Raw genomic sequence first — 72,089 nt, forward strand, 5'->3', positions numbered from 1 at the left:
AATATAGATAGCCTCAACATATAAAAACTTGTCTTATCATTGGCAAGTATGCTTTCATTGGAATATGACAAACAATTGTAAATGGTAATTTCTTCATTGACACACTACACTGTATGTATGGTTTTATCACAATCTTTGAAGACCAAAGTGAATCAACAGCAAGTATGCACAAAGGAAAGCATTAATGCATGGTAACAGCAAGCCTTACATGATTCACACTCAAATATTCAATATAGAAATTGCTCTGTCGCTGCCTACTACAGCAACAAAATAGGTCCAAGATAAGAGTTGATTGTCTGACCAAAGTACATCAGATGCTCATGATTTCAATCTTTATCATTCAGTATTGCAACATCATCCAAAGAAAAGTGTACTTACGGAATGTATGGAGAAAATATATCACATACATGTACGTACTTGTACTTATGGAAAATATGTAGTTGTTGCATGGGCAGTCCCTACTGTTACAAAAAAAAACAAACAAAAAAACAAACAAAAAACAAAAAACATGAGCCTGCAAAAGTTGTGCTTGTTATAAGAAACATGGTTAAAAGTCAGTCATCAGTATCTCCTGAGTCAATACATATATCTGTTAGAGGAGAGTTGCTGCCTACCCCAGAACCTGGGACACCTGCAGCAGAAAACCAAAATAAGAATCAAGTTAAGCCAAGTATCTCATGTGCCTGTCCATTTGTGTGGTCAAAAAAAAAAAATGAATAAATAAATAAAAATGTTCATTCCATCAGGCAGTTGTTAATTAAAGATCATTCATGTGGGGATTCATGGAGTGGAAGGCAGGCTTGGTTTGGATGTACAATATTTGAGAATCCCCGCAACACATTGTGTAAAGTTTTATCACTGATCTCTATGTAAGTACACAGACAGTCACAGAATCTCAAATGGAGTCGACCATTAGCAAATAAAAGCAACTGCTTCAATGCACATATTTGCTGACAGGTGCAATTTGTGGTTTTGGTATGTACCCCGGTGGGCAGCGAATGAATTGGACCACACCCATGAATCCCCACCCTACTGCATCTAAATTAACAGCAGCACCGCAGCAAAATGAAGTTTCTTGGCCCATCATATGCAATATCAAACCATCAGACAGTACTTGATACTCATACCCTCCATCATAACAATTTTAGATTCAATGTTCCACATCACACAAGTTTATGATAGTATTGGATTGGAGACAACATAAACACTCTCATACATGTAATACTTGTGAGTTATAAATGTAATACTTCCAGTAGTGCTTCATATACTATACGCTATAAAAGAATCCTCTTGTGAAGTCAGTATAACAGCCTGGTATTATTTTGTCTACCACAATGGCAAGTAGTTTGGAAGGAGTTGATTGTTTTCGTTGGCATGGCTTGACCATTGGCAATAATACTGGGCAAGATATGCAAATCGGAGATTCATTATTCAGATGCATGAACACTTCATCAGCACTCCGCACAACGAAAGTGAAACTCTAATGCATCACGCCTTGCTCATCAAGCTCAGAAAATAAACGTCTCAACAGCGGCAGAAGCACATCACTGCAGTGCACATATATTTGTCATACCTCCTATAATATACACACTGGAGGGAAATGGTGATGTGATATACTCCCTGTATGATAATACAGAAAAATGCACCTTACAGATACATGTATGTAAAAGGTTCACAAAATACATAATAATTCAGCATGATACAGTACTTGACAGCATAAGCGTTCAAAGTATTTGAAATTGCACATCCATGTCTGCAATCATCAATGGCAAGCTCAGAAAATGGAATTTTGATTACACTGATTATTTTGTTCAAATTCTGTCATTTTCTTTGGTCATGAGCCTGTACAATTGTCAGAGAATGTCACTATCATAGTATAACATGGACATTATAATTTAGGATTTTTTTTTCTTCTACCTTCAAAAACATTCCAGTGACTGAGATGTACACAAAAATATAGCATAATGTTTGCATACTATGCACACTCAGATTTTTTGCATAATTATGTCAAAACATTTTTATCCTCTTTAACTGGTGTCCTTTACCTCTTCTAATTGACACAACACACACACACACACACACACACACACACACACACACACACACACACACACACACATGATTTGTTTATAACTGTGTGGTTGCTTCAAAGGAGCATTTTCTTTGCTGACACACATGTGAAGAAAACTAATGAAATCTATTGATGGTGGCGAGGTAAAATTTGAAAATAGACAATTAGCAAAATACAACTGGTAAGTGTGGGAAGCCTCAGGCAAGAATTATCATTGCACCAACGTTAGTTTATAAAACATAAATATACTATTCGAAACTGGCCTATTAGTATTCCAAAAGTAATTCAAATGAAAGTTTAATAAGGAGTGTCACAGAACTGCTGCAAAATTGGCCAGAATTTCCTGGTAGAATTAGATCTGATGCTTAATAGTAAACACATTTCCTCTGAAATTTCATTTGGTGGTTTGCATATGTAAACAGACAAATGCCACTGTCAAAATTTTTAGAGTTAAGTCATCAATGAATGTATAAAAAGAAAACAAAAACTTTTCAATGATACTGCACCCATTACATAGCAAGTAATAGCTTTTAGAATATCACAGAAAACATTATATATTCATTATTTCCATTTTGTCAGCAGCATCAATCTCAAATATCTCAAGTTGACAAAAATGGACATATCTCTTTTTGCATCTAAACTCTTCATCTGTTGACAGCATAACAAAGTTTTGAGACACCTTGTCACTTAATCACTTCTTAGAACTCAGGAATTTAAGCACTTCAGTATTTGAAGCAATTTCAGTTTCAAATTGCTGAGTATCAATTACAGGATTAGAAATGAATGAATCATTATTTATTTGTTTGTGAGTTCTTAGATCTGAGATCATGCCTTAGAAACAAATATTTGCTAGAAAGCTGGCCAAAGTGCAAACATTCATCATCATCAATGAATTGGAAGGTTAGCATAAATCAGTATTAAGTAAGTTACACCTGATAAAAGTGAAAATAATATCAAATTGTGACCATGCATCATGAAACCAACAAAAAGTCACACACCCTGATTTTATGTCAGGATTCAAAATAGGTGAAATTGGTCAACTTAGTCAATCTTAAGTGTTTTATATTTTTTAATTAGTTTTAGATCATAAAATAAACCAGAAATTGCATTATTTGGGTTGCAGATTTTCCAGAGCACTTAAAAAGAAAAGAGTATTGTGGTGAGATAAGTCTTACAGGCCCCTTTTCATCCTTTAAAAAACCTTTTAAACACTCTTCAATTTCAACTTGAGTACCAGTTGAAAGGATATTGCTACTGCTTTGAAAGTTGATACATGAATAGAATGTGCTAATAGAGTGTGCACACTTTAAGCACAATGTGATAATAAGTTCATTGTGGCTATAATGGAGTTTTACTTCCTGGTTTTTTGTCTCATTCACTGCACAAAGCACAGTCTGGTGTGAGATTAGGCACTTGAATAGAACCTAAACTTCAGAGCCTCTTTTTTCAGTAAACTCTTCTTGAGAGTGTGTACATTCTTTTTACTATTTAAATAGGTTAGGGAAGCCCATTTGTACTGAGTTATACATCATTTTAAAGCTTAAAGTCTGCTCTTTCAGATTCTACCCTTAACTTAAAATCCATGTCTGACAACTTTTTGTTGGTTTTGTGATGCAGGGTCACAATTAATCCTGCAATAAATAATTTTTAAAAAAACCTCTCAAGACTCATGATATGGCTAACATTCCAGAGTTACTCATACAAGTGTATATGTACCATACCTTGTTTTTATATAGTGATTTCCCACACAGTAGTGCTCAAAGTGCTTGACAACACATTCTAACTCTGGTCATTGGAATTTATGTGCTATGAATGAAATGTGTTGCTAAATATAAGGATGCACGTTCTAGAGTAGGGCTTGAACCCTTAACATTCTCAATAATTGCGCAGAGCATAATCAAACCAGAGGACAACACCTCCACAAAGGTCAGATGACAGCTGAATGATATTTCAGTAAAATATTTCAGTTTGTAGATGATAATGTAAATTTATATACACTTGCAGATATGTGATTTACAATGTATTTCCATATTTTTTTTCTTGCATGTACATGTGGGTTGCATTGAAGAAAACACTAGGGAAACAGTATAATGCATCTTGAGAGCTAAATGCAGTAAACTGACATGGCTACACTGATCAGGGTTGTAAAGACCCTTATAAATAATAATAGAGCATGTTCAATATGTCCCTGTTCACACTGTGCAATTGAGCCCATGAAATATTGCTATGTCAGGAAAACTGTTGTACTGCTGATGACCCTTTCCAGACAGACACTCCTTTCATAGCAGTCAAGGTGTTTCAACAACCAAACCAGTACAGATTAAGCTAGAGAAGATGTTGTGTATCTGAATGTAATGACTTGAACTTCTCAGTACATAAAACTAAGACATGATCAATTTTTTTTTTTGTTATCCATGTCTTTCTATGCTTCCCAAGAGATGATGTAAAAGAGACAGCACACACTAAGTGTCACACAATATGACAAAAGGCTTACTGTCACCAAGTAAACAAGGAGAACATACAAACATGCAACACGAAATGAGATGAAAAAGAAGAAAGATACATGAAAATTATTGGTGAACACGGCCTACCAACACCAAGGAGGAAGGGAATATGTAAATCACAACTATGAGACTACTAGGTGTCAAGGGATGAATGAATGAGGTAAGACAATATAATGTTGTATCAATTATCATGAGAATAATAATGCAAACTGGTGAGTAGTCATTATATAATATCCTTTTACATCAACTTCCATTTTTAAGGCCCTTTTGCAGCAGCGACAATCACCATTTTGAAATGATTATACACACCTCATTGCATATGGCAGGGAGACAAAGGAAAGGCTACCAAATGTTAAAAAAATGAAACTTTTGCAGAATTAATCAGCAATACGCATAATTTCAATAACAAATGTTAATTGTTCTCAATTAGAGGAGTCATGCTTCATTTGACCTCTGACCTCTGACTTCGCACTTCCAAGTAACTTGAGCAAACCTGTTTCATTTGGGATGAGAGCAAGACCGAATCACAGCGAAAGGCAAATTTTATTTTCATTTGGAGCACAAGGAATGATAAAATTTTGGCAAGATATATTAACTTGAGTGGAATTTAATATTGTTGATAGTTTGCTTTACCCTCGACATTTTGGCAAGAATGCATCTTATTCTACAGTCTATGGTAGCTTCAAAATTCAAAATGCAGACATAGTTTTGTTACAATTTCAGATTCTCTAAAACTTCAAATCTAAATGTTGTTATCCCAATACAATGCTATGAAATATATCACTCGTGTAAGATGTTGATGACACATTATCGTGAATATAAATCTGCTATGAAATTAATACTGTGAAGCTAGACACATACTAACAATGTATTTTTGATTGCAAGATTTACCACAATTTCTGGAATATTGAAGGTGAATTTGGGGCAAAATGATAAAAAAATTATAAAGGGGCCAATACATGTTTGGCAAGTATCAAATAAAAAAAAAATAGAACAAATGGGCAATTGCAAACTTTGAACCATTATGATACTGCCAACAACAAGTTACTATCTACTTCTGACATATTTAAGCTAACTTCAGTTTAATGTTTTGAACCTGGTCGAAAATAAGAAGGTAAGATTTCCGCTGACTTAATGTGAGAAACAGTGGAAATAACTAGAGATACACTGGTCTACCGAGGAATTGTACTGTCCTGAAAATAAAGAATACAGAATAACGATCCATGTACATGTTCAGAATGCTCGTGAAAGGTTAGATTCTGATAACCATTATGTTTGGCAGCCTTCAGACCCATGCTAAAAACTGAAGCTAACAAAGTAAAGTATATTTTCAGAATTTTGGCATGCTTCTTGATTCATCATGTTGCTTCCCTTGCAAAAGTTAAGGGTGCAGTAAATTACTGGTACTTTTTTACTGCAGATGGTATTTCTCCTGAAACAGATGGCACATGAAATGCCCAGGGGTTCCTATGGGTGATGAGAGCTTCTGCAAGTGAGAACAGATATATGTGACCGATGATGTATATAAGCGAAAGAGGCAACTACAGAAAAGATTCTTCTGTGCAACCCACATGTACAGGTACTAGTGACCATTGGAATGCATAGCTATACAATGGTCAAACAAGACCAGTTTCTATTTACATTTAGTTTTGTAGTCCAGGTCAAAAATATCAGTAAAAAGTATCCCATAATACTTATGTCACATGTAAACAATCTCTGCTGAAAGACAGACGTTGTTTTGATGTTGTTTTTCTTTTATTCTGCCCTGGATTCTATATGTCATCTCAAATGATGTGATCTTACCTTAAATAATTAATAGCATAATAGTCAGAGATAAGAGGTTAAACAGTAAGCACACACACTTTCTGTACTTGTAGACAGTACCAAACATTCGTTGTACTTGTTTTCCAGGTTTTCTACCAGTACTGGATGCCACACTACTGACTGGAAGTGGCACGGCTGTGGGGCAAATAGCGCCCTCGTCAGCCATGTGGTGAGCAGTAATGAGCAGGGGTGGGTCTAGATGGTGTGGATTGAGACGACCTGGCGGTGAAAAAGAATGCAAGAGAAGACTCGTCAAAATACGCATCATGATAATGTGATTGATTTTTTTTTTAAAGTGATATCCTTGGAGCAGATCTTGCATGAAATACTTTCGATTGACAATCATGTCCAAATACAGTGTGGTATTCTGCAATGCAGTTTGTTCAATTTTCAGTTTAAAGGTGCATTATTTCATTGATACACTTCCTTCCTAAGGACTTGTCTTCATTTCAAATACATATATGCCCTTTACATACATTCAAAGAAGGGAAATCATATCATAATATGATCCTTTGACAAGATCTGATTGAGTACATTGATGAAGAGATACTACATAGAAATTGATGTGAAAGAAGTTCATTAGAATACTGTATATACACGTGTATGCCATATATTTCATGAATTGGGACTTAAAGGATAATTTAGCAATACAATTCTCCTTTTTGCAAATATACACAGCTATTATGTCATCTAGACATCTACTGTATTGCTGTGTTGCTCAAGCATGCAATAATTTTGTGGGGGAAACTGTGTGCAATATGGTGTGCAGGAAAGATTTTGTGGGAGAAAATTTTGTGGGGGGAAACATATGTAAAATGTGAACTGTGTGCACTATTTATGGCACATACTAAAATGTTCTTGACCTGCTCAAAAACTGTTCCACTGCAAAGCAAAACCCAAAGCAACTCATTTGTCTCAAAAGCAAATAAAAAAAACAGATGAAAGCTCTCTAATGACAAACAAGAGCAATGATCAATATGCTAAAGTAAAAAAAGAAACAACAAACCAACAACTAATGTTACAGAGTGGTAGTGTTGTAACACCAGTGTTAACACCATAATATGCTATAGCAAGCGATGAGATTATAGTTACTACATGGCAAGGCACAATGTATTTACTAAGCGATACATGTATTAACCCGTTGAGGACGGACTGATTTTGCTACAACACACATCTCCAATAGACACCTGCCTGAGTATATACTTGGGACTCGTCCTCAACGGGTTGAAACCAGTACAGGTTAGAATTTGGTTTGAACTAGTGGTTGGGTGTTAGTGAGTTGGTCTGACTTTATGTGATTAATGCTGGGAAAATGGGCTAGCCAGTCAGCAATTGTGCAAATATGACGAAAAAAGAGTGGGACATTTTGTAATGTTTGTGCATGGGTAGAATCAGCTGCATTCTCCAAAGCAGAACATACATCTGTGTGAATAAATGAGATGTGCTAAAGCAGTCTTTAATAGTGCAGTTGATAGAACACTTTCACAATTATTCTGCATTCGATGCAAAACTTAAACCAAGACAACCAATGATTTGCATGGCATACAGAAATTACAGTACAGAAATTAAGTTGCATAATAAAACTGGATGAGGCATGGTTTTAAAGCTGGGCTGTATCGGTGGCACTGCAGCAAACATGTTTACTACTGAAAACTCAGAAAAAGAGGAATATTGTACAAAAAAGCCATGGTTTCTATCATTTTCCAATAGCTTGATAGTATATTGGCAGAAAGATACTCACAGAGTACAATAAAAGATGTCATAAAACACTTTATGAATGTTCTGAGATATCACTGCACGGAAAGGAAAACTGGTTGAGGATGAGGGAAAGTATCCTGATGATCTGATTAAGTTTCTACGTTCATTTTTTTTTTTTGGGGGGGGGGATGTGACATGTTGAAGTTACATCTTCTGCAACTACTGATCTACATAGCACGGCAGATGATGATGAAAAAAATGCACAGAATGATCTAGCTTCAGGGTTTGTGATGATATTTCACAAATGTCAGAAGTCCCCCCATCTCATCTCCTGTCTTGCAACCTTCCTTAACAGCATTCCCAATCCGTCAGATGGAACACTACAGTCTCTTTCCCACCGGTCTTCATCAATATGCTCTGTTAACTCCTAGTGTGCTTTGAGTAACAACTGGCACAGCAACCCATAGTGCTGCACACACTGTCCATATAGGTAGGGAAAGATTTAAGGACACATTGTGGGACTGTGTTATGTGAAAACAAATGGGGTATCTGTCTCTATATTGTGGAGTTACTCCATACACTCGTGCAAACAGACAGACATTCAACACTAAAATCAACACTATACAACCATTTCATCTCTACACTTCACTCTCTATCTCTTTTTCTCCTTGTAGGTAATGAGGTATGTACACACCTCTTGCTGTAGACATTCATCATTCTACCTCACTATCAGATACCATGTATGTGTGCAATCACACATAGTACGAAGTGGTTTGTAAACTTTGATTTTTGCTAGGCATGCTCAAACTATCACACTCCTGGTTTTAAAGATGATGTTCGAGCCTGACCAGGCCAAAAAATTTGGTCGGGCTTAATTTAGTAGATATGGTGGGCAGTGGGAACCCACCTTTATGCATAACCCTACAGCTCTTTGTACTCTCTTTCACTTTTCACCCCCAATTCCCTAATAAAGATAAAGAAGAAAAGAACATAAGGATCACACCGTACAACATCCATATGCTCCGCTCGCCACAATGTCTTGGCATGCACGGCTTTCTAAAGGCCATGCACGTACATTTTGTAAACAGTCGTTTACAATCTTGGCAGGATTTTTTCTCTTACAGGGAAACCCTTGTTAAAGAGGTATGAAACATACATAAAATCAGAACTGTAATGATTGGATAAGCCCTCTTATGATTCCAAGAAAATCTTTGCCCCTCACATCCAAGAAAAGGCTAAAGCACAGTTGTCCATGGAGCTTTGTCACTCCTACTTCGTAGCAAGAATGGGATGTCTGCAGTAATTCAAGGAGCGGTGCAAGGTCTCCAGCTGAAACAAGGTTTCAATCCTTTAAAATTGTAGTTGATTTGTGTCAGCCAAATTATCATTACATCAGAAAGCCATCAGAACTTGTAAGAGTTCTGGCGCAACCAGAAACTACCGCGAAAGTAAAAGCACGCGAATATTTTTGCTAGCCATATGTTCCTGTGCGTCATGTCTTGATTCCGCGGAATTAAAAACATGCCAAACTCTTCTTACCTGGCCAAGCGCGAGAAATTAGAAGCGCGAAAATATCCACTTTTACAGTATGCACTGTCAATGACCATGGGAACCATGAAAAAACAAACAGTTCATCAAATCTGAATAGATGCTATCCTCATAGCTGCCGTGGTGCTTGTCCCTGCTATTCCAGCTGGCTTTAAGATGTGATTCAAGAGGCTGGTGGTCAGATGGAAATCAGGGAAGCAGGGGAGGAGGAAGATGCCCTCCTGGACGCTAGACATCCATGAACTCATGACTTGAGTAGACAAGATATCAAGGACAAAGCACCCCATTTAAAGGACAGGAAAGCACAATACTTGAAACAATGATGCTGCCAGCTGGGTATATGCCTCAGACTTAGCTTAAACTAAAAGATAGAGAACTACACGGTTGCCATGGTTACAACAACTAAGACTAGCACGGGAGGAAACCTACATGCATGGCCATCACTGTCACCACCAGCCATACATAATAGTAAAAGTTTTTATACTCGGTCTACATTGTATGTGAGTTGTTGTAGATCATCTCGATCTAATCCTTCAAGCAAATATGGCACACATAAAAGTTGGAAAGAACACTCAAGTTTGGATCTTTGAACAAAATGGACCTCTTACAATTCTTTTTTTCACTCATGGAAAGGTATATGTTATATTTCAGGAGGAAAAGAGCCAAACCTTGTATTGAAAAAGTGCTCCATTCTTTTTTTCCATATTCTTATGTTTACTAACATTCAGATATTCATAAATGACAAGAAATCATAAATGTATGTCAGCATGTTTTTCAACCTCATGCCAGGTAGTAGACATGCAATTGCAAGAAGAGAAAATATCATCAGTAGATAAGGAACCAAGGGAATTCTGAGTTTTCTTTATTTCTCATTGCAGATCTTTTTTCTTTCGATAAAGATGATACTCGAAGATCGTTCTTAATTTCTAAACTTCACACAAAAGGCAGTTATTCCACTTCAGCATACCTCAGTGAAAATAAAAATTATTAAAATCCTCAGACACTAGTATGAGCAAGTGATGGAAAAAGGGATGCAAAAAATCATATTGATCACACCCACACTAAAACATTCCAGAGGGACAAATAGAGGGAGAACGCCAATAAGGATGAAATTTGATCTAAGAGGTGCATTATGCACCAAAACGGCAAAAAGGGATAGAGCTAGGTTACTTAAGATGAGTGAGCAGCTTAAATCGAGGGGCTAAATGTCTTCAGTGCCTGCAAATTACATGATTCTGGTCACGTCTGTTACAGCTCCAAGGGACCGGCTCATTTGGCAAGGCAGCAAAATGGCATGGCCTGCACACGCTCAACAAGCTTCCTTGCTAATAACATAACATGTTTAATTCCTCGATATACAGCACTCTCATGGGAAAGAAATGCTGGGTTAGGGTGGGAATGAATGTGAGAAAGCAATGAGGGGCGCCAGAAGGGAGACATAAGCCAAGGCATGGGAATAAAGCTTGTGCCACTTTATCCCCTTTAGGTCCTTCACCTTCCAAAGAATATCCTGCACATCTAGCAGTACAGCAAAATATTGCTAGTGGTAATAGAAGAGTAACAGACTCTAAAAAACTTCTATTCTATTAAATGTGTTATTTCTTGGTCGTTTTTTTTTGTCAGCAAAGGACCTTTCTTATACAAACTTACAGGTTCTCCCTCAAAGTCAAAGGATCAAATCGATGATAACAACTAGAAATTCATGTCTTTCTATATGTAGGTATATATCAAATAGATATGGAAAATGATATGGAAAATATTTTTCCACCAATAGATGATATTCATTTCTGGTCAGTTTTTCTGTTTTCATTTGTTACATACTCAAAAAGCTGCATCACTTCGGTAATCCCTCGCTTTTATCCCCAAGTTGAATTATCCTTCAGGTTTATGCTAGGTTCAACTGTGTACGAGTGCGTCACACACACAAACACACTGCTATAGCTTCTGACCATTCGAGCATTGAGAATTAAAGGCCGTGTCACACCTTTCCGGGCAAACCTTGCGTGCGACTTGCAAAGAACAATTTTGACTACCCGGAGGTCCCAGTAGATGATCCGCACATAGCAGTACCTAGCATGTATCTCAACCGTAGTCGCCCAGAGGTGCACACGCATATTTATTTACCCACAACCGTGTTTAGGCCCTGTCACACCTTTCCGGGCAGCTACTCGGGCTTGTTACGTGTAGGGATTTTCTAGCATACTGGACATTCCTGAGGGCGGAAAAGGATTTGAGCGAGTCAGCGCATGTGTCTTACTTGCTGGACGCGTTCTACTTAAATCATACTTGCGAGTATACTGTGTGACCTTTGTACCAGTCGCGTGGGGGCCGACAACTCAGTGAAGGAATTCCTCTAATGGAATGGCTGAAATCCCACAGAATTTCATTATCTTGGCTGCATACGGGACTGCGAAGTACCTGCGTGGGAGTTGCCTGGGAGGTGCTGCCGCTAAGGGCCTCCTACTGGCGTTCTGCGTGGACCTCTACGGGCATTCCTGCCACTCACCCGGAAAAAGTTTTGGTCATACTCAAAACTTGGCTGCAGTTAAATCGGACTTGCGTGAGCACCTCCGGGCAACTACGCGCTAGATACTGTCAGGTGCGGACCAACTGCGGAGAGCTCCGGGGAGTAAATTTGTTTCCCCGCAAGTCAAGCCGCAAAACTTCCCCCGTACAGTATGACAAGGCATGAATGAAAATTGCAAACATTCTTGTTCGCCCGCTGAAAATCTTCTACGTGCTGGAAACTACCTCCTCGCCACAAGCCCGCGTAGCTTGCCCGGAATGGTGTGACACGGCCTTTAGGGTTTCTGGGACGAACACTGAACTAGGGCTTTCTATAGCTCAGTCAGTAGAGCACCTGGCTAGCATCTGGAGGTCTCGGGTTCAAATCCCGATGGAATCCCATTTTCTTTGCTCAATTTTCCACTAATAAATAAAATTCATTTCTGGTTAGTTTTTCTGTTTTCGTTTGCTAAATAGATATGATGAGATTACAAGCTTGGATCTGATCTACTGGGTAGAGTTATGCAGAAAAGAATGAGATAGGATTAGACCTACAGGTATGGTAGCAGGTTTTAAATCAGTGATTTACATGATACAGCAGGTCCTCTGGAATTCACTTGCAGACATATAGAAATACTGAAATCAAACTTGAATGATTTAGCTGTATCTGATGGCTAGGATACAACCATGCAATAGCACAGCAGTTGTCAAAATAGTTCACACAATGTGAGAACTAAGTTGGTAGTAAGGGGGGGGGTGGGGGAGGGAGGGGGGAGGCAGTGAGCTTTTGTTACTTGCAGAGGTTTGTCATTGTCAAGTATCAAAACCATATTCGAAATATTTTGCATGAGGCAGTTATGATTGGGGGACAGGGAGCGTGGAAGGGCAAAATGCCATGCATGAATACAGACCTTGTGATTGCCTAACATAGGAAAATTTGCTCATGTAGTTTATAAATCTGAGTTTAAGAATAAAAATACGCTGATGAATTAAGTTTCTCAATTAAATGATGGTAAGAAAAATGGGAACATTTTGAACTTCAGGTATTTTTCATCTCTTTGCCTACCAAACCATGAACCTACTCTCAGCACTATGAGATCTTTGCTACAGACTCTTGGCATAGAATGCAGTAGACTCTAAACATATCTGTCTCACTGGATGATATAAGAATTGTCCTTCTTAGACATACTATATTTTTAATCATATATGTTCCGTCATTCGTCATTCGTAGATGGAGCTTAAAAGCACTGTTTTTTTAAGAGAAGCCACATGCAACATTATAAAAGAGCAAACTGAAGTGAAGAAAATAAAATCCATATGAGCAAAGTCACATTTATTCTTGTACTTTGTTAATATTACTCATGGGATAAAGCATGCAGGTACATCATTATGTATAGCCACTAGAAGCAAAGATGGCAAAATACTCTACATAAGTATCACACTGCAAGAGTTATAATTGCCTTTTTCACACTCACTTTCCATAGCAGCCAATTTTGCAAACATCTGAGAAAATCAATGTAAATGAAACATAACTGACACACACACTTGGCATACCATATATGCAAGGAGTGGAGGTATGTTTTGTTTTTCATTCTATGGGTAGCTCATCCTGAATGTGCAGACACTAGAATAAGATAGAAATGAAAGAGCAATCAGGGGAATGAGAAAGGAGAAACTCTGATTATATCAATTAATGCACAGATGAAATGCAAACAGGTGGATGGAAATAGAGCTGAGGCAGCCAATTAATTTTGAGAAAAAAGAGAAAATGTTAAAGAGCAAGTTATGAGTTCATGTGAATCATCCAGTATCAGAACATCATTGTCCCAGCCAAACTCATGCAAGGATTATCATTTACCAAGCTATTTTCACATACTCCCATTTGGGTATTTACTGACTGTGCTTTGTCTGTCTGTGCTTTCTGTGTTTTTGTGCAATGCATACGCCAGAGGTAAGTGATGACTCCTAATAAACATAGAAGCATTCTCAATATCCAGCAAATTAATATTTATTCGACCAGGTAAAGAATGCAGGATACATGTCAGGGGTGGATCCATGAATTCCATAAAAAGGGGGGGGAGGGGGCAAACAACATTTCTGGTGCTACTTCCGAGTTTCATCTTATTTTTTTTCTTTTTATTTCTTTTGTTTTAACAACAAATAAAGAGGGGCGTGCACCTGGTGCGCCCCCCTCTGGATCCGCCACTGCATGTCATAGACATTACAAACATGAAAACAAAAACCAGAATGAACATTACAAAGGATACACTGTACTGTACATGCTACACAAAATGAAAATGAAACAAATGGAGACAACATGAGGGTCAGGGCACACAAAAGTAAAGACATTTACTATTGCCCGTACGCACATGAGCCCACAATGAGACACATTGCCACTGGTAATCAGCGAAAGTCCACTTGAAGAATCGTAGCTGCAGATTGTCAGTTTATTAGCCCAGAGGGTGGCATACAAACTACAGCTTACATCTAGAATGTTTGCCCAAGCACATACAGGCTAGCAACAATTATAATGCCAGAAAAAAAGAGTAGTTACAAGTGGGCCAATGAACAAAACGACCTAGATATGCATCATACACACCTTTGTAACAAGAATTAGTGCACACACCCACACACACACACACACACACACACACACAAACACACACACACACATTCACTATGCAAGAGAGTTGTTAGATACCCACTGGAAGAGTGGAAAGCTGGATGGCTCATAGCAGGAGGAGAAATGATGAAGAACATGTGAGTACCCACCAACAAAACAAAAAGATGTCATAGTGGGGGATCGTACCCTGAATCTATTCAATTATCATTTCTTTTACACGCTCATAAATAAAAGAAAAAACAACAAATTCACTAAGAAGTATATGTACCATCCACACAAGTGATCAAGAAGTCATTAATTGTGGTATTGAGCATATTCTTCCCATTTCAATGACAAAAGTCAGACTCACTCAATTGAAAACTCTGCTGAAATAACCATCTTTTGTCTAGACAAGTCCTTCCTAATTCCATTTTTTAATGTTCTGTAAACGGCTTATCCTTTGCTTCAAATTTACATAGCACTATGGTAAAGCAATACAGATCTTTTTAAGGTAATTATCACAGTTATTTTTTTATTGAACAATAAAGTGATTATATTTCTAATCACAAAGTTTTGATACTGAGTCAATGACATGTCCTCATCAAATCAACACAGGTGTACATTCTTCTAGAAGTTTTGTGCAACTTTTCAGTTCTATCTCTGCAATTTTTCACTCATTTTCAATGAAACTTTCACTGCTATGTTTGCATGACTTTTCTCTTCTTTGACATAGACAAATATAAAAATATAAAATGAGGTTTCTCTCATGAAATTATCATAATGTATAAATGTGACAAGATTGTGAGCAGTTTTTCTCTCTATTCCAAATGCCTATGCGTGCAATGAACACATTTCAGGAGTACAAATGTAGTTTCAAGTTGGTGGAATACGGTTACAGATCTGCCACATTAGATAAGAGGAGAATTGGTACATCAGAACTGTACAAAATACTACCACTACATAGTGGATGCATCCTTCACCACAGCTCACATTTCTTTTCTACCTAGCAGAATAACTTCTTTGAGTGTCTGTTACAATGTGACACTTTGAACCCATCATTTGAATGCTCTGTTCACACAGGAAGCAGAATCTCACAAGCAAGGACGTTCACTCCTAATTCACACAGGCTCGTTCAGTCCAACAGATGATATGACTCTAGCCCAAAGAGATAGAGTCCACGCATACTAGATTAAACAAAAGTGACACAGATGGATCTTGTGTCCGTAACGAGAACCAAAAACAAACGTTGCCTTGAGTTTGCCAGCAATGGCTAATTGACAAAACTCTCCATTACAAACCTACGGGAACTCCCGCCAAGATGTTCACTACCACATCCCTGTCTGAGTGAGTAAGTAGGCCTACGCGTTTTCACGTCTGCATTAACTCTGACCCGAATGATGAGCGGAGTGCAGTTATACCTGCATGCATCTCTGAATGCCAAATCTGACAAACACACACTCCATACCATATCCATTAGCCATGATCGTATCTCACGCCAACTTCCACTTCATCTCTGAACAGCTCAAGTTTTGCTCCATATTCACAGACATTTAGGAACAAATCAACAACAGCATACTCCCCCCCCCCCCCCCTCTCTTTGCACATCAGCTGGTACCATTAAATCAAGATGGGGGTTGCTTTTACGGAGCACGCTTCCAAACAAAACATGTAGCGAAGATGACTATATGTCATAAATCAAATCTAGATTGAGAGAATAATGTAGATGCTCAGCCTTCCATGGTCGCATATATGTGGGTACTCTGAGTCTTCATGAGGTTTCTATAAAATTCCAGATACTCTACACTGGCTAAGCAATTATAGGTCTACTGTAGATATGAATGTAGGAATGATCAGGCCACAAAGCCAGTAAGACATTTGATTTACCACTTCCATGACTTGTTTCACTTGCTGCTTTTACCAATTTACTTTCTCCGTCTCTTCATATATATGTATAGTATTATGTAAATATATATGCATATTGATACACACAGACACATAAAGCCGCACCAAGGGATAGCACCTCCCTGAATAGAGTTAGATAAATCCATTATGCAGAAAGATGGCCACAAGACTGCAGAGAAGCACCTTCACTCTATGACACAGATGGAAATATTCCACACAAATGTCATCTTGTTTGTGTGTGAGCCTATGTGGGTGTAGTCTTGGTTTAGCCATCACCTTGGTTTCCCCCTTGATTTAACACCTGTTTGAAAGTTATGCACTCATCAATATTCATTCCGCCAGGGCTGCTTTCATCAATCTGTGCACTTGCTACACTTGTTGCCTCCAAACATTGCCAGTAAATCAGCTTGTTTATCCCCTCTCCCTCCTCCCCATAAGTCACACTTAAATATCTCTGTGTTAGTGGTAAAAACTGTTTTGTCTCAATATGTAATTACATGAGATTGTTGTTATCAGAGAAAGGAAGTAAAATGGCAAAAGATATGCTGCCATGTCATGCAGGCTAAGCATTGGGGTGGACAGGTGGAGGCAATACAAAAACAACAAATGAACAACAAAGTGGTTGGAAAGAAAAGGCTGAAAAATTGTTCCATTACTACAAGTATCAAGCACATGAACAAATTTTTATAGAAAATTATGTGAGTGGTTGTGATGCACGCATTGAGAGGCCCTTTGAGGGATTTATACAACATATATCTCAACAGAGGCAAAATTTTACAGATAAGAAGTATCAGGTATATAAATCAAATATTACATAGCATTCTGGCTATCACCATTAACATTTGGCCAGTTATTAAAGTTGCATTCAATAGCTTGTTCTTTTTTCATATACTGCTTCTACACTATTGCTGAAGATTTAATATTGCTGAATATTGCACAGTCTGACAAAAACAAAAACAAATGACTAGTAATAAGATGGAAATAAATAAATGTTGATATAAAGGGATAATGGCAATGTTATAAAGCAGCTATGAATGGATAATTTTTTGGTCGTGAAAAAACGAAAAATAATGAAACATTGACATTTTGCGGAGCAATGTGGCAGATACGCACACTGAGCTGTGAGACGAGAAGGATGGGGTGCAATCACTACACAGTTGGGTCTGATTTGAGTGACATGCTGGGGTCAGGGGTGCTGTGCTGTCCCACCGGCACCACTTTCTGGTCCAGACGCCGACTCCAGCGGTGCCTACGCCGGGACGGGTAATCTGCCCGATCATAGCTCTCATCCTCCATCATTGAGCTTTGCTGTTTGGGGAGTAATTCAATCAGAAGTGATTGGTATTGCATGTCTCCCCCCTTGTCTCTGTATGTGTCAGTCAGTGTATATTGTTATTTCTCACTATACTTTCAACTCTTGGCATTTCAGCCAATACCCAGGGGATTTGTTGCTATGGCGGCGACAGGTCAGTCTCTTGCCTCCATCACTGCAGGGAAGCGGTGGCTGCAACGAGTGGCAAATATAAAGGTAGTCTGACTCCAAGTCCTGTTCATTTTTCTTTTTGATAGCTGCCACAGAATCTTTGAATCATGTCACTAGTCATCACAACAGGTTGTTCAAATTCAGTGCAGATTATTTCATGGGTCTATGAGAGGTTTTGTTTTGTTCTGTTCTGTTTTCATCTCTACACACACAGGTGCTCAAATGAAGAAAAAAAAACACACACACAAGTCCAAACTACACCAAAACTTTGGAGAGGACAATTCCCTTCACCAAATGCTCCAAGTGAAACACAAAAAAAAACACCCAACATATACATTGATTTAAGCATGTCTATGAATTGTAGAATATTTCCACCAATGTGTGCAACCACTGCTTCCCTTCTGCAACGTACTTTGCCTCACTTATTTCCAAACCTGACAAAAACTCTTGCGGGAAAGAAAACCAGATTGTGGAACACTGTGAAAGCAAAAGGAGCATTTCCAATCACAGTCACCTAAACATAGTCATATGGACTTAAAGACACAGTTGTAATTAAGCATGTTGCCAGTGACACTTTCTGAAAACGGGCAAGAGAGCACATCTACATGAGACACTTCTATGGATAAAAACAAACATTAAGGAGTTTTTTTTTCCAAGAATGTTGTTTTAAATTTGTGGATGGGTTACAGCACAGGGTGAACACCCAAATGAACAGAGGGAGAACATTCACAAGATGACGCAATTCAAAATGATATGCAAATGAGTAGAGAAGGGGAAGATGGGTGGGGCATGGCAGACAAATTTTGACTTGACACAAGGGAAATATGGTGATCATGTGCCAGTTTTACATCATCTCTGGATAGCAACATGAAGACATGTGACATCCGTTGCAGCAACATTGCTGCCACAAGAAGTTCATTTACCAGGGAACTACAACATAAATTTAATAAAGCACTGATGATAATAACACTTTGATTTTTTTTCATTCCTTACCATCATATTATGCTTTACCCACATAAATAAACTTACTACAATACCAATCACATTAAAATTTGTCCCTAACAATTCATTTTCTAATACATTGCAGAGAAGTTTTACAAATGGCATTCTGTATAGTGACACTTCAGATCACTTATGAAATCTTACCATTTGCAATCAAATGAACCAAAAACAAATCAAAGTAAGTATGAAATGTACAGAAAAGAAGTCAAATAATGCACTGAATTTTTTTTTATGTTTGCTCTTGATCTCTACCACAAATTTGATACAGAAAATTGTAAATGACCTCCTAGGATAGAACAGAATAGACAGCACTGGGCATATTGTGCATAAATGAAGGAAAAATTGATGATCCAAACAAAATAGTTAATGCTTTCAATGATTATTTTTTAAATGAAGGTTTAAACTTAGCAGATAATATTGCTCACAGTGCTACACAATTTTACCTAAGTTCTATTCAACAATACCTTGTTAAAATCAATCATAGTTATCAACTCAGCGAATGATTATGAGAAATTAAAGTAAAGAAAATCCATGAGACGTGAAAATATCAGTGCAGATTTATTGAAAACTATCAGTTATTATAGCGCTTCTCTATTGATTCATATTCTTAATTCACCACGTTCAGTGGGCAAAGTTCCTAATCCCTCAAACTCGCTGAAATTGTCCCTACTCATTAATATATCTTATGTAATACATAATTCTATCATATTTCATATTGCAACATTGTTTGGGGAAATTGCAGCATAACAAAAATAAAATCTTCATACCTTTAAAAATGCAAGATATCCACATTTTACAAACAGGCATATTAAAGTTCAGTCAACTCCCATTCCCATTTCATAATATGTACAATCTTTATTCTAATATACACACATATCTGACTCCCCATTCAACTGATTATGACCAAAATAATCCTAAATTTAATTCAGTTTAAAGATCAATCAGGCACCATGGACCTTATAATATACTCCACTATCTAAAGCAATGTCCCTTCCTTGATTCCTTTTAAAACTATCCTTTAAACATATCTTATTCAAGACTTCATCCATACACTCTAGTTTTTCTCAGTTTTGGTCTATGTTACCTCTTACCTTTTACATTACTCATTCATTCACAGATTTTCAAAGATGCAATTCATTTATTCATCACAAAACAACAAGGGCCCTTTCAAACTTTCAAACTATAGCCACACACACACACACACACACACACACACACACACACACACACACACACACAAACATGCAACAGAAACACATGTACAGTCATAATTACTCACAAACTCCAGAAGCATGAGTACACATAACCAGTGACTCACACATGCATTCACAACACATACAGTGTAGACGCACATGTCTACTCACATAACACATTTTCACTTGTATCTTCAATGTTAATAATACAGTTGAACCTCTCGTATCCGGACAAGTCAGGACCGGGCTCATCCAGATGAGGGATTTGGCCGGATACGGGAGACTCAATGCTTTATACATGTACATAATATACATACACATGTACAGTAGCCCATTGTAGTACCACATGTACAATGTAGTAATGTGTATACTGCAACCTTTTCATTGTTACACTCAGTAACAGACCCCAAAATACAGGTTCGTGTTTGCAAGAATGAAATCTTTTTCTTTTATAAATTCTTGGGATTATTTACCTAAATAACTATTAAGAAATGTATCAAGTATATGTAATTCATGTGTGTTTGTGTAGGAGTTCTCAAGGAGTTGGGAATCCCCCTTTCCTCCCGTAGTCATTAAAAAAAAATCATGGCGAGATTGCGTCCGTATAATAGAGAGATCCGGATAAAGGGAGGCCGGATAAGAGAGGTTCAACTGTATATCAAGCACATGACAAATTGCACCTAATTCACTTAATTCACCACCCTCCACACTTTACACATTGCTTCTTTTCTTCCTTCGCTATTTCCTTCCCATTATTGATTCCATAACGTTAGCTCACGCCAAGTTTCAATGGTATTTTGCCCATTTCTTTGTATTGTTTTTACATCATTTTTCCCCTGTGGATACCATCACTGTCAAGCACCTGCTTTAGATTGCAGACTTCTGCATGTTGTGTTTTGTTTATTGTTCTCTAGACTCTCAAAATGAAAGTATAATTGAAAAAAGTGCATTGTTGACTTCTCCATTGTTATTGTTCAAATACTTCAAAGATAATTGCGATCATAATGCTGTGAATTTTTTAAAGATTTTTGTTCAAATACATGTACCATTCATTCACGTATGTTTTTCATGGGAAAATGTGGAAATACATGAATCATTAATTTATGTATGACCTTCATAAAAATGCAGAAATAAGATCAAACTGAACAAACTGAATTGAACATCTGTTGCTCCCTTACGGCAGAGTGTTGTAAACAAGATACACCCATATGTCATCCAATCGGCATACTTTTGTTCAGTTTGACTCAGTGCTGGACTCATCATCTCTAAATGATTCTCATCTCCATCAACCATACCACTGAAATATTAGAAAAACTGATATAATACAGAGAAACAGCCAAAAATCACATAACACAAAACATACATGTACTCACCTTGTAACAATACAACAGAAATTTGTGTTGAGAGTTAGAGTTAGTTGTCATGCAGTAAATACAAACCAATGTTAGTCACTCATATGGTGTCAAGCAAAAGATGGCAGGTGACCTTGATATATACTTTAGGAGCAAACACAGTTTCCTCTTACAGAGAAGGGTTGCTATAGTCTCATAGCCCCAAACATCTCATATACATGTATGTAATGATATGCTCAGGTGATTAAGGCTGACTTATTTGTGATATTTTGTGACTGTGTTTTCTCAAAGAAATATCTCTTAATGGGAAATAATGAAATAAAAAAAAAGAGAGATAGAAATTCAAATTCAGCACCACTGAATTTAAAAATTAGTTTTACCAGATTATGACTTTTTGCCTATCAGTAGTAATGGTATACTGGCAAGCTTGGCTATGTATGTTAAGTAGATAACTTGGAATACCAGTATTTGAATTATAGGTAGATACATTGTATCTCATACATATTGAATACACAAGAATGATATACACTGTATTTGATTTAAGACACTGATTTTGGGAATTTTCTGGAACATCTATCTAATTTGCACAATGAAATGTGCTCTTATCAACAACTTTTCAGATACACTCACATTAATAGCTTCCAAACTATTTTCTTTGAGCAGTGCCCAGAAGATAAGATGAGAGACCCTACAGGGCATAGGCTTTTTCACACCTTTAGCAGTAGCAATTTTCATTGTAATTGTTAAGTTTGTGCACAGGAAAGTAAAATATCGTTACAGGCCCAGACCCCTTGAGTTGTGATTGACTTTCCGTAGTATTTTGGTTTGTCTAAATCAGAAATATTGTTCAGTGAATTGTAACTGCCTTTATTCCTTGTTTCAATGCATCAACTGGGACATTTCAAGAGAACGCTGGATTTTTAAGTTTATTCCTGCTTCACATTACAGGCTTAACTCAATCTATTCTTTATTGATACTTGCTTAATTTATTTTGATTGCAAGTACTTTAGTAAAGTAAAGTATGGACGAAAACTTGGTTAGATGATTCTGTTCCAGGCCGCAATTTCACCACAAACAGAATAAATAAGAAACTTAGGCAAATGTAGATTGCATCTATGCTATACAATGTATATCATTAAGTTAAATTCTTTTGTTCTGATTCATGTCTTTTGACCATGCAACACATGCTGTTACATTACATTATGTAAACAGTGATCTTGATATGACACAATTTACAAAATCAGCTGCAGTGTATAACAGAGCTTGATTTTCAAATAGATTTGAAAATCACTAAATCATTGCTTCTCTGGCTAATTAATATCTGGCAATAAGCACTGCATAATGCTATGTTATTCAAAACTGCACAAGTGTGTGCACAATGGTATGAACAACAAAATACACACCACATATTAGGATGCCTGAATATTACAACCACACAAAGGATGTTAGTGACTTTGTTCAGTGATAGAAAATTCAAGGTTTAGATCATTAGATTTGGCAGATATGACAGAATATTCTCTTCTTCTGTTTTTTAACAAGGAATGATAAACATCCAAGGATAGATTGATCTGCAAAGTAGAGTAACACAGTAAACGGACAGAGAAGCACACCACCATCCATGGCTGTTATAAGTAGAAACAAAACACAAAGAGACTTGCCAGCAAGAAGAGGAGAAGGAAGACGACAAGACTGAGGAAAATGGCCACGATGAACATGATGGCATGGGTGAACTTTTGATACTTCTCCTTCTCAGCCTCCTCCTTGGTCTTGGGCCCGATCAGGGGTGGCTTGCGGGGCCGGATGCGGGCACCGAGGAACGTGCGGTGCCGGTGGGTCTTCTGCTTGGTCTTGTTGTGCTGCGCCTCGTGGAAGAGCTTCAGGAAGGGTGTGTCCAGGGGCCCTGTGGTGTTAGACACCGTCAGGTTCCAGCGGGGGTACAGAAAGTTGATGTTGTACTTCTGGGCCCAACGGGCAAAGATGGCCTTCTCCGTGACAAAGAGGTGGCCAAAAGTAAGATGCTCCTCACTCTCCTTGTAGTACGTGCACTGTGACTTAAACTCGGTATCATAGTAGTGGTATGGTGTCGTGTCATTCGGGTGCTCCCTTTACAGAGGATGGACATAAATAACAGAGTATCAGACTTACATCATGTTTGAATGTGAACTCTTTTCAAAGAGCTAACTCACAGCTTAACAAAGGACCTTGATCAAGATCTTGTTAAATCTTACATCAAACCAAAAACACAATCACCTTTTTTCCACTTTTACTGAAGTATTACACTCTTCAGATACATATGATCAGAACCATAATCATTCTTTAATGGTCTTTATGGTTCTATCTACTTTAGTATGTTGCTTCATTTTTCAGCACCAAGAAACATGTCCCAAATTATTATGTGCATCTATGCACATATTTCAAAATAACAGCTGTAAATACACACTGATTTCTCAGAACTTTACTATGAGTCTTAAAGCCTTATCTTTATCTTTTCTTTCAGCCAGATGCAATGGATATGTTCAATGATATAAGATATGCTAATACTCTGGACAAAATATATAGAAATCAATCAATTTGACATTTAAAACTATCGTACTTGCCTGAAAAAGGGGGAGGTACAGAAAAACATCAAAGACATTGAAGGACAGTACACTATCACCCAGTATATACCTTTCAAGACACAGCCACTTTTCTGGAACTTTTTTTTTCAAGATTGAGGTTTGCAATAATTGTAGTCTGTCATACCTGTAGTTATCACAATAGTAACCAAGGAAACAATGGTAAGGCAGTTATGAGAATTGACCCATAGAAGACTAGCTAGTTCCAAGTATACTCAGGCAGGTGTTTATGGGAAACATGTGTCATAGCAAAATTCAGCTCACCCTCAATGGGTTAAGGCTGTAGATGCAGCAACTAAAAAGAAAAGAAAAATGGCAACTTCCAACAATAACTGTCAACCTCTTTGAGGATGCAGGGCCCCATTCTTACTTGCAGTAGTTATCTGGAACGAGTCCAAAGACATCCACCCGGTTGCAGACATCCAGGGCAAACAGGAGTGTCATCCAGCCGGTAGATAGCCATGTCTTGGCGTCCTTCCTGTGGGGACGACACACAAGACATATCACATGACATTTTGTTCTGTTTCTGCATCTGCTCATGTTTCACTGGGATTTGGGCTCACAGTTATATCTTATTAGCATCCTCAAGGAGACATGAAACCATCTTGAAATTCTTCATAAATATTTTTCCTTTCTTTGAGATTTTACCTCACACAATTCCAGCTGAGTGTTGCCACTTTTAAACACTGTCAACAAAAACACACATGATACTTTCACACAAAGCTCTACCTGACATTTCACCAATAAATTATAAAACATGAAGGAGCATTACTGACAGGTTACTGACATCAACTCCATATGGCCACAATATTATTTTGCGCATCAAATAAGGATTAATCTCACCAGTCCTATATCATAAAAGAAAGAGAAAATTCAAACAGTGCAAGCTCTTGTTATCATATCCAGAATTTTCAGATAAATTCCTGACATGTATTCTCCAATGCTACTCAATCATGAAACATGCCATAAGCCCTGATTTGATCCATGTGGAAGTGGTCCATTTAATGTCATGGATACACACACTATTTTGTCTGTGGAAATAATCCAAAGTCTCACATTTGGCGAACATCAATATGGCCCATCTGAAGCTTCAAGCTGACTCTCTGTATTCACATCTCACTCCATACAATAACTTCCTCTTAAAATAAACTTGTATGAAAGATGTTAACAGTCTTTCTTCTTCATTTACCTTTCTCTCTCTTCTTAAAACACAGAAACACCAGGAACACACCGGAACACACAAAGGAACACACACACTAACATACACACTAAAACCTACTGGTCTTCTAAACATAAAAAGAAAAAAAAAAGGAAAAAAAGTCACATATTATTTGTATATATATTAAAAATCATCACTTCCATACTTGTCTATAGAAGCTGTTGCCATAGCAATGTGCTTAAAAATACCTCCCCAGCTCTCTAAGCTCTTCTGCTGTATTAGGCAAAGCCGCAGGGGGATAGAAGAAAAGCCACTTCAGGTGATGAACTCACGTGGGAGACCACTGCTATTAAAGTGGTAATCCTTTAATGCTTTGCTACAGTTGTTTTTTATGTAGACCACACCTTTCCGGCTCTGAGTGTTTTTGTGATCATCTCCTATCCTGATGCTCATCATTATCTCAGCATCCCTCCTCCTCCCCCATCTGTCCCTTTACTTTACAGTCTTTGTTCAAAAAACAAAAACATGACAAGCTTAATACATCTGTAATAATGAAACTAAATAAAAATAGAATAAAGCATGTATCAAATTGAGCTACCTCACATCATAAAACCGATTAAAAAAAATGCCAGATAAGATTTCAATGATTTTTTTATTTTTTTTTTTTTAATTTTGTATTTTTTGTCAGGCCAATTTCTGCACAGGGGGAAGTTTTCAACCTTTTCTAATGAGATATCTATAAATCTCAAGGATTGGCTGTCCCTAACATCTACTACAAAATCATTGTGCAACTTGTCGATTTGTGAGTATAGCCACACACAGTAGGTATATCACAAAACAAAATGAAGTGTATACATTCTCTTTCTTTCCAAGAGAGGTGTGGAAGTATGGTGTAAAAAAAAAATCTGACCAAATATGGGTTGTTTTTCAAGCTACAGTTAACCTCTACAAGAAAACTCAATAGGATACTCTACATGTTCATGACTGTACTGTATGTTACATTAAGTTGTGGTGAAGATATTGTTGAATACATTTACCACTTATAGGTGAATGCCCGTAAGTATGTGATGGTCACATGACATATATATGCTCCCCAACATGACACAATTACCAGACTGTCTAAACTCGACACGACTAGGGTATGACAATAAGAGATTCCTTTCAAAACCAAGACAACATCTATCTTTATTGCTATCTGTGGCACCAAGCAATCTAGTTCACATGATTATTAGTGCAGTGGTAGGACATTCCATCATTCAAACCATTCCTCCTTCCCTGTCCTTTTCTTTAATTGTTTTTCTCTCCTCAGATAAAAATATGTCTGCATTATCTTCGCAGAGAGCAAACAGCTTATGGCCTTGGCATTCCTGATTCTAGGAAATAGAAGCCAGAATTCCCTTCTTGATCCCCGTATACTCACATATATTTCTCTTCTTTGTATATCTTTCCCCCTTTGGGAAATGTCAAGCCATTGCACAGAGACAGCTCCCATGGGTGATTAGATGCTTGGTCTATATATGAGTTATTTACCCTTCTGTACCAATCCATGGTTCTTGCATGTCACACTCCATCAAATGGATTTATAAAAGAACATTTTGTTGTTGTTGTTGCTGTTGTTGGTGGTGGTGGTGGTGCGAATGTGTGTGTGTGTGGGGGGGGGGCATAGCTGCTACTTACAATGATCTGATTTAGGCTGCATTCATGCAAAACTAGAAATGCGTTTGTAAACACGTTTAGTCGCTATTAAAACGTGTTTAGTTGCGTTGATGCGATTTTTCCGCGTTTCAAAACGCCGATCTGAAACGCGGAAAAAAAGGGCGTTTTGAATCACGATCGCAGAAACCGCATGAACGCAACCGTGATTTCAATCATGATTCTATGATGTCATTGTGCGCTGTGCGCATGCGTGTCTCGTAGGGTATCCCACAGCTTCTTGCTCTGTTCGCAAGCTTGTGTACGTCTTATGAGTCGTGTGTTTCGGTACCATACTTGCACTTGTTTGTTTACATCAACGCCATACACCGATTCTATGCTAGTATCCAGCTGTTTAATATGATAATACATGTTATTACTCTCCGATTGAGTTGATAATAGTAATGGCTGCAGCGCTGTGTCTACCAAGGGAAACAATTGGAGAGACGAAGAATTTATTCCTTGATCTGTGGGCAGAGCCTGAATGCCACAGCCTATTGGAAAGTATTCACCGAAATAAAAACGTAAAGGCCTACAATAAACTGACTGATCAGTTGGCATAAGGAGATCAGGCTCGAGTTGCAGAGACAAGGTCAAACTGCGCAGTGCGCTGCGCAATGGCAAAGCATGAGCAGAGCCAGAATCAGCATTGCGAAAGCCCGCATAAACGCTCTTCCGCGGAGACCGTGATTTGAAACGCCATTTTGAATCATGATTCATGTTTGTGATTCTGGCTACGAGTGTTCACAAGTACAGTCAAACCTATCAATAGCAGATTTTTTTTTTTCTGCACACGGCAGGTGGCTGCGATAGACAGGTGGCCTCTAAGGCACAGGTTTGACTGTACACTTTTTAAGTGATTATCATACAACAGACAAAGAGAAAATAAATTTGAATGAAGACACAGTAGAGCCCTACAAAATTTGTTCATCCTGTCTTTCCATTGTGGAGAGAGGATCAGTGGAGTTTGAAGAGTCAACAAAAACAAATAACAACAGCAACAACAAACTCATCAGCTCACAATATGAGATACAATGCCACTGATATACAAGAGGTACATATATGACTTAATATGAACATTACATTAGGTGAGATTCATAAGGCAACCACACTGTCATCATATCTGCCTGCAGTAACAAAATACTTTGATTGATGTAATCAATGCACTTGTCAGGGTTTTATGCCAACACCTCCTCAGAGTAGCTTGGTGCCCTGCGAATGCAAACAAGCAGTAACACAGCCCGACATGTAAATACATTCAGGTTTCCTCTCTATTACTCTTTCACCTTCTCTCCATCTCTCTGCCTGTCATCATCTCTACCCTTCACTCTTTTCCATCTTAACCATCTCTCTCCCTGCCTCTCTCACCATCTGATGTGTGATCAGCCGATATCACAATTACGTTCCCCCGCACTGCCTCCTTACCTAGTGATTCCCGTCTCCCGCTGGAAGATGCTCTCCGCCGATATCATCTTTCCCGAGGAGAGCACGTAGAATTCGGTGGCCGGGAAGGCCTTGGAGAAGTTCTTGGCGATGTTGTAGTGCTTGTCTCGCCGCTTGTTGATGCGGGTGGTGTAGAGCCAGGGGATGATCAGCATCTCCGTCCGTGTCTTCTTGTTCACAAAGATCTCCATCTGTTCACTCTCACTCTGGTTCACCTGGAGGTAAAGATAGTTACAATGTAATCAAAAGGTTACTATCAAAGATAGTAGAGGAAGATAGGAAGGCGCGTGATAAAAATGGAAACAAAATGGCTACCCTACATGACGATATAAAAGAGAGCTAAGTACAAACTCAGTACACCTTTTCCAAATGTAGTGGTATTTTTATTATCTTAAAAAAATTAAAAATTATAGTCCTAGCTTTTTTTCGATTAAAGGGATTATTTTGAAGAACAAGATTTTAAAGTAATAAGGATTATTTCGTGGATGTAAAAATTTGGCAACAATATGATCTAAAAACAATCAAAGACACTTGATAAACAACAACAACTTCAAAGACAGCACGTCTCAGGTGATGAGTGTCTTTTTGTTGTTGTTTATCAAGCGTCTTTGAGTGGTCTCAGGTGATGTGCGTAATATGCTTGAGGACCGCGCGCTGTCTATTTGTTTTGTACAGGATTAGCGCGCACTTTCCTGTCTTTTCAGTTAAGCGTCTTTGGTTACCATAAACACACATCTACATTTGACAGCCACACTGTAACAATGGACCAAGTCCTTTGAATTATATATCCAATTGGTATGAAAATTGCATGGTAGATGTACATGTGTGCGGGGGACACTGTCACAAGTATATTTTGTTTTGCTGCAGAAGTAGTAATATGCAGATCAAATGAACATGTTTGTACCGACACCTCCTTGGGCAAAAAGAAAAATAGTTTCCTTCTTATCATACAGTGTATTTGCTCAACAGGCAAGGCTTGATAATCAATATAACCATCATAAATATTGTTTTGATATAAGAATATCAAATATATATGTGGCATGTTTCATAATGATTTGAACCTGATACTGACAACCAGCTATTTACCATGTTTAAAATTTGTAAATATCTTTGTAAGCAGTGGTTATATGAGACTGCGATAGTACTTGCCAGTGATTCTGACAATCACTTACCTTCAACAGATTGACATGACCCATAACCCTGACTGTGGTCTTTGACCCCACATCCTTCTCATAGCTACTGGTGGGGGCGCTGTTCATGCGGATGACACAAGGATAGGTGTCAATGGTTGCACCAGCACTGCTGTTGAGGAGCTGACCAGAGCTGGAAATTACCGCACACGATCTGCACAGCAGCCGGAGTTTCTGCCGGGAATGATTAAAAGTGATGACTATGTTTACGCTTGATGCTTCTCATCTTGAAAAAAACAGAGAAAAAAACTCTTATCAATATTCACTTATATCTTTCTCCCAATTTCACAAACTCAATTTCTCGATATGAACTCGATACATCCTTGTCTAAACATACAGCAGCACTTGCAACAGGGAACTTTTTTTTTTCTTATGTGTAGATGCACACTTCTAAAGATCTGTAAATTTCCAATATCATTTTTCCTCATTCTTTGAATCTATTGCAAAATCCATCCCTCCTCCTCAGCATCATCTTACTTTAATCTCTGTCTGCACAGCAATGGGATTGTTACTGCTGCAAAGAGAGAAGACTTTATATTATTAATGTCTGAGGAAATTTACACACTTGAGGCAAAATATAATTTGTTTGCATCTTCTTTTCTCTACAAAGTCAACTCAAGAGAATCACATAATTTGCATGGAAGCAGCAGATTTCTAAACATGCCTCAGAGGACCAAGAAAAAAAAAAAAACTTGCACCGAGAGCATTATATGGAATGCCTTTGAGTAGCACTGATCCAATTTGTCTTGCTAAGATTTGGAAGACAGAGGGTTTTAAGGCTGATATTTTCCCCCATCAGCAAAGTTTACTCCAGGGAATCAAACTTGTCATCTGTCTTGAAAGCTGAAGTCTGCTTCAGCTTTCTTTCTCCTACTCTGAATCCACTTTCCTTGCCACCGCCGCCATTATCACCACCATCATCAGTATCACCACTACCATCAGCGTCATTCTCTTTTCCTCTGCTTCTCTTTCTCACTCTTTTCATTTCTCTTGTCTTAAAAATAGATTCAACAGCAGGTTGTAGAAGCGAGGAGACTTCCTTTTCAGGCATCTCTTCACAATTTTGCTGTCAAACCATATCATGGTTCATCTACATCAATGCACTTTTTGCTGTCCAGTACTTGATACATTCCTCATAGCAATGTCCACACACTGTCCTTCCTTCTCATTCTGTTTCTCTTGGCTCGGCAATCATACTCCCTTCTCTCTTCCCAAAATAGGAACAAAGAAATAGACATATATAGAAAGACCAGATTTACACCATGTATCTTTACGCCCCCAGAATCATTCTGGAACTAGAAATAAATGCTTGGCTGATGTGCAAACTAATATCTGGGCAAATATAGCAAAACTGGTCCTTGCAGACAGTTTCCAATCAGAGCTTGATCAGTCCTTTAAATTCCATCTGATGGTGACAGGAGGGAAGAAATAGGGGGCAAACTGGGTTAATAACTCGCCCTCCTCCTCCTCCCACACACACACACACACACACACACACACACACACACACACACACACATGTACTCATAAATGCTTTGCCATCTAAGACATACACTGTTTAGATGAAGTGGTTAACAATCTTGAGAAAATCATCATGAGATGAAGGCACAAAATCATGAAGGGTTTTGTGGATCCACATAAGCAGGGAATTCTCCATAAAGACAAAAAACAAATCTCATCATAAACAAGACCATAGGCCCATTTACACTTGCTTGGAAAAATCGTGATTTTTCTAAAATCGCGACATTTGGGTGCAAGTTGCTAAGCAACTACACCCAAACGCCCTCGATACATCGCCAGAAAAATCGCCAGCCGGAGTGCGATTTTTTGAAACATCGCGAAGTTTGAGGCGAAGTTAGCGAGTGTAAACCCAAGCTGCAGAATTTTTCATCACGCGACTTTCGGTATCGGATTGCACCACCGGGAGTTTACGCGCGCTCCCGATCCCTCTTTGGGATGTGTAGAGAGTACGTCGGTCATTGGCCAGAGTACTAAGTACATTGTACACGGTACAGTGTACAGGTCTAAACCTCACCTCACTCTCCCTGATGAAACTATACGTGAAAACTACTACTAGTAGCAAATGTGAAGTTCCCAAACCACGTATCATCACCCCCATGACGACTTAACAAAATAATGTTCTCCCAGAAATGCGTTGATTGTGGGAGTGCCCATACTGCTCTCGGTATACGTTGTTTGTGGAACACAGGAGTACGTAACAAGTGTGAGTTCTTGCTGTCGCCTGATAAAATACCAGTCCTAACAAGTCCTACTTTTCATGCACTTTCGTCATATCGGCGAAATTTCATGATCCTCCTGAATACTGCTGTCATCAACTTTTCCATACTTAGATGAAGTTTTACACACCTACTACGTATGTGATCTAATATAGCAAGCTATGTATAGTTTTACCGTAAGTAAACAGTCTCGAGAAGCACAAATGTATGTGTGCATTGGTGCATATTGTACTGATAAAATGCCCTGGCTCAACGTTCCAACCAGCTAGCTGTGATCAAAATATACTGCACTGCAGTGAAAACCAACAGAACAGACAGAGAGCGCGCGCTTCCACTCCGCTACCGTGTTGAAAAGAGGTAAATTACGCATGCGCACTACCGACCAAAAAGTCGCGATGTTTCGTGAAGCTCAAACTTCGCATGCTTTTGCGCAAGTGTAAACGGTGGACCCAAAATATTGCGATTTTAAAAATCGCGATGTTAGTAAGTGTAAATGCGGCTCATGACAGAAAAGCAATAGCTCAGACAAAAAAAAAAAAAAAATTAGATTGATACTGTAAATCTAATGACAGTTTTAAAGTTGATTATTCAACACATGTATCCTTTCCACATTTTAAAACAGTCAACAGTTCATATGGCATGACGGTACATGGTATGTGATGCTCCGTACTCATCTCTATGATTATGCAATAAATGTCACTATCATTTTTCTATGAAGTCACATATTTTGAATCACTATGACACATGTAAAGCTGAGAAATTGTACTTACAACTGTATGTATAATTTCAAAGACATAAAATCAGAATCTCCAAGGTAAATGAAATAATGCTAGTTAATAATCAAAATTATGTCTGGAAAAAAATATGACTGCATTCCACGGAATATCACATAGCCATAAGGCCAACTGCAGGTAATCATATTTAGCACACATTATATAGATGATGACTGGCGGGGGAGGAAACATACCGAATGGTCCACACAAAGGGTTTGAAATGCTATTGAGGGAGGTTATAGGTTATAGCCACCCGAAATAGCATTTCAAACCCTGAGAGTGGAACGTTTGGTACATGTTCCCGACAACAAAAGTCATCATCTGTTATATCATGTGGGTTAGTCAAATTAGTGAAAAATATGATCGTTCAATCGTTTGGTATCATTTTTTATTTGTTACGTGAAAATGTTTTTCCATGGGAGAACATTACAAAAATGTTCTGCCCATGGGCGAACATAACCAAATGTGCCTCCATCACGTGACTGTGTTTAGCCAATCACTAAGCAGTAGTTGACTAACCCATTTAATATTACGATATGATGCCATGGTAGATAATCTAGCCTTTTCCTTTCTGGTAATGCAATGATTTTGTTCGAATAAATTTTTATAGGCTTTGCACTTGCTATTTCTTCTGCGTTCAATATGTTTATAAACTTTGTATTACACTGATTTTTACCTCCGCCAAGGAAGGAGGTCATGTTTGCATCTGCGTTGGTTTGTTTGCTTGTTAGTTGGATGGTTGGTTGGTTTGTTTGCTTGTCTGTATGCAAAATAACTAAACAAATTTTTCACAGATTTGGATGAAACTTGCAGGAAAGGTTGATAATGACACAAGGAACAGATGATTACATTTTGGTAGTGATCTGGGAATTTTTATGAATTTTATGAAGGATTTTTCGATATTTTGGCAGGTAGGATCAATGAACTTTGGAGTTCAAGCTGCACATATTTAAGGTTTCCCTACTTGCACTAAAGTGCATGCTTTAGTTTCTGCTGCGCAGGCTGGTGAGGCGACGTGCAGCTGGAAGTTGATGACCTAACAAAAGGCTTCAGTATTGGGAAATCGAGTGATTTTCAGCATGCACATGTATGGGTGGAAATCACTAATCTCATTTTGAGAACAAGATCAGTGGTGGAAATGATCTGCTTGGTGAAGGTCTGCACTCTCAGAGCGCTTCTCTAGTTGTTTTTTTTTTTTACCTCCACCAAGGGAGGAGGTTATGTTTTCGTTACCGTTGGGCTTTTTTTTTTCGTTAGTTAGTTTGTCTGTGTGCAAAATAACTCAAAAAGTAGTTAACGGATTTGGATGAAACTTACAGGAAAGGTTGAGAATGACACAAGTAAGAGATGATTACATTTTGGTAGTGATCCAAGAATTTTTTGGGAATTTATGAAGGATTTTTGATATTTTGGCAGGTAGGGTCAATGAACTTGGGAGTTCAAGCTGCGCATTTTTGAGGTTTTCAAGCGCGCACTAGAGTGCGTGCAATAGTTTCTGCTAGGGCGAGGCGCGCCGCGCAGCTGAGGGTTTGTGACGAAACAAAGGCTTCTATATATATTGGGAAATCAGGCGATTTTTCAGCACGCATACGTATGGGTGGAAATCACTGATCTCTATGGAAGAACGAGATCATTACTGCTTGGCGGAGGTCTGCGCTCTCAGAGTGCTTTTCTAGTTGTATTATTATGTTTGGTAGAATTTGTGATATTGGAAATGAAACTTTGACTTGAATTTACTTTGAATCATATTTAATATGTTTATGACAATCTTTATATGGATTCAAGGGTGTTCCTTTTTTCATATCTTCTTCAAATCTTCAATATCAATGAGGTTGGCATTCATTGAACATACTCTTTTCATGGGTTAAGATCCCTTCAGCAATGCCCCATGGTGATTTTCTTCTTCAACATTGTCCAAGCACCACCACAGCTGCCTGTCACTATAGCAGCGCAGTGTGCCAAAAGTGAATGAGGTTGAGGTGAACTGCTCATTTCTTCATAACACCATGAATAGCGTGGGTGGAAATATAATAGGGCGGCCAGGATTGAAAAGGCATACTTCTGACAGCTTTGGTGAGCGGGGACTTCAATGCCGGTTTCAACACCAAGGTAATGTACAAGGAAAGGGGAGAGAGAGATGGAGAGAGACAGGTAATAAGAAACGGATCCTAACTTAAATATTTGCGTTGATGCATCACATGCCGATTGGCTGCGATGCCTGATATGCTAAAGCAATCAGCGGGGTCTAGCCTGGAACTCAAAATTCAGATGCCCAGACTCATCCCAATCTGCTGCTGCTGCCACCAGAAGATTACCCCAAGACACCAGGCTGCATATCACACCAGCGCCATGAATCTTGCATGATGCGCGTGATATGAGCCTGGCTCAACTATGAAGCTTGGCAGAATAAATGCCCCTGGTATAGTCTCACCTCCAGGTTGCCTTGAGGTAATTCTTTTTTTTTTATCCTTGTACCTGAGATATGAACACTGAACCTATCATGCAACAGGTAATGTAGTATTTAAGAAAGCACATAAATCCACGGGGTAATCATGACACAAATATAGGATCAACACTACCCAAAACAAATACCTAGTACCAAGTTATAGCACTCGCAGCCTTGAGACAGTCTATAAACTGTTTTCCTTGCTAGTAGTAACTTTGTATACACTGTTCCACAAACAACACAGCAGATGAAGTCATTTTGCTGCAAATACGTACTTTGACAGCAATTACAAAAGCTGAAAGATAATTGCCAAGAATTTTTCTTTCTCCCAAATAGGTTTGGATGAGACAGCATCACATCTTCAATTCTGTTTTCTATCACAGAGGAAGTTAAGGAAAATGTGTTAATGAGTATCCTTTTTATTTACCATTTAACTATGCAGAAGTAAATGAAGTCTCAGACAAAGCAATTGATGTGCTGTGAGGCAGAAAAACGCAACCAAACTACAAGGCATTGTTCACTATAAATTACTCGAGTATACAAATAATGCAAATTTGTGTACCGATGTTGTACTGCATTTTAGGTTTAAGTGAGCTCATATAAACACACCCCCAACAATTACATTTACCTTCTTGACTGTATACCATTATCCTATGAACAGCTTCTGACCAGAAAAAGGCCATGAGATGTCACCAGCAGAATGAGTAAGATGTTTATTGACAGGTGTGAAACTGTGTGTATGTGTGTGTGTGTGTGGGGGGGGGGGGGGGGGGCTTGAGGTGGGGCTGAAAGCAAATCCCTGCAAGCAAGATTATTAGTTGTTGGTTGAACCACAGGCTTGCACGCTCTGCTGGCACTGCATGGTGGCTTCTTCTGAACCCTTGCTGGCCTAACGTTAAGTAGGTGGAGTATGCATGAAGCTTGTCCCAGGAATACATGATAAAGATACCTTCGTGCAACTAACACTTTCCAAATTTCCCTTGGGGAATGATAGAAACTAGCCACAAAGTTGACCTCCACAGAAATGTGTGTCACATTTCTAGACATGTACAAGTACAAGACGCTAAAATCATCTACACCTCTGGCGACAATCTTATTCTCTTCTTACGACGACACAAATGTAGAGCAAAGTAAATACGACTGAAATGTGATCTCATGATGAACACTAGAAAAACAACTTCATGTAAATGCACATAAAACAACTACATATAAATGCACATCACTAATATCTTTAAAAACACATGATACATGTACCATGAAGTTTGACAGCTAACATTTGTCAAAAGCAGACAAATGTTAGCTATTAATTTAGACAAATGATAGCTATTAAGTCATTATGCCACTATATTATAGTCAAGCTTGCAGTTAGTTTTTTTTTTTCATACTGTCAATACACTTTTGTTTCTTTCGAACTGTAAATCATTATTTATTCCTATTCTTTATGTGTGGACATTACAAGCTAGTGCTAAAGTCAACATCTGTTTATTCTTTGTCTCTTTAGTTTAATTTGTCTTTGTCCTCAAGTCTGTGATGCCATTTCATGGGATGAGAATAACCAAGCCACAGCTGTGACTATGCACATAAAATGCATGATAAATAAAATGTAAAACCAGAAACATCTGAGGCATAAAATTTTCTAAATTGGAGCTGACAGTTTTTGGTGGTTTTTTTTTTTTTTGCAGCATGACACTTCGGCTAATTGGAGCCACTGGCAGTCATTGCATTGTGTGAATGAAACTTTGCATACATGTGCATTTTACTTTTGTGAATCCCAGCTCATGGCGAAATTCAAGAAAATTTCATGTATGCGACAATGTCTGGTTTTACAGTAGTCTTTATACTTATTCAAGTGGAATGTCTTGAATCATAAGAAGTTAACTTGTCCTGTTGATGAGTAAAGTGGGTTTACTTCCTATCACATCCAGCAGTATACTGTAAACGTGGAAATTTTCGCGGTACATTAATTTTCGCGGATTTCGCGCTACGCTCGGCTAGCGCGAATTCAAAAACGCGCGAATATATCTTCACAATTTTCTACGCACATTTTGAACGGGATGAATTGTGTGCGCTTCATCGATGATACTGCTACGTAGTACAATGTACAGGCATGTTTACGCTACTAGTACTGTGCGAAGAGACGATACCCTAGATTGCTGTGTACTGTAGCATGCATGTGTGCACCGCACGCATCGATGCTACAGTCCCCCGTGACTACAGTACTAGAGTCACAGCTGTACTACGTATTTGAGTGCTTGTACTCGCAGTCGAGCCGCTCGCTACGTCGCTTGTCGTACGCTGGCATAGCAAGCTATGTAGCAGAGGCTTTGGATGAAAGCAGTGAATGTGTACTACAGTAAAGTAACCTGCTGCGGAGCGCGAATTTAAGAACCCGCGAATACGTTTTCGAGCCGCTCAGCGCGAAAAATTAATCGCGCGAAAATATTGACGTTTACAGTATCGTATTTCACATAGCTATAGTATTCCAGTGTGACAAAACTTGGAGAGCAAGGGGGAAGATAGGCCGACACTGTGTAATTTGTTGGTATGCTTTGCTCAAATGCTTAAAAAATGGAAAGCTCTTTAAGTGTTCAAACCCAGTAAATATTGACATGTCTATCATAGATAAACAGTATACTATATACATGTATTCACTACGGTGATCGACAGGAATGATGCAGTAAACTTTGATGAAATACTGTCTCAATATTGTTTCCTTTCTTTACCACATAGAGACAGAACATGTCATAGTTGTACTATACGAAAGGAAAAAGCAGGGCAGAAATATTAGACAAAAAAGTGAAGGGAAAGATACAAAGAAAGAGACAGAGAGATGGACGGACAGACAGACACACAGAGAAAGAGAGAGAGACAGAGATTTCAAGTTGGAAAATGGTGCTCAAGAATCTATTTAGAAAAAGTGACATCAAGTCTGTATGTGTGTGAGTTGAGTGGATAAAAGGCTGCCTGGCAGAAAGGGGGATACACAGAAAGGGAGATACACAGAAAGATAGACAGACAGAATGATAGACTGACAGAAAGACAGAGAGACAGACAGATAAAATGAGACAGATGGGAGGAAGGAAGATGAGAGTGAGATAATGGATTCTATCCTAAAGGAGCTAGTACCTGCCAGCTAATGGCCCCTAATTTCATCCTTTAGACACACTAATGGCCCCACTAGGATTGCACGTTCATGTGTAACAACTCTATCACTCTCTCTGTTTTTTTTTTTCTTTCTCTTTTTGCATGAATACATAACGCTCTTCCCTTGCCGCGAAAGGTTAAACTCACTGGAGCATCAAAATAATAATAATAATAATAACAACGAATTATAAAATTTAAAAAAAAAAATTTGTTTTCACACTTCTTATACTTATTCTACATTGTGGCAGGTGATGAAATTAGATGCTACCATATCAACTATCACAGATTCATAGATCCAAGCCAATGCATATCAATTCTTTTCAATTTGTTTCTACTACCAGAATGTACTCAGATATCAAATACATAAACCTGCCTGGAAATCTCAGAAAGGAATCCGATCAAGAGAGAGAAAAAAATTGTGACAAATTTGTTTGTCCTCACAGGGAAAGTCTAATAAAGCACTATATATAGTATCATTCACGAACTTACTCAAGTTTTTGCGAAGATTTTTGTCCAGGCAATATAGCTAAGTAGCTTCACATCTCCTGTAGATGTCACGCTGCCAAATTTGCATAAAAGTGAGAGAAATGTATCAGCTAAGCCTAAAAGCCGTCTTTAATTTTTTTTTTTGTTGTTGCAGGTTCAATCTCTGTACTAAAATATCTTCAAAACACCAACCTTCTGACTAAAGCCTTTTTATTGTGTCATGAGACCATGATATGGATGGCATACTGTATATGCCATATATTTAGCGCATCTATTTTTTTCTTTTTTAATTATTATTTGCAAGCCGGGACAAGCTGACAATGTTGTGAATGGTTAAATTCACAAATGTGGAGGACGGTAATGAACAGAGAAATGTATGTCTTCATGTTGGATTTATGTTGGAATCAGAGTTGGTCTTTTCCAGTCTTGTTAAATTTGTGAATAGCACCAGACTCGCGTAATTTGCAAAACTAACAACCCTTACGAAACATGTGCTGTACACAGCATTACCTCCTCAAAGATACACACATATGGCCATGCCTATTTGAATATTGAATGTCTTCATTCTATATGAAGGCTCCAAGGAAGCTACACATGCCAGTAGGCAAGCAACCACAGTACCACCCCCCCCCCCAAAAAAATAGTAATAAATAAATAAATAAATAAATAAATAAATAAATAAATAAATAAATAAATAAATAAATAAATAAATAACAAAAAGTTTTCAAGGATTTTACAGATTGCTTAGCGTCTGCCTCAGCCCTAAGTCTGTCTACAAACCTATTCCACAAAAGTGGTGCTGCAACAGCAAAAAAGCAACCTCCATATGAACAGGTGGATGAAACTGGTACAGCAAGTAAATGGTTACTGTACAATTGTATATGCCATATATTTAGCGAGTTTAGATTTTCGCGAATCGTGACTTCCCGATGATTTCGTGAGTGGTTAAATGCAAGATTGTGGAGTACTGTTCTGCATGGAGAAATACCTATTCCTATCGGGATCACAGTCATTATTTTCACTTGTCTTTTATTTTGCGAATAGCACCTGACTGGTGGAATTCGCGAAAATAAAAACCTCACGAAATATTCAGCATATACAGCATAAGAAGAGCAGACCAGAACAAAGTCTTCCCATGCTAATCTGTACTGAGGACAGAAACAGACAGAGGAAAAAAGCTTCGTACAATGGCACTCTGCTTTTCTCTGTGGATGCCATGTTTTGATTGTACGTATTTCTCGTACGCTGAGAGCCCAAGTTTGAAGTGTTGCTATTTCTGCAGTATACTCCTCTCTCCACAAGCAGGCTGGGGATGATATTCTAGGAATTGGTTTGCCTTGGAGCATTGCTCATCCGCTCTGATACATCAAGCACATGAATTTCTACATCAGCAGTCCCACAGCACATTTAGCAAATAACAAATGACAAAAATAGACAGCACAGACAAAGATAACATGCAAAAACAGCAGACGACTTATTCAATCAATGTGCCGTCATATGATTTACTCTCATTTAATGATGACGCCAAGCTACATCACAATATCAGCTTGCAATTCCATCAGGATAGATCAAAACAATGAACTTTTGCTCATGCCACACAGTGTCTACATTTCTTTGTTCAAGGCTTCTGAAGGATTTCTAGACCTAAAAAAAAAAAATCATGTGACCTTCATGACCTGTGATGAACTCATAATTAATTCAACATTTATAACAAAGATTTCCCTCTCCTCACCCCTATTAAAATAAAAAATAGATTTCACACCTGAATCCTAAATACTAGAGTTCCACTGTGCAGAAGCACTTCTTATATTTCAAGTTTTCAAACAGAAGAGCTAAAAGACATGCCAAATGAAGGCATCCATTTTGATATCATTATTTCCAAAACCACATGAAACATAATTACAAAGTAAAGTTTTCTTGTTCATGGGAGGATTATTCATGAATGTAGTATCCCAGCAAACACATGTTTTCAGAATGTTTCCTCAACGTTTTTTTGAGGTTCTGTACATCTTTGTATAAAACGGACGTTTTTAAAACGTACATACAACGTCAAAGTTGGGACTTAGCATTTACAGCAAAGCACAGGTTTTTTGGAAAATGTTTGAAAAATGTCAATGGACGTTACAAAACATTTTCATTATGTCTGCTATGTCTTCGTCCTTTATAACCGTCCACATGTTTTTATTAGGTCTGCTATGTTGGCTTCCTCTTTAACGAACGTTTAAAAAACATTTTTATTTGGTCCGCTACATGTTTGTCATTGGTTTCTTTATCATGAATATTCATGCCTATTTGTGAATATTCAAATAAGAAAATATAAGATTTGAAAACTAGTGGACATTGAAATCTAAAGATTTATGCTGGGTTCAAAGTTTCTATGTTAAAAATAAACTTACCTACATTATTGTTCAGTTATTCACAATTTCAAATTGTGTTATGAAGAGGTATTTTCATATATTTATAGGCCTAATTAAGGTGTGTGTGATCTAATTTTAGTAACCATGTCTTCATGCATTACAACATTTTGCTGGTATATAAATAAATGTGATACAGATTCATTAATTGGGAATAGGATGTAGTATAGGTATAGGTGGTAAAACATTAGGAACAGGTTAGGATATGATTAGGGGAGACCCAGGAGACTTGAGCCACAAGGAGAGTTGATCCACCCCCTAAATCTCACACTTGCACTTTAGATAAAAAGTTAAAACTCCCTCTGCTGGTAGTGTATAATATAACTTTCTTTCCAGTTAAGTCAGCAAGATCCATGGTAACTCAGGGGAGATTTTGTGAAAGGAAAACCAAATATCGCGCTGAAAAGTGGATTTGAGAGTTAGAGGTAAGACCCTTCTTATTATTCATATACTAGCAGTTACTTTGGTCGCAATATGGGCAACGCAGAGCCTCTGCATTGTTGATTATTTCTGATGTTTTTGGTTAAATATGATGCAACTGCTCTAGTGGTAGTTAAGTCACATGCAAAAATGGCCGACCTTTGGAGAGTTGAGCCACTCATCATGAGGAGAATTGATCCATGGCTCAACTCTCCTTTTACCATCTTCTAAATACAAATTTTTACTTTTCTTTCAGACAATGCCACAAATATACAAAAGGACATCAGACCGTGGGAGTGATCCAGGATTGCTCCACCGAGGTGCAAAAGCAGTCGAAGAGTTGAACAGTGTTCGAGCTGCCGCTCGAGCATTTGGTGTAGATCGAATGACACTCAAGAGATACATGGATAAACAGAAAAATGACCGTTTTTGTATAGGGTTCTTTATACATTGTAGAATCCTATACAAAAAGGGTCTATAAAGAATCTTAAATACGGAACAAGAAGAGGTTCTAATCAGCACATTTTTTTTCTATGAGTGAAGGGCACCATCATTTGTAGTGTCATTATTGTTAAAGTTGTGTTGGTTCACACTGCAATCATGGTATTCTGCATTTCGTTGAATCTAACAAATCATTTGTTGAGGTCATTTTGTTATTTTGTACTGTTTTGCCAGGTAGATGGAAGAGTCACTGGTTGGCATTATGTTGTTCATGGGACTACATGTTGTTATGTTGTTCATGGGACTTTTTTGAGCAGATATTGTTAACAATATGATATCATCGTCTGAAATTTGAAAGGATGTGACTGGAAAAGATGTGACTGTATTCAGGCAATTCTGGAAAGTTTTGTGGCCCCTTGTTGTCTTTAGATGTTGAATGAAACCCCATGGAAATTGAAATTCACAACAAATAGGATGATACATAAATATCAATAGCATAGCCTGAAGCTGACGTGAGCTAAATGAAACAAACTGTCATGTTAATTTCCACGCACTACAATCTTTATCTCCTGTTCAAGGTAATTGCATCTGTTTGAGCGAGCTCTGAAAAGCATTGTAAGATGTAAGTAAGGGTTATATCAGTTGTATTTTGATGTTGTTTTAAAGTTTTAATTAAGCTGCCAATGGTTTTTCGCTTACTCAATTATTGTCTTCATGAGTAATGATTTCTCAAAGAAGTTATTGTGTTTTAAAGGGCGACACGACATATGCTCCGCCGACAATTATTGCTCTGACATTAATATCTCTCCGAAGAGAGAGTGAGCCTCGTGGGTATGATTGAGTTTTGGGGTCAGAGCAGGGTAAGGATTTGGATTAGGGTTAGGGTTAGGGTTAGGGTAGGGGTAAGGGTTTGTGTAAGCTTCAACATTAGCAATTCGTGCCGGAGCATTTGTCGCCGGAGCATATGTCATGGAAGTGTTTTAAAGTTATTGATTGTCGGCCCCATCTGCAGGTAGCCAACTCTAAGTCAGAACATTTCGATGACATCATCAATTTGTCTACAACTTGGAAAGCCTATCTTGAAGTTCTTTCTATCTGAAAAAAATCATAGTTCTCTGTTAGAGTCATTGTATTTCAATTTACAAAATAGTAATATTCGATAAGAACAGCACATTAAATGTATTTATGCGGGCCCATCCTCACGAGATATACGACTTTCCCACTCCCTAGTACAGTGTGGCACAACTCTCCCATGGGTGGCTCAACTCTCATTGCGGGTATGCTCAACTCTCCTCGTCCTACAGGAGACTTGTGCCATTTGACATCTTTTTTTGAACGGGCTCTTATTCTGAAATGCAATCACCTTCCGTATAATTAACAAAACTGGATTATGACATATGACCTTAACTTCCAATCATAAGAAAGTCTTCAGCCTAAAATACAATTAGGGGGAAATATGACAAATTATGTAAAAAGTGGCTCAACTCTCCTGGGTCTCCCCTACATAGGATTAGGATTAGGGTACATTAATCCCAAATTGTGCCTGTATAATCTCATAACTATAATTTTTTTAAAATACCTAATAAAAAATAAACATTAGATGTTCTTAAAAGGTTTTCTGGATGTTCTAGACGGATATGAGAGGTTCTCTAAACATTCTGGAATGAGTTATAAGACTTTCCAGACGATCTTAAAACGTTTTTTGAACGTTCTACACAGTTTTCAAAGGTTTTCTGGACGTCCGCAGAACGTCCACAGAATGTTTTGAATATTCTTAAAAGGTTTTACTGACGTCTATAACGTCCAATAGGTTTTCTGCAGGTCCTTAAAAATTCTGAAAGATTTTTTATTGGGTTTTTAAACACTTCAAAACGTTTTTATAACGTTCATTTGAAACGTTTTAAATACGTCGAAAACCTTCCACAAAAAGACGTTCTGAAAACGTTTTGACAAAATGTCCAAATAACGAACTTGGAAGGTTTCAAGAACGTTCAGAAAATGTCCAAATGTTAGCTTGGATCTTCGTGGAAAAAAGTGTAATGTTTTCCCTGAAGGACAGTTTCCTGTGCACTAATAATAATAGTGATGATGATGATGATAATAATAATAATAATACTAATGATAATAATAATAATAATAATAATAACCGTCAGTGCTCATATAGTGCACAACACATAGCATATCTGTCCCCATCCACTCAAAAAAAAGAAAGATTATACAAGAATATACAAATTCAATTACAATGGTACCAAGTTTCCTCCGTTAAGTTACAGAACTAGATGATATCTGATTCACAGACAGCATTTTCAGCAGCATAATTCATTGCATAACTTCCTAACCTAAATTACCTTTTCTGCACTTGATTCCAATGTTTCAAACAAAACAAAACGAAAACACTGACATTATAGCTCTGGAATTATATAAACAAACTGCACTATTCCTAGATTCTTGGTACTCCACAAAGAGAAGAAGAAGAAGAAGAAGAAGAAGAAGAAGAAGAAGAAGAAGAAGAATAGGAAGAAGAAGAAGGAGATTGTACTTTAGATACCCTAAAGTGCAAGGAGTATGTTAAGTATCTGCCAGATGAGACAAACTCCATTTGAAAGAATTGAAATGCATTATAGGCACTCCTGGACAAGAGCAGCAGCACATTAAATAGACAGCGATGGACTGGGGGAATGCCTTTGTACTTTTAAGAACACTTTATGCTGCTATAGACAGGCCTGTTCTCCTCCACCTGAAAGTGGCCAATCAGGTTCAAGTTTGTGGCAATTTCCTGTTTCTCCCATGGACATCAGAAAATGGCCGATTCAAGATCAACGAGCACGACATCCCTCCTGCTTGGTTCAGATTGAGCCTGATTGGACTTTAAAGGAGAAGGAACTAGAAGTGCTTCCCATTTAGCCCTTATAGTCTCTGTATGAACCTAATAATTTTTTAGGTATCTTTTCCTCTGTTTCTGCAACATCAATATGGAATTATAAGATGTTCGTTCAACCATGCCATTTACGTGGAGAGTTTGTCTAAGATAAAATCTGCACTATGCATTTCCAGCAAAGCTAGTCTACTTGTTCCTGTATTTTGGCTGCTCATTTTTGCACTGAAAAAAAAAAACAGACGGATAAGAAATAACAAAAGCAATTTCAGTTCTACGGGAGATCTGTCTGTATTTCATAAGGGACACTTTCAGCAGGGAAATCCATTCTCGAATGAAATATGAGTCACATGTCAACTTCAGAATAGCACTCTTTCCCCCGTCTAATTAATGTGTCTCAGACATAGTATCTGTGACTATCCAACTCACACAGCCAGCTGTGGTGCCATCACATTTACAGGCATGCAACCATGAATGATTCAAGACACAGTGATGGTGTGAAGTATCTTTCCATATGCCATGCATGGTGAGAGAAAAGGAATTTCTTTGCCCTTCTGCCCTCTGCATCCATTACTGTGGGCGACACTTTCAACAACTTTCCAAAAAGTGCAGTTCTAGCTTTCAGGAAAGTGATGTTCAATTTTTCTTTCAGAAAGTACAACAACACCTACGAATACTGAGAAAGGAAATATCTCTATAATGCTATAGCAACTAAAGAGTCATATAAATTTCAACTCTTCACATCTAGTCTTAACACCAATAAAATCAGAATTTTTTTCTCTCAAAATATGTACAAGGATTCAATGTAGGTGGCTTGTATTACTTTGTATACATGTATGGCATGAAAGATGATATATGGCATGAAAGATGATATATGACACAAAAAATCAGTCAATAACTTTGAACTTGCAATATCCTGTATCTATTGACATGACAGTATTATACCATCAGGTGACTTATTGGTCATCAAGTCCACACACTTCAGTATACTAAAAAATGAAGTGATATCATAATCTATTGCTCTTTACTGATAAATGCAATTTTCTTGCAATTCCTCATTTGATGAGACCAATTAAAAAAAGGGTCTCACATCATTGGTGAAAACATACATGTGATCATTTTCCATCTTAAGACAATGCTGTTTGTGCAATCCAGAATTCTGACTAAGACACCTGTCCCATGGCCATTTTGTAGACAAACACAAACTGGCACAGGCTTGGTTTTTTTATACTGGTCTTTAGAGAGTAGATGGTGCAGTGTTGATGCTGCATAAGGCTGCAAAATTTCTGTTCTGGATATAGGTAAATCCCAAGCCATCAGGAGAGACTGATTAAAGACACATTGCATATGTTGGATGCCCCTAAAATTGAGCTGTAGCCCTCATTGCTCTAGTTATGGTTATTAGTGTGATCCCAATACTGCAAATCCTACATGGGACAAGGAATATAAATGTTTGTGACCCAGTTCTTCAGTGTAATATACAGCAAGAACACCCTATGAATACACGTATTATGCAAATACATTTTTACAACGGTATTTGACATGAGTTAATGCATTCTTTAACACCCAGTTGTATTCACTGTCAGGGATTGTTCTACTCTCACCCAGCAAATAGTCCTTCCCCTTTCAAAAGCTGCATTAATAAAAATCTATGACAGAGATATACTATAAATGAGCATCTTTTCCTATTATATGCCCTATTTTCTGCATCACACCTCAGAATCAATCAAACTCTCATCCCAGTAGAGTTTGCAGAGAGGAGATTTTGGGAAGGATCTATAGGAATGTCATGGATGACATATCAAATTCATCATACACAATGCTTGAGCTTTGCCTCATTTTACATCGAAAGCCCGCAAGTGAATATCGAGAACTAAATAAAAAATAATGAAGGTATGTGAGGATTCTTTGTTTCATTCTTTCTTTGGTTTGCTTTGATACACTGTGATACAATACCAGTCATTGTGCAATTGGAATGAAATTCCATGAACAAAATACACTGAACTCCAACTGAATAGTTCTGTATACTCTCATATCTAAACTCTGAACTTACCAGGTTATTAAGGGGATTAATTTGATTTAATTCCAAATTTGACATGCATGCTGGAGAGCTTTCTTCACTGACTGACACAAATGTCCGCAAACTAACTGCCAGTAAACAAAGATTGTCAGTGCTACACCTGAGTAGGCTCACCAACTCTACAACCAGGGCAAGTTTGGATGGATTATTAAATGCTGATACAGGAGTTTTGGAAAGTTATGTTAAAGGACAAGTTCACATTCATAGACATGTGGATTGAGTGAATGCAGCAATATCAGTAGAAGACATCATTGAGAGTTTGAGGAATATCAGACAATCCGTTCAAAAGTTATGAATTTTTGAAGTTTCTACGCAGTCACTGCTGGATGAGAAGACTACTACAGCTTGTAATGTCATATGTGTACAACGATATAAAGAAAATATAAAGAAAATTCAACATATTTTCACTTTTCTCACTTAATAAAAGGTCACGTGACTTCCCTCTTTCAGAAGGCAAGGGAAATAATATTACCCTTAACATACAGAGTACGTCAGTGACAAGTCGAGGAAATGTGCACTTTATTCAAAAAGCAAAGTTTTGTGAAATTCTCTTTTTATTTTCCTTATATCATTGTACGTATGTGACATCATACACTGTAGTAGTCTTCTCATCCAGCAGTGACTGTTCAGAAACTTCAAAAATTCCTACTTTTGAATGGATTGTCCGTTTTTTCCTCAAACTTTCACTGATGTGTTCTACTAATATAGTGGCATTCACTCAATCCACATGTCTATGAAGGTGGATTTGTCCTTCAAGTGCCTGGACACAAGAAGGATTAATAGTCCTGGATTTTATTTCCTTACCTGTGTCCTTACTTTTGCCTTAGTACCTTTGCCCACAAAGTAAAAAAAAAACAAAATGAAAAGAACTCCTCTTGCATTTACAAAATGTTGGGGTGGTTTCTTCAATGAATTTCAAAAGATTTCTCTACTTTTCTACCAATACTAAACTGGGAACCTAAATGGAATTTCACTAGAACTTACCTATATTTTTCCTATAGCACAGCATATGCCACTTGTATACATTGCATAAAGACCTACAAAAAATATCAAGGTCTTCTCATACTGCACACTCCTAACCCCCCCCCCAAAAAAAAAAAAAAACATATATATCATACATATATCGACACAAGCATTCATAGAAATTTTGGCCAGGTCAAAAGAGAAAATTATGGATAGGTAAATTTTAGGTGGTTAAGAGCTTGAGTTCTCTGCCTCCAGCCACACACTTACTTCAGACAATTTCTCAACACTGCTATTTTTCGGGTACTCAAATTTCCTTTTGTTTGTGCATTTCCTTTCCTCAGATTCTCTCATCCTCTCTGACTGTCTGTCTGTCTGTCTGTCTGTCTGTCTGTCTGTCTGTCTGTCTGTCTGTCTCTCTGTCTCTCTCTCTCTCTCTGACTTTCTAAATGTCATAGCTTTTCTCCTTCATCAAACAAAAAGATTTCTTTTCCTCATTCTTCAATGGTTTCACTGACCTCCATTAAGACACAATGTGGGTACAGGTCGGAGCAACAGGTGCTCATACTTACCCTTCTTGTATCGATGCGATAATATCCGTCCACCTCTGGCGTTTCTGTGCCAGGAGGACTTATGGTCACAGTAACCGTTGAATTGGAGATGTCTCTGTTTTTGGTAAGCTCTCTCGTGACGCTCTTCTTTTGGGCCAACTTTGGCCACCTCTCCTCTACGTACAAGTCTTGGCCAATCAGTACTCTCAGAAGACTTGGTCCGTCTGTCTTCTTGCCAGAAGGAGCAGCCTTGCTTGGCAATCGCTCTTCCTTCCGCCTCTCCTGAAGGGAACCCTGAGGGGTGCCCTCTGTCCCCATCCCAGTGAGGGGAGGATGGCGAGAGGGGTCCCTCTCCTGGACAGGATGCTGCATCTCTTGGAGGGCTCCTTCGCCCCTGTCCAAGCTCACCACGGAGCCGTTCCTGGAAACGCTCCCATTCAGGATCTCACTCAGCTGCGACAGGTGTTTGAGGCTGATCTCTGTCTCCTCGTGGATCTTCTGCATATTCTTCTCAATGGCAGCCAGGAGCATGGAGCTGTTGTATGAGCTATACCGATCCCTGTAGAGAAGGTCACCAACCTGCCCACCCACCAGCTGCTGTAACACACCGGCCAGAGACTTGTTACTAGTCCTGCCTCTGGTCTCTCCTTTAGGCAGGTCTCTGCTAAAGCTCTCTGACAACAACCTTCCATTTGAAATGTTCCTCACCAGCACCAATGACGATAATGACGCACTACTATTGCCTGTCCTCAGAAGTAAACTCTCCTTGAGAGCATCTAAGCTGCTAGTCCTTTGAGGATGCGTCCGAGATGAGTAACGATACCTGATTTCCCCCGTTTCAGGGTCAAATGGCAACCACAGACTGGAAGCATTTCTGAAGCTTGTCCCGTTTCCCCTGTATGTAAAATTTGTGTTTCCTGTGGGTAACGAGTCCCTCATTACAGGCACATCACTTGGCACAAAAAATACAGAGTTGTAGACTCGTAACAGATTGGATTCCTCTTTCCATCGCGTGTGGGAAAATGAGAAGATGGCTATCACCATGGCAACAGCATACCAGACTAAAAGAAACAGCAGCCTCCTGGTAGTCTGATGACATTAAAAAAATGAAAGCAAACACAAGCAATTCAAATCAATACATTCTTGCATCAAGTTGCAGCTTTATTGCAACTGAATGGAATATGTCATTTCCCAGTCAGTTGCAATAAAACAAAAACAATAGGTACTCATGACTAAGCTACTTTGCAAACATGACTACATAATACTTGGAATTTCTTTTTCATTTTCTGTGGATTTTGAATCTTTTCAATAAAACCAGAGTTTTGACTGATCCTTTCCCCTTTTGTTTTTTTTTTTCCTTTGGTCTGAAAGAAGACAGCAGTTGAAATAGAATTGATGCCTGGCAGCTTGTCATTTTCTGGGTGTGTTCCAGATTTACTTTCTCATTTAAAATATTGCTACTGCAACAGTACCTTCACTTTTTCTGTGTTTTTGCCTCCAGGGAGCTGGTTCCGAAAGCAGTAAAATAAAAGTTTATCTCATATAATATGTCATCACCCAAAGTGTGTGAAAGCCATCAGAACAAAATTACACTAAAACTGTCCTATGAATAAAGTCTTGATTCCTCAATTTTTCTAGAGATTTGGCTAAGATTTCTGTCTCTGTGGCTGATGTGAAAAATAATCCCTCAACTTATCAGGCAGGCTTCATGGCAGTGAAATGCTTTGTTCTAGCCCAATGAATACTAATGCATGAAAAGTGAAGATACCCTGAAGTTGGTTATAGATCGGCTAAATCCTCTCTGTGTAGAAATATTTATCTTTAATGCACTGTTTCCTAATCTGGGAAATGAAATTGACAGCCACTGCCACAAGTATGTAGCACTCTACAAAATAATGATATCATTTTACCATAATCTCACAGTTTGAATATGGAATAATATTGGCAAAGTGTATTTAGCTTTACTTACAAATGCAGATTTCCTATGACAGGGGTTCATTGTTAAATGCATATTTTAAATACTACAACCAACTAATGTCTAAGGAAGACATCTCTGGTTGCAATATTACAAGATAAAGCAACAGTTTTGCTCAATCCATGCAAAAGTAGTCAGCCTTTAAAAGGATTTAATAAATCAAGATTTATCTTTTTGTGATCCCATTGTGTGTTTTTGTGTTCTATGATATACCATGATGAATGGGCCAAATTTGTCAGCACGGTACCTGTCTTGCAATATGGAAAAAGGGTGTTTTACAATAAGGAAATAAGAGTTTCTTCATGTGGATCAATATTGGAATTCCATTGACAAAGTTCAGTTTTGCTATGGATTTCAAGAAACCACAACCCCCATACATTTGTAGCAGTTATTACTTTCACTGTATAATTGTATTAGGATTCAGTGTCTATCTATAGTTTAAAAATGCTACCCTTTTCTCACATTTTGATGATTAACTGTTAACCCGTTCCTTCCGCAATTTTTTGAGTGTCTTAAATGCCCCCAAACGAGATTCTTTTTGCCCGTCGACAGAGAACGGACAGGTTTGTAATCCGCCTGAGCGAAAGCAGTCAAGCGGTACATGTATCCCCTTTCCAAGGTCAACTACATGTGCCATCGAACAATGAAAATATTGATCGAGTGCAAGGTATGAATAGAGCGTGCGCTGATGGGCTCACAGACTATTTTGTTCTACAGAAAACCTGGTATTGAATGGGATGATTGGGGTCAGCGAACGCAGAAATCTACTCGAGCTCAGCTTCGATCGCTATATACATGTTCATACAAGTTTTGTAGCAAAGCATTCGCAAACTCAGTCGGAAAAAATGTAATAATGCAGTGATATACACATTTTTCCGACAGAAAGATGAACATATGGTGATAGAATGAACTCTTATATATGGTTCTAGGGCAATTACCCCCTGGACAATTACTCCAGACCCTTCCTCTAACCCTAACCTAAATCCTAATCATGAACCTAATCCTAAACCTAACCCAAACTCTAACCCTAAACCTAACCCTAACCCTAATCTTTACTCTGAACATGCAGTATTTAGTCAGGGGGTAATTGCCCTGATACGAAGTATACAGCACATAGGCTGCCATCTTGCATCTTGAGATGCTAGCATGAATGCATCATAATTTAAACGTGCTCCTCCCCCTTCCCAATGAGGATACTTGCAAAGTAACTAAATAAAAGGACATGAAATGGAAATGACTACCTACCAGGATTCCTGACCAGCAGAGAAGCCTCATTGCGATATTTGAGGCAGGACACCAAACAACGAGGGCGCACTCCGGCCCAAATTTACGCGCTGGGCAGCGGCAACTGAGCTGATGACCACATCGATGTCAGGTCAGAATCTCAGCACTTTGTTAGAAGAGTAAGTAGCCTGCAAAGCATCAGCTGTAAGGAAAGAAAAGATGATAAAATAAAACATTGACTATGAGATAAGAATGGATGTTTGTAAGAAAATGAGAGAGAAACAGGGTCATACATTGTAAATCTTCTTATCTGCGTTGCCACTGTTGTTGTTGTTCATTTTCCATCTGTGAAGATGGCTGGATAGCCCATATTCAGCTACACTAAGCTGGTCTTCCATGGGGTCCAGTTGGATGTGGGGTGGGACCACTTCACCGGGTTAGACACCCTGCTCTTTGCGATGAATGAATGAAGCGGGATCTTTTACGTGCATGAGCTGTGACTCTCTCATACACGGGACCTCCATTTTATGTCCTATCCGAGGGACAGAGTGTTTTGCCTCTTGCTAGAGGGGACGGTATGTTTACACACAACATTGCTCAGTCCAGACTTGGGTTCGAACCCGGGCCGCATGATCGTGAGGCAGACGCGCTACTGACTGAGCCAACTCACCGCCCTAATGTAAGGATCAGTTGTAAAAAGTAATCATTAAAATGGTACATGAACAAAACAGTGATCGAATGAAAGATAGCTCCTTTATATCTTCCATATGAAACATTGTCAATAAATAATGAAAAACAAAATGTAATGTTTACCACAGCAAACTACTCAAATGTTGATGGGTAAATTTGACAGATGTCAACACCATATCTAGATTTATCTTCAAAACAGACAGTTGGGTTTTTTTTTTGGGGGGGGGGATATTTTTCACTTCATGTAAACTGCAGTGGATCAAGTTAAGACTGGATGAATTTTATCAACCTTGAAAATTGTTTGTTCCATGAAACAAGTACACTGACAATATTTTGAACAAATCTGACAAAGCTAGAAAGGTTGTTTAACTATTTATTTTCAGTTCATTATTACACAGAGTAAATTAAAATTGTGGATACACTTTCTTCAAAGATACAAATTCCTCACAGAATTTTTTAAAAAATGCTTCAATTTCTCTCTAAAATGAACTTAAGATAACCTTTGAATCCTGCAACAAAATCAGCAGTTCCAAAAAACCATTCCACTCTTAAAGAATCAATAATTGACAAAGAAACGAGAAAAGAAAAAAAAATCTGAAAACAACCCCACCAACACATTTAGTCATGCGGTGTTGCAGCGGGCCCTACGCCACCAAACCACAAATCTCCTTATAACCAGACATCCACCAAATGTCGTCTGCATACATACTGCTTAGCTACCCACTGTGACACTAGGCTATTCCGATACAGTGACACACCATGTAATGCTGCGTCGGTGTGTGCGTTGACATAAATGCAAGCAATATTGGCCATTGCAGAAATGTGCAGTGCACACAGTGCATGAGGGATGTGTGATTATGAGACTATAATAAGTGTTGTTATCAAGAGGCAAAGCACACTCCCATTACCTTCTAAAGTTCTGCCATTTTCCAAGAGAATAGGTATACAGTGAGATATTGGTATGGGGAAGTCCTATAGGCCTACTTGCATTTTATCTGTAAATTAATCAACATCAGATCTACATGTAGTAATACCATTGCTTCAAAATATGTAAAAATCACATGAAATCTTCAAAAATTGTTGTAAACCAGCAAACATCATGTAGAAATACACACTATGCACACCTACCGTTTCCTTCCTTAATTTGTCAATGAAACTTCTTGTGGCTATCAGAAATGTCAAGATGGACCATAATATCTGAGGTTTCATGAAATTTCATAGCTAATTACAGAAGAAAAGTAGCTAATTTTGACTCAAAAGTACGCCGATCGACGGCTGTGTCAGCGTAGCATGATGGATGATCGATCGTTGTAGTCTGTGATACAGCCGCTTGTTTGGCGTTTAATCGCAATAATTACGTCGGCTCAACAGTAAAAAGTGGAAGAAAGAAATTGATCTTGATGCATCTGTTTTTTATCGTTTTAGCTAATTTTTGCCTGCGTGTAACTGTATATCTGTCAACATTTTTTGCTGACTAAATGATGGAAGAATAATATGTGTACAAACAGTAAAAGATATATGAAAAAAAAAATGAAAATTATCCATAATGAATATTGCACAACAAAATGGACCTTTACTACAAAACAAAAGCAAATATTGGGGTTGCAGTTCTTGTATACATAATCAAAAAATGAAATAGAAAAAAAAACACTATCATAAAAGCAATTATTTATACTATAAATTGAACTTATCAATTAAAAACATGATACCATTTCAATGTCAATATTCTGTTTCCACAGCACTATGACTGAGTATCTTTTTAGGTAGAATGAACACTTTATTAGAAGTCCACTATATTAATACATGATTGTACACTTTTTCTAAAAATTCTCAGTAATTTACTGTTATTAGGCCTATATGTAGATTACTAGAAACAAATCCCCTTTGAATTCAACTTCCATCTCATCTTCTTTTCTTTCTCTCTCTCTCTCTCTCTCTCTCCCTCCCTCCTTCTAATCTATAAAGCCTTACCTTTTTCTTCTACTTTTCCTTCAACCTCATTCTATTCCCTTCAACACTATTCAAATTAAATTATCAACTTTTGTCATGATAAAATATACTTGCCACAATTTTTAAAGAAAGGACGTCTAAATCCTGGTATGAATAATCTGTATCAATAATTTGAATAGTGATAATCATGATAGTGGCAATGAAAACAATGAGAAAAAAATATGAAAAAGGAAGTAGGGCCTACACGTATTGCATGAGTCGTGTTCGATATTGTTAGTAAGTGGCTAATTAGAGACTACCAGAATTGATTATAATCGTTGACATCGTTCTCTGCAAAATCGACGCACTACTTACTACGTCGGAGTCTATGTTCACGACCGACTCACTTTTCAACTCCGATTTCTCATTTATCTTCCCTTTTCGGCTTTCTAATTCCATGAAAACTCTCTGATATGGTTCAATTTAGCATCTCCAATAGCTGCACAAAATTTGATTGACAAACGGCGAACCGAACGGTAGGTGTGTATTTCTACATGATTACCACTGATGCATTCCAACTCTTACTAATACTGCCATTTTAAAAACCACAACAGAATATATGGCGCACGCAGTAAGCACAGGAAGGGACCAATACAAACAGGACTCCCACAGTATGGTTCATATTGCATGACTACCTCATAGAACATGAGCTTTGCCTCCGTGTACCCATCTCTCAGCCAATCCCTAGTGATATATCATGCTAACGTGATCAGCTGTGACCACTAAGTACCGAACATCGTGCAAGGAGCAACCCTGCTCCACCGCCCCCCCCCCCCCCATTTTACCGCAATTTGTGAGGGCTACATCAACACTTATTGCCTGATTGCGGGGTATTTTACTTTAATCTGTAGTTAGGACCCTAGTGTGTATGTTTGCAAGTTGAGACATATTAGTAAAGTTTACATAATGATGTTTTTCAAAATTAACTAGATGCATGGTGGTTTAATATAATGTCATTAGCAGCTACTGTCTGAGGGGAATTAAAGGTATTCCTGCTTTCATTTTGAGGTAAGTAAAGTTGGCATGTCTTCCTGCCATATAACACCACTCATCCTCTCTGTAGGAATATTATCTGACTTTGATCCAGACTACCCACCTACGGTGTAAATATTCCCGGGCAGGGACAAACATGAGAATTTACATATCAACTGTTGGTATTACAAGTAGTCAATTTGTCTCCTATTTTCCTATCTTTTCCTGCCATAATATTCTAAAACTACTTAAAACTAAACCTTTTTATCTTGCTTTTATTCTATGGCTGATGAATATAAGATGCATCCCAGTTGTATAATTTTTTTATGTACTCCAACAGTAACAAGCACTTACACAATTTGAAATACATCAAATGTACATTATCATTTTTATTTTTTCACACCTATCCCAATATTTCAAACATTTGTTCTTCAATAAAAATTCATTATCTGGATTGTTTTACATACAATGTAGAGGATACATAAGAGACAAAATAGACTTAAATGAAGCAATGTTAAATGTGCAAGAATACAAGTCTAAAAACTGATGATTTTCTTAATTAGATTTTGGAGGCCTACATATTGCTGTTATAAGTCCTATAAGAATTTGTAATCTGCCAACAGCTTCCATGCATCATAAAGGAATTCAAACCTTTTTACTTCTTGATTCCTGCACTGAGTGAAGACATATTTAAGCCATTAATCTATCAAGTGTGCAACTGTAGCAAGTGTCAATTTAACAAAAAGAAAAGCAATATGACGTATGATGACTGAATTGCACTGCTGTATTGGACAAACGTTACTACACAGTATCATAAAACAACTGAAGACCTCAATAGTCAGGCATATTTTCATTCCATTTTTAGGAGTACCCTAAAACTATAACCCTAGAGAAGCTAATCTCTATCACAGACAAGTCACACTGGCAGTCACTCAACATGATTTGTACAGAAGAATTTGAATGCAGATATATAGATTGCAGAATGCAGATTCTGGATTTGAGATCCAATCTGTGGGAATATAATGGGGCGGGAGGTTGCTGTAAACTGTAGTCTCTTCTGCAGACTGACTGACAAATTTCAGCAGGTTTTATAGTCTATGACCTTTTTAGGTTTAAATTGAAATAATACTTTTACACAAAACTAGAATAGTTATGCCAATAATACAATGTCTTGCTCCTACACCTCTGTTCTTTTCTACAGTGACATCAAAGTCTGTCTGTGGGGATAATTAATCAATATGATATATAAATATCACTATAAGAAATATCTGATTCAGTGACTAAAAGCCAGAGTGGTCTCCAACCTTCAGTCCCTATGACTGAAAAATCTCATTGGCAAGGGCTAAGGAATACTCAACCGATATATTCCTTTTTCAATCACCATGGAAAATATAACCTGAGCACAGCAACAGGACATGCATTCCAGCCTGTTGTCACTGCTATCACTATTTACAAAGGTCTGTCATTTTTATATGTAGCCCATCTCATACAGATAAAACTATGTTAGTGTGTAAAAATAAAGTGCAGTCAAATTGATTTTGGAAAGACACGTACGCACGCAGGCATTTGCAATTGCATCTCCGCTCCAAATGTGACACTTGTTATGGTGTGGAATATCCCTTGAGGATGTGATAGCTTTCACACACAGTATTTATACAGCATACATGGGGGTCATGGGGCAATGCTTCCCCCCCCCCCCCCCCCACATTTGCTAGGAAGAATCTCAGGGCAGAAATCTTGGAAAATTTTGGATTTTCTCACATGTGTTATCTGAGGTGGGTGAATCAAAAGTAAGATGACAAAAAGGATGCTGTCCAATAAAGAAATATAGTAAATTAACTGTAATAGGTAGAGTGGTGATAAAGGGGTGATATAAATAAGTAGAATGAAATTAAGCTGAATTTATGCAAAAGGGAAAGTTTCATGGATATCAAACACCAGATAAGAACCATTATGAAGTTTGAAGTTTCTTTTCACAAAACAGAGCTCTATTGATCACATTTCTATGCTACAGTATGCAATAAATTGCAGGCAGTATCATTGGCTCACAAGTTTCATTATCAAAATTTTCATAGGATTTCTTTTAATTTGAAATGAATTTAAAAAAAAAATAAATAAATAATAAAAAAAAAATATATATATATATATATATATATATATATATATATATATATATATACATAATCCACACAATAACATAAGCCCATAGAACCAGTGATTGTATGTTATATCCCCGAGTACCACCAATCTCTTTTACATCCTAATGTATGCCTAAAAATCAATTGGAATGGTGGATAGCAACATCATCATCCGATTAAACTACCATATAAATATTATGACAAATGTCACTATGCATATTCAAAAACCTCTGAAGAGAATTACTATAATACCATTATGACTCCAGTTCTGTTAAATGTTAGTGATATTGTACTGTTCTGTTTGAATTGAATTGTTACCTATGTTATCTAATTAAGGCAATTTAATCACAGAGTGGAATCAACCTGTGATATCAAGCTCCTAAAGTAAGGAAACCACTTTAAAGATAATAAAAAGTTTTGGTACCTCAAAAAGCTTCCCTGAATTTCCTTGTCTTGGTTTGTGTTTCAGGTTAAAGTACGTTGTCTGTGAGAATTACTCGCCCCAAAGTGCTCTCATGTCTTAGTAATCATGCAATAATGGTTTCGTACCAGAGCCAACGCTGTACAGCGTCGATAAATATTGTACGAAACCACTGACTGCGACCAGCAGCGTGCAGCCCATTGTACGCATAGCTAACTGCGACCAGCAGCCCCATACGCATAGCGTAATGGGGCTTCGCATTGTAGCATTCAGGATCATGACAGAATTAGTATCGCGGGTAAATGTCAACTTAAAATCCAAAAATTTCTTCGATTTGAAGACTTACCAATTAAGTTGAAGTATTGAAAACAGGCTTCGAACAACGTTTGGTTCTGCCAATAGTCCCTTTCTGTTCGAATTGATGACTGAATGTGACTCAGTCGAGAGGACCTTAGGAGAGCTACATTGTACATACACTGGATACCATGGCCAGCGCATGCGCACACAAACATCTTATCCGTTCATGGATTTGAAATTTGTGTGCATGTGATGTGTTCGCATGCACTGGCTGTAGTATTCAGTGTACTGTATGTAGCTCTCCTAAGGTCCTGTCGACCGAGTCACATTCAGTCATCAATTCGAACAGAAAGGGACTATAGGCAGAACCAAACGTTGCCCGAAGCCTGTTTTCAATTCTTCAACTTAATTGGTAAGTCTTCAAATTGAAGAATTTATGGGATTTTAAGTTGACATTTACCCTGTGATACTAAATCTGTCATGATCCTGAATGCTACAATGCGAAGCCCGATTACGCTATGCGTATGGGGCTGCTGGTCGCAGTTAATTGCATGATTACTAAGACCTGAGAGCACTTTGGGACGAGTAAGTCTCACAGTGTTAGTTATATGAAAGGTACTTTAACCTGAAACACAAACTAAGACAAGGAAATTCAAGGACACTTTTGAGGTACCGAAACTTTTTATTATCTTTAAAGTATCGCTCCTCCCCTACCATAGACACAAAGCATGAGAATGTCAGACGTCTGCCAAGGCGCAATAGTGAAAACACTCTAGACTCTTCCTTATAAACAGACAATGTTTGTCAGCCACAAGGGAGCTTTGTTGGCTCCTTGCACAAAATGAATCTTGTTTGGGAGATAATTTGCCCTTCGATTCCAAATTGTCGGTGCACGACTGCTGACGTCACATCAGGTGGTTACTGGATAAAGGAGAGTACGTCCCATTCACACTGCATGAGAATTCATGTTCCTATTCACACTGCATGAGAATTATGTTCCTATTCATACTGCATGAGAATTCATGTTCCTATTCATACTGTATGAGAATTCATGTTCCTATTCATACTGCATGAAAATGATATTCCTGTTTTCATACTGCATGATGTGATCCTGGGAATGAGACGGAAATTGCCCCCCCCCCCCATTTTTTCATTACTTACCTTAAAGGTTATAACACATGCTTACCGTACACACTTTGATAAGAGGCACCCCTCCCAGATTACATAACCCCTCCCTATTGGAGAATGGAAGAGTCTAAGGAGTTTGGGTGAGGAGAGGCAGTGGCAGGAAGTGACAGCAGCTTTTGTGCCATTCCATGCATAGATGCTGCTACCACAACCAACGACTTGTTTCTCCTCATTCTTTCATCATTCTAGGTAAGTCTCTTCTCATTCTGATTTCACATATCTGTAATGTTATTGCAATAAGGAATGTTATTCATTTAACATTGAAATGTATATTCTTGGGAATACACTGACATATGTTCATTTCAAGGATAAGATTTACTTTGAGAGAACACTTCAGTCAGAAAGCATTGTATGGCATAGTAACTATGTGAGTATATATATTATTGAGTTTGAGTGTTGCTACTATGCTAATTCTGATTTACCAGTGATGAATGAATATGTATCTGGTGGTGGTTTGTTGCACATGATGAGATATACATTCTGAATGTGTAATTTGTATATAATTTGTACATGTTTTTGAGGATGTCTAGTTTGTAGTTAATGTATAGAGACCTAGAAGTAAGTTTTGGATGTGAATGTACATTGCACCCTGCAATACAGGTGTACACACATGGTTTATACCATAGGGCACTGGCTTGAGAACTGGTCCTTTGTTTCATGCCTAGATGCAGCATTTAGAGTACCAGTACATTTATCACTCTGCCCATGGATGGGGTCTAGGCTTTTGTTCTGTGTGAGAGACTGAATAGATGCAGTCACTGACTAGGCAGAGATTAAGAGTTTTATGGTCAGTGGATGGGACTGCCAACCTGTGTAGCTAGTCTGAGTTATTCAGACCCGCTACAAGTGAAATATTTAAATACTATGCATGTATATATATTTGTATGTCATTTGTGTCTCTATCTGCTAAGATCTTCAGGCATATTATATAGATATGTTCTTGATGTTAATTCACAGATAGGATTTAAGAGTAGGTTTTGTTAGTAGGGATACACTGATAGAAAGAAAGACTAGAGTGTATATATATAGCTGTGTGGTCTGCGTTATAGACTATCAAGAGGACAGGAAGTGCTGTATGTTAGTAAGGTATCCAGTGAGATGTTGTCCCTCCAGCTCACAGAGAAGAGCAAACTTACAGGTAGGAGGATAAGGGAAGTTTAATGTATGCACAGAAGCAAGAGCCAGGGTACTCTTTGTTAAGAAAAGAGTTTATAGACTTCTTCCCTCAGTTTATGCTTGCTGGCTCTGTACTAGTGAGTGAGTTGTTGTAGTAATTTATCTGAATAAAGAGTAGCAAGATGAGAAGTTGTTTATTTCAAATATTCCCTTTATGGGAAAACTTTGGGATGAATTAGTTAGGAGAATCATTTGTTAATGGTTGTGAAATAAATATAATTGTTTGAATTATGGTTTAGTTTGTTATATAGTATGAAGACTCATACTAAAGGGAAATATTATTGGGAATTATTATATGAGAAGACGGTTTGATTAGGCAAACTCTATAATCAATATTTAGAATTATCTCACTCATAAAAAGGCCAGATGTGTTACCATACACTTCAAACTGACAAGAATTGATATTATTCAGAAGAAAGATTTGAACAGATGTGAGACTTGTATTGTAATGAGAATTCAGCACAGGCAGGAATCACTAGCTACTTGTGTAAAGAAGATATTAGAATGTATTATGAATATATCATTGATGAAAAGGGAAGGAGAATGAAATCAGATAATAGTTTGTTAGAATTACAGTCATTGACGTTCAGATATTATACTGATTATTGGTTACGAGTGTCAGTATGCAGCTCATGTATTAAGTGGAAACACTGTTTATGACAGATTTGGATACAGTTACATCGAGCTCGTGTGTATTTATGTGTTAAACTGAGAACTGATTATTATTGTTTTGTTACACATTGATTGCTCTGCAGTGTTTGTCAATACTTAATTGTCTGATTGTGACTTTTTATGAGAGCAATAAATGTGCCATTCCATGCATAGATGCTGCTACCACAACCAACGACTTGTTTCTCCTCATTCTTTCATCATTCTAGCCCCTATACCCTTTTAGGGGTGTTACATTTTCTGGAGGCACTGCCCGGATGATGCATCTACAGGTAATGTCTGCCGCTGAGCAGCTTTGCTAGCCAATGTGTCATCCAACCTAACGAACCGGACGACGACTTGGTTGCATCCACCACAAAGAGGCAGGAACCTTGCTACCACCCAGTCTACAGAGCATCGAGAAGGATGGCTGAGCAGATGGGGGAGCTGATGGCCGATGTGCTCGGAAGGCTAAAGGCGAGCACGGAGGAGGAGCTCATGGAAGTGGCCCGGGTTCTGCAGAGACCAGAGGCGGATGTGACCAGGGCGAAGGCCAAGGGACGTGCGGGGCTTCTCCGGCTACTCCAGCGCTACCTGAGCAGCGAGGAGGTGGAGGAGCAAGATGACGAAGGTAAGGCATTGTGGGATAGGGCAAAGGAGGTATTGGTTAGGAAGGTAGATAGGGAGGATACCAACCACAAATTGGAATCACCCCCAGCCAGCCAATCAGGGGAGACCATGGCACCTCAGCAGCCCAAAGTGGAGGACTCTCAACGCCCCCTTCAAGTCAGCAGCCTGTCCCTACGCCGGGATTTTCGCATCATGGGACAGATTGGTGAGCCCCAGCAGAAAGATCGTCTGTCATTCTCAAGCCTGGCTCGGCAAATTGACAGTGGGCTTAGGAAAGGATTTTCAGAGGAAGAGGTAACGGAGCAGGTGATCAGAGCGATTTGTCCAGGGCTAAGGATTCGGAGCTACCTGGAAGGACGGTCGGGACTAGATCTGCCAACTTTGAGGAAAATCCTTCGTGCCCACTACCGTGAGAAAGACGCAACAGCTCTGTTCCAAGAGTTGTCTACTGCTGCTCAGAGTCCAAAGGAAGCGGAACATGATTTTATCCTCAGAGCCATGGACTTGAAACAAAAGATTTTGTTTGCTTGTAAGGAAGCAGGATCGGGAGTAATGTATGGGGAAGAGCAGGTCCAGCAGATGTTTCTCCATGCCGTCTCCACTGGCCTACAGAGTGATGTCATCCGTCAGGAGTTGAAGCCGTTCCTGATTAATAATGGCTCAGATGAGGGACTTCTGGAAGCCTTGACTGTGGCAGTAGGACATGAGACAGAGAGGCGGCAGAAACTGATGGCAGGGAAGCCCCATCGGACCAGCTCCATAAACGAGGTTTCTGCATCACAGGAGAAACTTGACAAAAAAGAGAGTCATCAGCCCAAGGGAAAGCCTGAAAAAGCAAGCCTGCCTGACTGGGACCAAATGCAGGCAGCCATCCGTTCCATTGTTCAGAACGAGATCCAGACCTTTGCAACCCACCAGCCTCCTTCTGATAGACGCAAAACTAGACGGGGTTGCAATATATGTCATGATGCCGGTCGTGGAGATAGCTGCTCCCACTGTTTCAAATGTGGCAGCAGTGACCATTTTGCGAGGGGCTGCCGCAACCAGGGAAACGGCAGCAGGGCGCTCCAAAGGGACAGGGAGCGCCCAAATCAGTCTCGTCCCGAACGTCAGTGAAGCCGCCACCAATTTCAGGAAACCGACAGAAAGTAGCCAGTTTGGTAGGGGAGAAATGTACCTTATTGTGTCATATCAAAGGAATTAAGACAGAGGTGTTGTGGGACACGGGAGCGCAAGTTTCTGTCCTTCCGAAGAGATGGCTTCAGCGGCATCATCCACAGGAAGGGATACGACCGATCTCTGACTTATTTCCTGACGGATCGCTACACCTGACGGCAGCCAACAACACAGCAATACCCTACCTGGGGTATGTGGAACTCCCCGTCTGCCTGGATAGAGCAGAGAAGACTGAAATTCTGGTACCATTTTTAGTCACGAATTTGAGGGAAGACCATATCATTCTAGGGTACAATGTGATTGCTGAAGTAGTCGCAGACTCGACTCAAGATGTTGGCATCTTCATGGCTGAAATCCTCCCGAATTATCCCAAGCCTACAATTACAGCTGTCATTGACTTGATAACCACGCCAGATGTCACTCCTGCCAGACCAGTCAAATCAGGAAGGAAAGTGCAATGCATACACCCAGGTACATCTGTCATCACTTGCAAGATACATGCCGGGGGTTTACAAGGTACCACTGCCCTGCTTGAACCAGCCCTTCCTCCATCGCTACTAGATGCCTTGGAAATCCAACCAGCCATCGTGGACATTGGAAAAGGCAAGCACTGCAAAATAGAGGTTGTGGTGACGAATGAAACCTCATCAAAGATTTTTCTTCCCAAACAAACAGTGGTTGCTTCACTAGAACCCATTGGAGATATCCAGCGGATCCCTCAAGATGATCATGTGACCACTAGTGAAGTCAAGGCAACTGTCTCCACCAATGACTGGCTCTCCAACTTCAAGCTCGATCATCTCCGTCCATCCCAAAGGTCGATGGTATTAGATATGCTTCGAGAAGAAAAGGCGGCATTTTCCATGGGAGATGAAGATATTGGCCAGATAAGAGACCTGCATATGAAGATAAATTTGTCTGATGATGTACCAGTGCAGAAGAACTACATGGCAATTCCACATCCCCTCCTGCAAGAAGTGAAAGAGTACATCAACGATTTGCTGAGAAAGGACTGGATCCGAAAGTCTACCTCTCCCTACTCCTCTCCAGTCGTCTGTGTCAGGAAGCGTGATGGGTCACTACGTTTGTGCATCGATTATCGGGCACTTAATGCCAAAACGATTCCTGACAGACAGCCGATTCCAAGAATCCAAGATGTGCTAGACAGCCTTGGTGGAAACCAGTGGTTCTCGACACTAGATCAAGGGAAGGCTTACCACCAGGGTTTCGTCAGTGAAGACTGTAAGCACATGACAGCATTTGTGACACCATGGGGCCTGTATGAGTGGAACAGGATTCCATTTGGGCTCACGAATGCCCCAGCTGTGTTCCAACGCTGCATGGAGGATTGCTTGGAGGGTCTGAGTGGAGACATTTGCCATGTCTATCTCGATGATGTGCTGGTGTACAGTGAGACATTCGAAGACCATGTCCACCACCTAAAACAAGTACTGAAACGTGTCCAGGAAAAGGGGATCAAACTGAAACCCTCGAAATGCAGATTCTTTGAGAGAGAGGTCAAGTATCTCGGACGGATAGTTTCAGCAGACGGACACAGATCAGACCCGGTTGATGTGGAAGCAGTTGAGGCACTCCGAGAGAAAACACCCAAGACAGTTGGTGAGTTGAGACGGGTGCTTGGGCTAATAGGTTACTATCGAAAGTACATCCCAAATTTTTCAAAGAAAGCTGGACCCCTCTACAGCCTACTATCACCAACTTCAGACTGCAAGACATCCCCAAAGCGAACTACAAAGAAAAATGAACACATCCTGCCTTCAAAACATCCCATTGAATGGAAACAGAACCACCAGGACATCTTGAACCATCTGATAGATAGTCTACTTGAGGCTCCTGTCATGGCGTTTCCTGATTTCAAGAAGCCATTTGTACTACACACCGATGCTTCAAATGATGGACTGGGTGCGGTACTCTACCAGAAGCAAGAGGGAAAGTTGAGAGTGATTGCTTATGCTTCAAGAACCCTCACCCCTGCCGAGAAACGATACCATCTCCACTCTGGTAAGCTAGAGTTTTTAGCTCTGAAATGGGCCATCTGTGACCGTTTTAGGGATTACCTGTACTACTCCCCTCCATTCACAGTCTTCACTGACAACAACCCCCTAACCTATGTCCTCACTTCAGCAAAGTTGAATGCCACAGGTCATCGCTGGGTTGGAGAGCTGGCAGATTTCTCATTCAACATCAAGTACAGACCAGGCCGAGCCAATGCAGATGCAGATACGCTGTCCAGGATGCCGCTAGAAGCTGGTGACATTGATGAGTTTACTGAAGAAATCTCCCCATCCACCATCAGTGCTGTGTGCCAAGCTGTAGAGGCAGACCAGTTCCAGGTTACCAGTTGGATAAATGCTGTGACGGCATCTGACAGTGATGACGGCATAGATACTGAGGTGTCCTCATCTTGCCAGTTGAGAAAGGAAGACATTAAGAGAGCACAGGAGGAGGAACTGTCCATCTCATATGTACTGAAGGTTGTCCGCGATGGAAAACTCCCTAACCGGCAGGAGAGACGACAGCTGTCGAGGAAAACATCGCAACTACTACGTGAATGGAAGAAGTTAGAGGTAGATGGGGAAGGAATCCTCCGACGCAAGACCAGCTCCTACTATCAAGTTGTGCTTCCTGCAAAGTATAGACAGCTGGTGTATAAGGAACTGCATGATAACATGGGACATCTAGGCCCAGAGAAAGTCCTTCATCTTGCGCGAGAGAGATTCTACTGGCCAAACATGGAGGGTGACTTGACCAAGTACATCACACAGCAATGCTCATGTCTGAAACAGAAGAAACCCCAGAGACAAATCAGAGCAACTCTTGTTCCCATTGAAACTACACAGCCTTTTGAATTGGTTTCAATTGACTTTGTCCATCTAGAACGTAGTAAAGGGGGATATGAGTACATATTGGTGGTGGTTGATCACTTCACCCGTTTTGCCCAAGCCTACCCGACAAGAAACAAAAGTGGAAAGACGGCAGCCGGCATCATCTTCAATAACTACTGTCTCAAGTACGGATTTCCAAAAAGACTTCATCATGACCAGGGCAGGGAGTTCGAAAATCACCTGTTCGATCGTCTGCAAGAACTTTCTGGAATCTCTCACTCCCGCACTACACCATACCACCCACAAGGTAACGGTCAAGTCGAGAGATTTAACCGTACACTGCTAGCAATGCTGCGTACTCTAGGAGAGGAACAGAAGAGCAGCTGGAGTGACTATGTTGGTAAGGTTGTGCATGCCTACAATTGTACGAGAAACGAGACGACAGGATTCTCCCCTTTCTACCTACTATTTGGCAGACACCCTCGCCTTCCTATTGACCTTGCTCTCGGGCTAGATCATGGCCATCACACAGAAAATTCTAGCAGAAAAGAGTATGTGTCCCGATGGAAAGAGCAGATGGAGCAAGCTTATGACATTGCTGCCAGGAATGCAGGCAAGACCGCACATCAGAGGAAACAGCAGTATGACAAAAAGGCAAACTCCATTATTTTGTCAGCTGGGGACCGTGTTCTTGTCAGAAACATGCAACGCTCTGAGGGCCCATCCAAACTGCGAGCCTACTGGGAAGACCAGGTCTATGTGGTAGTGAAACAAAGAGGTGACTTGCCGGTGTATGAACTCAAAGCAGAAAATGGTGGTGGAAAGACTAAAGTGCTGCATCGAAATCTCCTGCTGCCCTGTGACCTCCTCCCAAGACAGCCATTTCCGACGGAAAGAGTGGGTAGTAGCAATAACCCCACGCAGATACAGACCCGACGTGAAAAGAAGAAGGCAGAACGAAATAACAAAAAGATGGGTGAACAAGTTGAAAATTTCGCTGAACAGGTTCAGGACTGTGATGAGAGCGACGAAGAGATGGACGCTATTTTTGAAATCCCTGAAAGCAACGTAAGTTCTCAGACAAATGATGCTGAAGACGCTGCTCAGGAAAATGACATAGCTCCAGATACCACTATCGCTCCTGAACCAACAGATCTTCCCAACGACATGCCCATGACCGTTCCTCGAGAAGAAGATGAGAGGCCAGTGAACCCATCACCCGACGGCACAGGAATTTCAAGGACCAACAGGACTGAGGTGACAAATGAAATGCCTTGCCCACGAACAAGACGTCCTCCATCTCGCCTCACATACGACCAACTTGGGAATCCATCCCTTGTGCCCCAGCATGGAAATGTGATGTCAGTCCACCACACCCCTGACATCAACAATCGTGCCCCATTTAATTTCTCACCTTTTCAATCCGTACCTCCAATGCCTTTCCCCATGCCCTTCCACCCTATCCCAGGGCCCGCTCCTTTAACCACTCCATCTCACATCCCGTTTCACTCTCACTACCAAGCGTTTCAGCCACCAGGTGATAATGCTGATGGACAGACTCAACCAGTGCATCCTTGGCCGTTCATGATGGGACCACCGTATCCAGTAGGACAACCCCTGTGGCCGCCGATCAATGATGGACGCTGGGCGTGGCTGCCGACCAGCACAGTGCAGCAGCAAGTCCCTCAGCAGAACTGATGCAAAGGGTTCATGAACTGTAAAACCTAAGTTAGTTTGAAAGTCTACAGTGACAATAATGGTATCTCACTGAGTTTAATTTCATTTAGGATCAACGATGAACATATTGGCATAGGTTTTGATTTTGGAGTGACTTGTCGAAAAAGAAATCACAGCGCTGTGTAAAAGGAAAGTTGGTGAATTAAAAAAAAGAGAGTGCAGATACTCTACAAGAATGCAAAGATACTCGCAATTGAGTAAATGCATTATATGGTTTTACCGACATTCAGTTGACGGACATCACTCATAAGAAATGCCAGTATATTATCCTTAACATCAAGGGATGCTCACTGTCACGATTTAAAGTCAGTTGACTGCAGATGACAACATTAATGGAAAGTGCACACCATTGATGTTTGTTTTCGCTAAAATTGTGGGAGCAGTAATGGATAAAGCTGATCACGTGAAATATAAACATGGGAAGTTGGTGTATGCCAAGATGGAACATTGTTCTCTACACTGTTGTTTTGTAAGTAAATTGCTTAAGTGATTAAATGTCGAGGACGACATTTTTTTCTGGTGGGGAAGAGTGTGATCCTGGGAATGAGACGGAAATTGCCCCCCCCCCCCATTTTTTCATTACTTACCTTAAAGGTTATAACACATGCTTACCGTACACACTTTGATAAGAGGCACCCCTCCCAGATTACATAACCCCTCCCTATTGGAGAATGGAAGAGTCTAAGGAGTTTGGGTGAGGAGAGGCAGTGGCAGGAAGTGACAGCAGCTTTTGTGCCATTCCATGCATAGATGCTGCTACCACAACCAACGACTTGTTTCTCCTCATTCTTTCATCATTCTAGGTAAGTCTCTTCTCATTCTGATTTCACATATCTGTAATGTTATTGCAATAAGGAATGTTATTCATTTAACATTGAAATGTATATTCTTGGGAATACACTGACATATGTTCATTTCAAGGATAAGATTTACTTTGAGAGAACACTTCAGTCAGAAAGCATTGTATGGCATAGTAACTATGTGAGTATATATATTATTGAGTTTGAGTGTTGCTACTATGCTAATTCTGATTTACCAGTGATGAATGAATATGTATCTGGTGGTGGTTTGTTGCACATGATGAGATATACATTCTGAATGTGTAATTTGTATATAATTTGTACATGTTTTTGAGGATGTCTAGTTTGTAGTTAATGTATAGAGACCTAGAAGTAAGTTTTGGATGTGAATGTACATTGCACCCTGCAATACAGGTGTACACACATGGTTTATAACATAGGGCACTGGCTTGAGAACTGGTCCTTTGTTTCATGCCTAGATGCAGCATTTAGAGTACCAGTACATTTATCACTCTGCCCATGGATGGGGTCTAGGCTTTTGTTCTGTGTGAGAGACTGAATAGATGCAGTCACTGACTAGGCAGAGATTAAGAGTTTTATGGTCAGTGGATGGGACTGCCAACCTGTGTAGCTAGTCTGAGTTATTCAGACCCGCTACAAGTGAAATATTTAAATACTATGCATGTATATATATTTGTATGTCATTTGTGTCTCTATCTGCTAAGATCTTCAGGCATATTATATAGATATGTTCTTGATGTTAATTCACAGATAGGATTTAAGAGTAGGTTTTGTTAGTAGGGATACACTGATAGAAAGAAAGACTAGAGTGTATATATATAGCTGTGTGGTCTGCGTTATAGACTATCAAGAGGACAGGAAGTGCTGTATGTTAGTAAGGTATCCAGTGAGATGTTGTCCCTCCAGCTCACAGAGAAGAGCAAACTTACAGGTAGGAGGATAAGGGAAGTTTAATGTATGCACAGAAGCAAGAGCCAGGGTACTCTTTGTTAAGAAAAGAGTTTATAGACTTCTTCCCTCAGTTTATGCTTGCTGGCTCTGTACTAGTGAGTGAGTTGTTGTAGTAATTTATCTGAATAAAGAGTAGCAAGATGAGAAGTTGTTTATTTCAAATATTCCCTTTATGGGAAAACTTTGGGATGAATTAGTTAGGAGAATCATTTGTTAATGGTTGTGAAATAAATATAATTGTTTGAATTATGGTTTAGTTTGTTATATAGTATGAAGACTCATACTAAAGGGAAATATTATTGGGAATTATTATATGAGAAGACGGTTTGATTAGGCAAACTCTATAATCAATATTTAGAATTATCTCACTCATAAAAAGGCCAGATGTGTTACCATACACTTCAAACTGACAAGAATTGATATTATTCAGAAGAAAGATTTGAACAGATGTGAGACTTGTATTGTAATGAGAATTCAGCACAGGCAGGAATCACTAGCTACTTGTGTAAAGAAGATATTAGAATGTATTATGAATATATCATTGATGAAAAGGGAAGGAGAATGAAATCAGATAATAGTTTGTTAGAATTACAGTCATTGACGTTCAGATATTATACTGATTATTGGTTACGAGTGTCAGTATGCAGCTCATGTATTAAGTGGAAACACTGTTTATGACAGATTTGGATACAGTTACATCGAGCTCGTGTGTATTTATGTGTTAAACTGAGAACTGATTATTATTGTTTTGTTACACATTGATTGCTCTGCAGTGTTTGTCAATACTTAATTGTCTGATTGTGACTTTTTATGAGAGCAATAAATGTGCCATTCCATGCATAGATGCTGCTACCACAACCAACGACTTGTTTCTCCTCATTCTTTCATCATTCTAGCCCCTATACCCTTTTAGGGGTGTTACAATGAGAATTCATGTTCCTATTTTCATACTGCATGAGAATTCATGTTAATATTCATACGGTACTTCATGATATTTAATGTTCCAATAATCATGCTGCATAGATGAAATAACCCATGATCCCATTCACACTCAAAAAATTACAGCAGTCTGTAGCAGTATCACCCCTTCGAAACTGTGACAATATAATAATAATGTGACAATAAAGACACGCCTCTATCAGCAAATCATTGAGGTAGGCAGGTACATGAAGCGAGAATATCAATGTGGCCACTTAGAGAGAGAGAGAGAAGAAGAAGAAGAAGAATTGCAAGTGGTTGGAGCTTGTATCAAGAACCATAGCAACAGAATGAGAAATACAACTTCTAAATGCGACCCTGCATCACAAAACCAACAAAAAGTTGCCAGACATGGATTTTTAGTTAAGGGCAGATTTTGACAGAGCAGACTCTAAGCTTTAAAATGATGTATAACTCAATTCAAATGAACTCTCCTAACCTAACTAAATATTGGAAAAAGTACACACTCTGGAAAAAAAAAGTGAACTGAGAAAAGAGGCTCTGAAGTATAGGGTCTATCCAAGTGCTGATAGTCTTTACCAAGCAGTGCTCGCTGTGTGATGAATGGGACAAAGAAACAGGATGTAAACCACAGGAGCAACAACAATTAAGAGATTATCAGATTAAGCTGAAATTAAGCATGCCCTATTAGCACATTCAGGCCATGATTAATGCCAACTTTCAGAGCAGTAGAATTTTCTTTTCAAAAGTTATCAGAGTTGAAAGTGAAGAGTGTGTAAAGGATTTTCAAGATGAAAAGGGGCCTCTAAGACATACCTGATCACACTACTCTACACTACTCTACACAAAAAAAATAAGGTTGTAGAAAAACAGCTGAAAACACACTTTCCCACTTATTTTTGATGATCCCAAACTTAGGGATAATGTAGAAGAAGAACAGCTTTGTCAGAAAATATAAAAAACTCAAGATTGACTTGGTTGACCCGTTTCACCTTTTTTTGAGTCCTCACATAAAATCAAGGGGTGCGACTTTTTGTTGGTTTTGTGATGCATGGTCACAAATTGTCTCCTTTTGAGAACCAAAGTTAGTTATCTGCCATCCTGAAGGTGATATAGGGGAGTATGCATTGCATTTCTCTTTTATAAAGTTCTATTAGTTGACAAAACTTAAATGTGTGGTTAATTTCATGAATATCATATGACTACTGAAAATTATTGAATTCCAGTCTGCGTAGTGGCTCAAGGAGAAGAAATTGTAAACCACTAAAATTCAGGACATTATACAATACTTAAAAATGTTTTTTTATACATCAGTTTACTGATGCATTCAACTATTTCCTTTCAATTTCACTTTCAATTGACTTTCATATTTCTAAATAAACAACTAATAACAAATAATAACAAGTTGTTCATATAACAAGCTCCTTTTATACATCTCAACACCTGGAGCCCAATTTTTGCATGTAATTCTCTTTCTCATAATGAGGTGATCCTCTAGCAAGTTTTTTTTTTTTTCAGTTGTTAGGATCAACCACCATTGTACAGCCTGTATGAATCATATTTATTATGTACTAATAATCCTGTCAATTCATCAAGAATATATGTGACCATGCATCACAAACCAACAAAACGTCACACCACTTGATTTTACATGAGGA

At 38.8% G+C, this 72,089-nt stretch overlaps 1 protein-coding gene across 1 annotated transcript; it reads right to left on the reverse strand.

The window, feature by feature from the left end:
• Nucleotides 1-22,765: 22,765 nt before the first annotated feature.
• On the reverse strand, nucleotides 22,766-52,467 carry LOC139729815 (uncharacterized). Its single transcript, XM_071640742.1, has 6 exons — nucleotides 51,834-52,467; nucleotides 48,635-49,702; nucleotides 29,766-29,957; nucleotides 28,576-28,808; nucleotides 24,670-24,777; nucleotides 22,766-23,787 (listed from the first exon to the last, which is right to left on the reverse strand). Exons 1-6 carry the CDS (start codon nucleotides 51,861-51,863, stop codon nucleotides 23,310-23,312), a joined length of 2,109 nt encoding a protein of 702 aa, XP_071496843.1. The 5' UTR covers nucleotides 51,864-52,467; the 3' UTR covers nucleotides 22,766-23,309.
• Between the last annotated feature and the right edge of the window lie 19,622 nt (nucleotides 52,468-72,089).

This window comes from Diadema antillarum, unplaced genomic scaffold (genome assembly GCF_040938485.1).
Source record: "Diadema antillarum isolate AM-2024a unplaced genomic scaffold, OU_Dant_1.0 seq00000264_RagTag, whole genome shotgun sequence".
Taxonomy (NCBI): Eukaryota; Metazoa; Echinodermata; class Echinoidea; order Diadematoida; family Diadematidae; genus Diadema; species Diadema antillarum.

Bases quoted from the DNA above. Each gene is read 5' to 3' on its own strand.
- LOC139729815 (XM_071640742.1), bottom strand. From the start codon at position 51,863: ATGAGGCTTCTCTGCTGGTCAGGAATCCTG. The intron at 24,778-28,575 runs GTAAGGAGGCAG...TCGTCCCCACAG, and splicing joins CGGGAGACGGGAATCACTAG to GAAGGACGCCAAGACATGGC. The intron at 23,788-24,669 runs GTAAGAATGGGG...TCCTCTGTAAAG, and splicing joins GTTCCAGATAACTACTGCAA to GGAGCACCCGAATGACACGA.